The sequence below is a fragment of the Lepus europaeus genome, chromosome X (assembly GCF_033115175.1).
Source record: "Lepus europaeus isolate LE1 chromosome X, mLepTim1.pri, whole genome shotgun sequence".
In the NCBI taxonomy this organism is placed as follows: domain Eukaryota; kingdom Metazoa; phylum Chordata; class Mammalia; order Lagomorpha; family Leporidae; genus Lepus; species Lepus europaeus.
Genome location: NC_084850.1, coordinates 76,557,486 through 76,629,574, shown reverse-complemented (window position 1 = coordinate 76,629,574; position 72,089 = coordinate 76,557,486).

Sequence of the window (72,089 nt, the reverse complement as noted above, 5' to 3'; positions counted from 1 at the left end):
CCTCCATTCGGGGAGGCAGGCCCGACTTCCCACAAAAGCAGCATCACTCAGGGGAAACTGAAACTTAAACAGAGCAGCTCGTTAACGTTCACCATATAAGGAAGTCCCCTGGGTCCGAACCAATCAGGAACAACCGCGTTCGATCAGGAAATACCAGAGGTGACCCTAGCCAATCCACTGTTACCCTGCACCCCTCAATGACTTAACCCTGTTTTAAAAGAGGCTCCTGAGCATGGCTCAGGGCCTTCCTCTGCCCTCCGCTGCGTGGTTGAGTAGACAGGGTCCCTGCTGCAGCTTGTACTTCCGAAATAAACCCTGCTTTTGCATTTTGCTGTGTTCGAGTTTCTGGCGGCATTTAGGGAACCAACGATCTGGGCACAACAGTATACACTAAGTTGATCTTCTGTATATAAAAATAATTTAAAATGAATCTTAATAAAGAATGGGAAGGGAGAGGGAGTAGGAGATGGGATGGTTTGGGGGTGCGTGGGTGGTTATGGGGGGAAAAATCGCTATAATCCAAAAGTTGTACTTTTGAAATTTATATTTGTTAAATAAAAGTTTTCTAAAAAATGCAAGAGATGAAGAATGATATTATTAATGATAATAGGGCCAATTCAAGAAGATGTAGCAGTTATAAATACACATGCACATACATCAGAACTCAAAATACAAAAATCAAATCTTGGCAGAATCAGAAAGAGTGCAACCAGTGGATCAAAGATCATTTCTCTCTCTCTCTCTCTCTCTCTCTCTCTCTCTCTCTCTCTCTCTCTCTTTCTCTCTCCCTTTCTGTCTCTCTCTCCTCTCGCTATAACTCTGCTTTCACATAAATAAATCTTTTGTATAAAAAAGAAGAAAATTAGTAAAACAATTCCATTTACAACACCATCATAAATAATAAAGTACTTCGGAATAAACTTAACCAAGGAGACAAAAGATTTTCCTACTTAAAATGTAAACAAATGTAAAGAAGACATAAATAAATGGAAAGATATCTTAATTCCATGGACTGGAAACAATATTGTTAAGATCATTATACTATCTAAAGCTGATGTACAGATTCAATGTAATTCCTATCAAAATGGTGAAGAGAGAGGGAAAGTAAGCTTGCCCATGTCTCTTCTTATAAAGTCACTAATTCTTTCAAGGGAACTTCACCTTCATAGTCTAACTCCCAAAAGTCCCAACTCACTAATACCATCACATTATCAGGATTTCAAAATATGAATTTTACAGGAACACATGAAGTCCCTTTCCCTACCCCCAAATTGTTGCTTTTCATATATGTCAAATGTATTCATTCCATCCCCCTAACTCCAAACATCATAACTCATTTAAAGCACCAAGGAGTAAAGCCTAAAATCCAATTTAGAGTCATCTAAATATCATCTATAGAAGATACAGGTTATATTTAAAATACATTACTTTGAGACAAAATTCCCCAGCTGTAAATCTGTGGAGCAAAACAAATTATGTGTTAATTAAATACAGTAGTCTCTCTTTGTTGTGGTTTTACTTTCTGCAGTTTCAGTTATCTACCATCAACTACAGTATGAAATTATTAAATGGAACATTCCAGATATCAACAATTCTTTTTTAAAAAATTTTATTTAACAATATAAATTTCCAAAGTACAGCTTATAGATTACAGTGTCTTTTGCCCCCCCATAACTTCCCTCTCACCCGCAACCCTCCCATCTCCCGCTCCCTCTCCCATTCCATTCACATCAAGATTCATTTTCAATTATTTTTATATACAGAATATCAATTTAGCATATATTAAGATTTCAACAGTTTGCACCACATCGAAACACAAAGTGTAAAGTACTGTTTCAGTACTAGTTATAGCATTACTTCACATTGTACAACACATTAAGGACAGAGATCCTACATGGGAAGTAAGTGCACAGTGACTCCTGTTGTTGACTTAACAAATCGACACTCTTGTTTATGGCATCAGTAATCACCCTAGGCTCTTGCCATGAGTTGCCAAGGCTATGGAATCCTTTTGAGTTCGCCAATTCCAATCTTATTTAGACAAGATCATGGTCAAAGTGGAAGTTCTCTCCTCCCTTCAGAGAAAGGTACCTCCTTCTTTGATGGCCCTTTCTTTCCACTTGGATCTCACTCGCAGAGATCTTTCATTTAGGTTTGGGTTTTTTTTGTTTTTGTTTGTTTGTTTGTTTGTTTTTTGCCAGAGTGTCTTGGCTTTCCATGCCTAAAATACTCTCATGGGCTCTTCAGCCAGATCCAAATGCCTTAAGGTCTGATTCTGAGGGCAGAGTGCTGTTTAGGACATCTGCCATTCTATGAGTCTGCTGTGTATCTCACTTCCAGTGATATCAACAATTCTTAAGTTTTAATTTGCATGTCATTTTGAGTAGCATGACAAAATCTAGTATATAGTGCCATCCCACAGTGTCCTGGCAATGATGGGAATCATCCCTTTTGTCCACTATATCCATAATACATCCTTGTATCCATGTATAATGTAATCCATGTAATCCTTGTATAATACCTGCTCATTAGTCACTTTGTAGCTGTCTTGATTATCAGATCAGGTTTACTGCGAAAATATTTCAATGCTTGTGTTCAAGCAACCCTTATTTTACTTAACAATGGCCCCAAAGCACAAGAATTATTACACTGACAATTCAGATATAGCAAACAACATTCATAAAATGTTTCCTTTAAATGAAAAGGTGAAAGTTCTTGACTTAATATAGAAAGAAAATCAATTGTGGGGCCGGCACTGTGGTGCAGTCGGTTAATCCTCTAGTCCCAGCTGCTCCTCTTCCAATACAGCTCCCTGCTACGGCCTGGGAAAGCAGAAGATGACCCAAATCCTTGGGCCCCTGCACCCATGTGGGAGACCCAGAAGAAGCTTCTGGCTCCTGGCTTCAGATCGGCTCAGCTCCCACCATTGCGGTCATTTGCAGAGTGAATGTGAACAAACAGATGAAAGGCCTTTCTCTCTGTCTTTCCCTCTCACTATCTGTATCTCTATCTCTCATATAAATAAACAAAATTTAAAAAAAAAAGTATGCTGAGGTTGCTAATATACATGATAAGAATGAATCCTCTATCCATGAAATTATCAAGAAGGAAAAACAAATTTTTGCTAGTTATTCTTTGTCATATCAAATTGCAAATGTTGTGAAAGAGAGAGACCATATTCACAAAGTTTTATTATATCAAATGAGGATACTTCAAAAAGTTAATAGAAAGTGTGCATAATCTTTAATTCCTTTTTTTTTTTTGCCAGGCAGAGTTAGACAGTGACAGACAGAGAGACAGAGAGAGAGTAATAGACGAGAGAGAGAGAGAGAGAAATAGACAGTGAGAGAGAGAGAGATAAAGGTCTTCCTTTCATTGGTTCACCCCCAAATGGCCGCTACGGCTGGCGTGCTGTGCCGATCCGAAGCCAGGAATCAGGTGCTTCCTCCTGATCTCCCATGCGGTGCAGGGACCCAAGCACTTGGGCCATCCTCCACTGCCCTCCTGGGCCACAGCAGAGAGCTGGACTGGAAGAGGAGCAACCGGGACTAGTATTTGGCATCCCAACTGGGACTAGAACTTGGTGTGCCAGCGCCGCAGGCGGAGGACCAGCCAAGTGAGCCACGGCGCCGGTCATCTTTAATTCCTTTTATCCATGGACATTTTGGTGTACCCTAGTATGGTTTCATTGTATTATTAGATATTGTTGCTAACCTTCTACTGTGTCTACTTTACAAATGAAACTTTACCATAGCTATGTATGTGTAAAAACAAACACAGTACATATAGGGTTCAGTATTATCCATGGTTTATAGACTCTTAAGAGACAATCTAGGGGAAAATCTTCATGACTGTTGGATTTAAAAGTACCCTCTTATATATGATAATAAAAGAGAAGGTAAAACTCAAAAAATACAGATAATGCACATTTCATTAAAACTAAGAAATTTAGTGTATCAAAGGGTATAATCAACTGCATGAAAACCTAACTTACAATTGAGAAAAAAATTTCAAACCACATATATGATAAGGGGTTAATATCTATGATATACAAACAACTCCTACAGCTCAACAGCAAAAAAGATAAAAATTCTGAGTGATATATAAGCAAATAACTTGAATAGATGTCTCTTTGCTAAAAGAGATTTAGGGATGATCACTAAATACATGAAAAGTTGCTCTACATCAGTAATCCCTAGGGAAACAGAAATTAACAATCACAATTAGATATAATTCATATTCATTAGAATTATTATTTTAAAAACCATAAGAAGTGTTGATGAGGATGTGGATATATTGGAATTCTTGAATGTCACCATTGGAAATGGAAAAGGTGCAACCATGGTGTAAAATGGTAGAGCATTTCCTCAAAAAGTTAGGCAGAATGACAATATAAATCAGCAATGATATTTCTAGGTCTAAAATAATTTAACTTATATATTCATATTCATAGTAGCTTTAAGCAACACATGGACATCTTTATGAGTCTATGGAAATATGAGTAAGTAAACAAAAATGGTAAAATATGCATGAATCTCAGCAACATTATCCTATGTGAAATAAGTCAGTCACAGAAGGACAACCACTATGTGTTTCCCTTACATGAGGTAGCTGGAGGAGTCAAATTCATAGAGACAGAAAGCAGAAGGGTGGTTACCACATGTGGGAGGAGAAAAGAAATACTATTTTATGTATATATAATTTCAACTTTTGTAAAGAAAAAATGTTTATGAATAAGGTTGTGGTGATGGTTGTGTAAGAGTGTGAATATACTTAATGCGAAAGAATTGTATACATAAATTGGTAAAAACAGTAAATTTATTATTTTTCACTATTAAAAAAATTATCACTTCCAAGTGGAAGACATGGAAAATTTGATTGGAAGAGGAAAACCAATACCCATTTTCTCTGGGTGGGATATTGTAGAAGTTACATACATCTTTGGGACCAGTTCACTTTTTTTTAAAAGATGTATTTATTTGAAAGGCAGGGTTACAGAAAGAGAAGGAGAGGCAGCGAGTTCTCCCATCTGCCGATTCATTCCCGAATGGCCGCAATGGCCAGGACTGGGCCAGGCCAAAGCCAGGAGCCAAGAACGTCATCTACGTCTCCCATGTGGGTGCAGGAGCCCAAGCATTTGGACCATCTTCTGCTGCTTTCCCAGGTGCATTAACAATGATGCTGGATTGGAATCGGAGCAGCTGGGACTCAAACAGGCATTTATTTGGGATGCCAGTGCTACAGGTGGCAGCTTAATCTACGTCAGCCCCAAAGACCAGGTCATTTTTATAGAACATTAGATATCCCTATATGAATAAAGAACAGTGTTAGTGGCAGATGTCCATTCTACAGAAGCCAAGATTTCAGGCTTTCAATTCATTCATCATTTTTTGATTCAATCACTACTTAGTCAATTATGCCAACACGTGGGATGGATGATAGTTTGCAATAAACCAGGAGTCTGGTATTCCTAAAAAGTAGTATTATCTAGTCTCATTGTCAAAATATCAGGGCAAGGGAAAATTGAAGGACAAGAAGTCAAAAAGTTTCTGTAATCATGTCTTTAGAAGGTTTGCTCTGGCCAATTGCAAGTACCCTCCTCAGAGTCCAGAGCCAGGTGAGGCACACTTAGACAAGAGCTATGCAAGGTAAACAAGGGGAGTTCTCACTGAAAGTAACCTTGAATGTACTTGAGCTTGAATGGCCTGGGTAATTATAGAATTATTTAAACAATAAGAGAAACTTGCTTCAGAAATGAGAATGGCTAATGATTTAATACTTTGAAATCTGATATATGCTTCAGAATTATTGACCTTGTGTTTCTAAAAGTCCCATTTTAAAAATACTGGTTTGGGGTCAGCCTTATGGTCCAACAAGTTAAGCCATGACAAGCCATCACTGGTGACTCTGGTATCCCATATCAAAATGCTGATTCAAGTTCCTGCTTGAGTTTTGATTGAGTTCCCTGCTAATGCACCTGGGAAAGCAGCAGACTATGATCTAACTACTTGGGACCCTTCCACCCATGTGGGAAACTTGATGGAGTTCCTGGCTCCTGGCAGCCATTTGGAAAGTGAACAAGTAGATCAAGATTCATATTCTCTCTCTCTCTCTCTCTCTCTCAAAATAAATATATAAATCTTAAAAAAAAACACTTGTTCTTAGATGGAAAAATGATTTCTTAGATGGAATATGATATACTGGAGAGAATTCTGCAAGATAAAAATACTATTAGTAGAAATGGTGGTGAAATCTAATGCCTGCATCTTAATACTGTTATAACGATGTTAATTTATTCATTTTCATGTTTTTCATAATTATATACAATGCTACTAATACGTGAAACTTAGTGAAAGATACTTGGGAATTCTTTGTATTATATTGGAAACTTTTCTAAAGAACAAAAGTTATTCCAAAACACAAAATTTAACTTGAAAATTCTGACATTGATTATCTGTTTACATAAATAAATGGAAATAAAATCAGACTTCTATATCATCATGAAAGTCAATTCCTGGTGGCTTCTTTAAATTTTTATTTGTTTATAATTCTTATTTATTTGAAATATAGAGACAGAAACACACACACAGAGGGAGAGAGAGAGAGAGCGGGAGAGAGAGAGCGAGAGAGAGAGAGAAAGCTTCCATCTGCTGAGAGAGAGAGAGAGAGAGAGAGAGAGAGCGAGCAGAAGAGAAGAGTGGGAAGCAGAAGAGAGAGAGAAAGAAGAGAGGGAAAGTTTTTAGGAGAGAATATAAGAGAATATATTTAAAATCTCAGGGAGGGAACAATTTCTTAATCAAAATGCAATACAATAAAAATGAAGAGATCTTCATTTTAATACAATAAGATCTAGATATTCCATTTATTCAAAAACACTAAAAGCATATGAAAAGACAAACTCAGTGTGGAAGAATATATATCCCATGTGTGTAACTACAAAAGTTTACTGCATGGAATATATAAAACACTCCGACTAAGAATCAGTAGGAAAAATGGGCATACGTGTTGAACAGTTACCTCATGAAAGAGCAAATTCAAAGAATCAAAACACACAGGAAGAAGTGTTCAATCTCATGAGTAATCAAGAAAATCAAATTACAAAAAAAAAAAATGGTAAGACACTGTAATCTACCCACCAGATTGGCCAAAATTGAAAGATTTTGGCAGATCTTAAAACAAAAATAAATAAAGAGGTGGTAAATCTGTAAAGGATAAAAGAAAGTGATTAATATAATAGGCATGATAAGTAGTAGTATGTCCACTGAGGAAAGAAGGAGTTAGGATTAGGCAGGGACAATGGGACAATTAAAAGCTTCTGCACAGCTTACAATGTTCTATTTCATGATGCAGATGGAAATTATACTAATTGTTACTTCATGATTATTCATCTTTTACATTATACATTTGTGTTTTGTATACTTGCTAAATGTGTGACATATTTCACAACGTAATATTTTTAATGAATGATTAATAATAATCATGAGAAATACCATACAATTCAAAGCCTTTCGCTTTTAGTCCTTTTTTAAGGCCTGAATAAGCCTTGAACATTTATGGAGTGAAATTCTAAAGAATACCAACGAGGTGTTTTTCATCTTTATAAAATAATCTTAAAGGAGTTGTAAAACAGATACTTCAACGGCTGGGATAATTTAAATAGCATTTTCATTTGTCTGGTTTATATAAATATTTAATGAAATGTGTTTACATTCTGTTAGCAGATTCAGCTTTTACCAAGAAGGATTGTTTCTAATTACGTGAAACAAAAAGTTTTAAATTGTGTTTTCCTTCTACTAACTGAGGGGAACTGCTGAAACAAATAAATCCAAACATTTAGGCAAAAAGAAATTTTCAAGTATACTTTTTAGTCCCAGTTTTTTCCACAATAACTTCATTTTGCACATATTCTACTTTTATTCAAGTAGTGCTTTGAAATATACTTCTGTACTTGCTTAATTCTTATAGCATTTGAATTGTGTTGTCATGGAAACTCAAAGCTTATTGATATATTTCAATAGTACTGATTAGTGAGAAAAATATTTTGACACCCTGTTATTTGCATTTTGAAAATTTAGTACAAGGCAGAAATATCAACAGAGGCATTTATGTAAAGTCAAAAGCACAGCATAGGAGAAATCATTATGTAGCTTTTAAGAAAACTTATTTCATACTAGCCTGAGATTTAAAACAAACTTTTGCACGAAAAAAAAATCAAAGAAAAATAATCTCACATAATCTGTTTAAGCCCTTTATTGTTCATAGTTAACTTATTATATCTGCATTATCTTATTATTATAACTTTTGTTTACATGTTGTATTCACTGTTCATACTCCAGCAAAAATGAACTTAGAAATGATTCCTTTCAAAGTGTCTCATACTGATATTTTATTTTCAAATCTTTTTTTCATTTTAAAATCTTTTCTCATTTTCTTCTTATTACTTTATTGATGTACTTTAATCTTTAAAATGTATTTTTTCTTTATTATCAAAAGGCAAGGGCTATAAGCGCCAGAAGCTATGTATGTTTATTATAATAAGCCTTGGGAAGATTCACTTATTCTATGTTGTTGCTGCATACCTAATAAATTAAATACTGGGCTTCCAAATTTGGGCCAATGTTGAAAGTTGAGTTTGTGAATTTTGGCTCAGTAGAACCTTAAAAGAAACAACATTCGGAAGTCATTTCCAATAAGATATTCTGTGTGTGAGTTCACAGCCTGAGATCATTATAAAAATGCATTATAGGCCTGTGTTAATGCATAACTCATATTGAAAAGAAATGAAGACATTGTAGGCAAAGTTTATGAAATCATAGATCTAAAAATTAACAGATTATGTGTAAAACATGACAGTTAGTACTTGGGTGGCATTTACTTGCTTGGTTGTTTCTCAAACTTCAATGTGTTCACAGATAACCAGGGGATTTGGGTCAAATGTAGATTTTCTGAGTTGGATAGTCTGTGGTAAGGCTAGAAATACTGCACTTCTAAAAAGTTACTAGGAAATGCTCACGCTGCAGATCTACAGAGCACATTTTGTGCAGCAGGGTAAAGATGACAGGTCCTTTAGTGAGTTGTATAGGCCAGCTATCTGTCAGTGGCTAAATGATCTTTGATATTTCAAGTTTCTGAGATATCTGTCCCCCATGGACCTTTAGAAGTCTCATAGTTGGTTAGAACAACATCTCCTGAACTCAACCCCCTCTCCTATATCCTTTGCTTGATCTAAATAGGAAGCTATTTCTGGCCCTTCAATTCTGTTAGGTGTTCCTCCTGAAAACGCCCTTTGCACCCTGTGTTTGGCCCTCCTGTAGCCTTTACTGCACTCGGTTGTTGTAACCTACTGAGCTTTATGCCTCCTTTTGCAGTTGTTGTATTCTATTAAGCTTTATGCCTCCTTATGCAACTGAGGTAACTAACAACAAGCCTAATACGGATAACAAGGTTAGTGAAATGTAACAAAAATATTGTTATCAACTTTAATAAAGTGAACATTTTATGTTTGTGGAAGGAATAATAAAATAGAAGAGAAACAAACAAGATAAAGCAAAGTACTCAGTCTTATCTACGGACATCCTTCCATTAAATTTTGGTTTCTGGAAGTAATCATTGTTAATAATTCATTGACACTCCTTTAATTTTTTTCTATGAATATATATGCACTCATTATAGGTATGTGTCAATGTGTGTATCCCAACAGCATATTGGTTCCAGCGTAGTCAGACTGTGTATGTGGTAGTGGAGGGTTCTAAGCACAGATATTCCATCCTCAAAAGTAATGAAGTATCTTTTCCACAATATTCTATTAGTTGAAGCAGTCATAGATGAGCTCAATTCAAGAAGATGGGAAGAATACCAAGCTGTCACAATGTGCTGCGCATTGAAAATTTTGATTGATACTCTAAAAATGCATTTTAGAGGAATGTACCAAAGTTCACTTTCATCTAGAATATGAATGTCTATTTCCTCATATCACTGTTATTATTTAAGTGCTATCAAACTTTTGTAATCTCACAGATCAGGCATCCTGTGATAATGAGGGAGGGTAAACACCTTTCGAAAGTTCATTTACCATTTATATTTCTTTTACTTTTCTTAACAACTTTTGGCATTTTTCATGTTTTTAAATAGTTTTTCCATGGCAGATGTTTGGTGTAGCAGTTAAGTCCTTGTCTGGGACACCTGCATCCCATATTGAAGTGCTTGGTTAGAGTCCCAGTTACTGATTCAGCTTCCTGATTCAGCTCACCCTGGGAGGCAGCAGATGATGGCTTAAGTGCTTGGGTTCTTGCCACCCACACAGGAGACCCAGATGGAGTTTCTGGATCCTGACTTTGGCTTGACATAGTCCTGACTGTTCTGGACATATAGGGAGTAAACCAACAAATGGAAGGCCTGTCTCTCTCTCTCTCTCTCTCTCTCTCTCTCTCTCTCTCTCTCTCTCTCTTTCTCTCTCTCTCTCTCTCTCTCTCTCTCTGTATTTTTGCTTTTCAAATAAAATGAAGATAAATTTTAAAAATTTAAAAATAAATGATTACTAAATAAATTTATTGATTTATATCAGTTTTAAGTATATTCAGGAAAATAGTCCTAATCTAAAATACATTTTAATAACTTTTTACCTAGTTTGCAATTTATCACCTACCTTTGATTCTGTTGAATTTTCATTTTTGTCAGCCATTAACTTTTAGATGTTATGTGAGTAAATTTGTATTAAGTGCATACATGTGGAGTCTTATGATAATTTAAAATTCTAATTTTATTATCTAATTTCTTTTGATGTAAACGTCTTTGGGGTTAAACATGTCATTAGATTTCATACATCATGTTTGAGGCAGTACTTGCTTCATTGCTTTCAATCTTTTGCTACCTGCTCTTCATTTCCTCCTTTATACTTGTATTCTTTAAAAACATAATATGGTAAGATTATAGTGTTTCCAGTTTCTGGCCCACTACTATCAAGTCTTTAGAGGGAATATTCAAAACTCTTTTCTATTATTTATCAACTTACAGAATGAAGTGCTATCAATAGACTTTCTCTTTTGAAAATTAGTTCACTTAAGTTTCCCACTATCTTTTCATTCCCTTCCACTACTTTCCTAAATTTTGTTAATAAGAGATTTTCTTCTTCTCTAATTAAATCAATTTTACCATTATATAATTTAATTCAGGGTTAGGCATCTATATTCTTTCCTATAAATGTCATTCTCACAATTCAAATAATTTAATAGTAATTACTAATCTTATTATATGACAGTTTTCCCATTTCTGAAAGATTATTTCAATGTCTGGGAAATTTAGCTTTAAATTCAGAGACTGATTGTTAGTTTGCCCAAATTTGATTAAATTCCCAGGAACTGGCTTTTGCCAACCACATTCACAAGACCAAAATGTTGCCAAAAAGTCTTCTAAAGAATGCAAGTAACAAGCATGTAAGATGTTCTTGCTCCCGATGTTCATACACTCCCCTTGTAGACAAGTGTGTATGAGAGGACACATGTGAGCTGAGAGACTGCTTGAAGAGCCTCAACCCAAACTACTGCAAGTATTTCAGTGATCTTGAAGACCGAAAAGCCACTGTGCCTGCAAATGTCAAACTCGCACCTTTATCTAAGAAAGCTGTCTTTCTTCTGGGCCGTGCTTGGAGGCTCTATTTTTCCTCACTATTTTCTGTGACTGACAAGATCCTTCTAATTGACACATTCTTTTTTCATAGAATCTTCCTTTTGTCAGATTACATTTAAGTCCTGATTTAGAGATTATCCTGTTCTTTTAAAGTAACTGCTGATATATGTCATGTATTCCATTATGAATTTATAAAGATTCTCCATGAGGACAAGTGCAATTCCTTATTTTTAGATTCTTGGGGGAAACCTCACTGTCTCCCTCATGTAATTCTAGAGTTGCCAGAGATGGACACAAAAATCAGTTGCACATTGGTAGAGGTAAACAGGTGCTGGTCAACATAAGTAAATTTGTATCCTCATAAAACAAATTAGTTTTGCCAAAACATTTTTCTTAAAAGGACACAGCTCATTACAAAACCATATTGTTTCATTATAATTAGTGGAAAATTATGATACCAGTGGGACAAGAGACCAAATAATTTTATTTTACATGTATTGTCTGTCCCAGAAATCAAAGAAATCATTCTATTATGCTTGTAAAATACATATTTAGTTTACCTTCCTGATCCTTTGATTCATTTTCATTTGCAACCTCTAATAGAGCATGTCTATTTTCAAAACAAAATAAAAGCAAACCATTCAACTAAAAAATTTAATATATTTTACTTAGTTGAATACATAAGGTTCCAATCAGGGCCCAGTCAAGGAAATAGGTAATAGATCAGCAATATCAAATACAATGGGATTCTATTCAGATGAGTTCATAAATATATTGAAAAGGTTAGAGGAACACAGGAGACAAAATGACTTCTGAAGGAACAAAAAGAGGGGCCGGCACCATGGCTCACTTGGTTAATCCTCCACCTCTGGTGCCGGCATCCCATATGGGCGCCAGGTTCTAGTCCCGGTTGCTCCTCTTCCAGTCCAGCTCTCTGCTGTGACCCAGGAGGGCAGTGGAGGATGGCCCAAGTGCTTGGGCCCCTGCACCCACCTGGGAGACCAGGAAGAAGCACCTGGCTCCTGTCTTCCAATTGGCTTGGCGCAGCGCCAGCTGTAGCTGCTATCTGTGGTGTGAACCAACGGAAGAAGACCTCTCTCTCTCTGTTTCTCTCTGTCACTGTCTAACTCTATCTGTCAAATAAAAAAGGAACAAAAAGAAAGAACTAATGATACTCAGAGATCAGAAAACTAGTAAAGCCCATGGATTGGACTCTTATGAACCTGAACCTGCTGCATTGATTCTGCCAAGAGAGTCTGCTGCAGTCTGGAGTGGCATAGCCAAAATTTGCTGTTGCTACCCAGGCTGTTGGAGTCTGCAGTTGTCCCTTTGTATTGCTGCTCTAGAAACTACCAGAAGTGCCTTGGCTGTGGTGAAACAAAAGTAGGAACCTTGAGGTTGGTGCCATGGCATAGCAAGTTAAGCCTCTGCCTGAAATGCCGGCATCTTATATGGGTGCCAGTTGGAGATCTGGCTGCTTCACTTCTGATCCAACTCCCTACTAAAGTGCCTGGGAAAGCAGTGGATGAAGGCCCAAGTGCTTGGGCCCCTGCACCCACGTTGGAAACCCAGAAGCAATTGCAGGCTCCTGGCTTTGACATGGCCCAATGTAGTGGAATGAGAAGGCCATGCCAAGATGGCCACTGGCAAGCGAGCGTCAGTTAGTCAAGAATGGCTTTGAAACCCACCTGGCTCTGGAAACTGCCTGGCGACAGGCTGTAATTGGATGGATTTGAAACTGCCTGGCGACAGGCTGTGATTGGATGGCTCTGGAAACTGCCTGGCAACAGGCTGTGATTGGTTGGGGTATAGACCGCCCCTTGACCAGATTGGCTGGTCTTGGCTATATAAACTGTTGTACCAACTGTAATAAACGAGTCTGCCACCCGACTCCCGGGGTCTGTGTGTTGACTCCGCGCCTCTTGCCCCCACCACGCTGCTCTTCTCAGAAACGAACCCACTGCAACATTGTAGAGAATTCAACAGCAACAGCCCAGCTCCTGGGGTTGCACCCATTTTGGGAGTGAACCTGCAGATAGAATGGACAATTTTCTCTCTCTCTCCCTCACCTTACCTTTCAAATAAATTTAAAAAAATTCACCAAAAGAGTAGGAAACTTGTCTTTCTAGCTTTTCCTGTTTTCCCATCCACACCTCCCACTGGCAATACCTAATAGGCAGCCAGGTGCAAGGGAGCCTGAGAAATACCATTTACCAATTGATGTCAGAGCACCATCACAGAGCAGTGCATAATTGCCAAGGGGGTGGAACTGAGAACCCACAGATAAATATCGAACACATAGAATTTTCAGATAGATGGTCAAAAATGATGAACAATAGCTTCAAATCAGGCATCAGTGTTAAACAGCAATCTCATTGTTTGTAGCTTGCTCATAAGAATTGTCTCATCATGCCCCACACTAATTAGAGGGATTGATTTGCAGCTGTATGCTAAAAATATACATTTAAATGTTGTCACATTCATATCAAAGGGTATTATGAAATACATTTGAGAACTAATAAATAAATAGAAATTTATATAAAATTAATGTCTTTGAACAGTGAAAGGTAAAAGTAAGTAGCTAAAACTTGGCTTAATTTGTACATTATTTTAGAGGGAGCTTTACTTTAAAAATGCCTTGTCTGGATTTCCTGGGTATCTGATAAAACTAAGACTAATTATTTCCATGGGAGGAATCTGGCACTTACAGAGAAAGCGTAGCTAAGTAACAAACTGAAAATCTAGATTGATGGTGGCTTTTACTCTTTTGTTAATTTGTATGGATGGATTGCATATGCGATGACTTCTCAAGTCTAAAATACTACTCTGTATATTTAACACTCATAGGTTGTTTGCATATCACTCCCACTTAACAGAGTGTCCATTCATAATACGTCCATGGTTGGAGTAATTTTGTTGACTTTCCTTCAGAATGTCTGTATAAACACTCCCACAACAACCCTGCACATACTGCAAAGTAGGAACTTGAGCAACCAAAAGAAAAAAAAAGATTATTTCTTTTTGCTTCAACAATGCATAGTCTATAGGGAAAATTATGATAAATGAAACATAAATTATCATGAAAAAATCATGGCTTGGATAATGTGGCCTCCAAGAGTTTATCAATATCTCGTTCTAATTATTCATTTGTATACAGAAGTGGTAAGATACTCCTCTAGGTTAAAAAAAAAAAGGTGGGGGAGAATCTCCTCACACGAGCATACAGGTCTCTCTTTTTACTAAATTAAATAGGTATTGAAGAAAAAAGTCATCTAGGAGCAGTCATTCTACAACTTTTCCAAAACAAGTTAAATAATTTTGTATTTTGGACAGCCAATGACCTTCATGCTTCTTGTCCCTTACACAACTCCACTACAAAAGGGCACTTCAAAATGAAATTAAAGGATAACTTTACTTTGGTCATAAAAATTCATGAATATAAAAATTCATGAATATATTTATATAAATATAAAAATTCATGAATATGAGGGGATCAAAAGCATTACAGAAAATGCGTACATAGTTTTATATATATATATATACATATATGTATAGTGTGTGTATGTGTGTGTGTGTGTGGTGATTGATATGGTGTTTGTCGTGACACAATGGTTAAAGCCACCACTTAGGACACTCTGCATCCCTTACCATAGTGCCCAGGATTGAGTCCTGCCTCTACTTTTAATCCAGCTTCCTATTAATGCCTACCCTAGGAGGCAGCAAGTGGAAACTCAAGTACTTGGATTACTACTGCCTTCTAGATGGGAGACCTGGATGGATTTCTAGGCTTCTGGATTTTGTGTGGCCCAGTCATAGACTTTGTGGGCACTTGAACGAAACTGAAGACTCTCTCTCTCTCTCTCTCTCTCTCACTCACTCTCACTTTCTCTCTCTCTCTCTCTCTGGCTTTCAAATGAATGACAAAGAAGTAAAAAAAATAAGATTTATTTATTTACTTGAAAGTCAGAGTTACATAGAGAGAGGCGAGGCAGAGAGAGAGAGAGTCTTCCATCCAATGGTCAACTCCCCAGATGGCTTCAAAGGCCAGACCTGCGCTGATCTGAAGCCAGGAGCCAGGAGCTTCTTCCGGGTCTCCCACATGTGTGCAGGGGCCTTGGGCCATCTTCTACTGCTTTCCCAGGGCATAGCAGAGAGCTGGATTGGAAGTGGAGCGGCCAGGACTTGAATCAGCACCCATATGGGATGCCGGCACTGCAGGCAGTAGTTTTACCTGCTACGCCACAGCACCGGCCCAAATAAAATTTTTTGAAAGTATACATGGATTTCAATTTTTTGCAACAAAATAATCTCTTAATTCTAATTCTTCATGAACATTTTGAAGTCCCATCATATAGTTACCATTAGTTGATTGAGAAAATGCCAATCCTTTTTATGATTCTTTTTTTCTAATTTTTATGGATGAACATGTAATATTATAAAGAGGTCTACATACCTAAGGGCATTATTTGTATTTTAACACTTGATATCAAGAAGGGACTTTGGCTGATATGAAATCACTTTGGTTTGTATTTCAGAAACTCATTTCTGTAGTCCCAGATTTCACTATAGGAAGTTGCCAAGCTAGAAGTAATTTTTATGTGTGAGTTACTCTTTCTCTGTTAAAGTCTACGTTATACTTAAATTTTATGATTACAGAACTTTCACAACTTTCATCTACTTTTCCTGTTTCATTTCCTATGTTCTTGAATTAAAATATCACTTTTGACAATTGTTTTAATGATTTGTTTGAAAGGCAGAGTTATATGGAGAGGGAGAGACATAGAGAGATCTTCCATCTGCTGGCTCATTCCCCAAATGGTCACAAGAGTCGGGGCTGGGCCAGGTCAAAGGCAGGAGCTTGGAACTCCATCCAGGGCTTTCAACTCCTGTTGTCTTCCCAGATGCATTAGCAGGAAGCTGGACCAGAAGCTGAGTAGGTGGGAATCAAACCAGTGCTCATATGGAATGCTGGAATGGTAGGCAGATGCTTAACATGCTATACCACAATATTGACCCCTGACGTTTTTATTATAAGATAATAAAACTGTAATTAGAAGTTGGTGCCATATTTGAAAGTCATAATAAAAATCCCTTACTGCATACTGTTTTTTTTTTAAATTCTGTATACATAAAGATATTTAGCAAAGTAAACAAAAAAATCTGGAGGAGTTAAATCCCTATCTCTGTTCAACTCCAGGAAAAAGATAAAAAAGAAATAAAAAAGGAAGGAGAGTGAAAGAGAGAAGGAAGGAAGGGAGGAAGGAAGGTGGGAAGGAAAAAAGAAGTGAAAGAGAGAAAGAAAGAAGGAAAACCATCCAAAGTAGTAAATATTCAAGTTTCAGGAAGATAAGAGTAACACTAGGCTAAATAATTCTGATACCATAGCTAAACAAATATCTCTATTATAACTTATGAAGACTATAAATATGTCTGTGTTCAATACAAATAAAAATTTGTTGAAAAAAATACAAGCAAAATAACAAAAACAAAATGTAATAGACTTTTAAAAACCAAATTGTGAGAGAATCAAGCCAATGAATATAATATTTATATACATATTATTTTTGAAAACTCCAGTACTCTCATTGAATAACTAGATACCCTGAGGTCATGAACTTTAAACACAATCTCTCACTTCTTCAGCTTAAATTATAATCCTGGTAATGAAAATTTATGCTTAAAAAGATGATCTGAAGGCCTTATAAGATCCTCATTTATTTTAAGGAAGGTTAAGTTATATTCATTTCAATGTACTCAGGAAAAAGAGTAACCTTTCATGCATTTTACTTTTAAAGTAATGTTTGTTGATTTTACATATTACATAAGTTATATATATATATATACACATATATATACAGAGAGAGACAGAGAGAGAGAGAGAGAGAGAGAGAGAGAAAATTAGGGAAACAGAGAAATGAAGACTTTAAAAAAATAATTCTACTACAGAGGAAAATGTGTTGCTTAAATTTGTCTTTTCTTCCACCCCTTCCCACATAAGTGAACTTTTGTTGTTCCTGTTGTTCATTGTTCAGGCTTTTACATAATTTTGAACATAAAATACAAAAATATTACTGCCTTACATTTCTCATTATTTATTTTTTACAAACATAATTTTTAAGGGTTGTATGATACTGAATTGATTGGTTTTATTAATGATTAGCTCACCTATGTTGTGAGATTTAGGCTATTTCCATAATTTTGATTGTTATAAATGTTATAGAACAAGATTTTTTTTATATTTTGTTAAGACAAATCCAAAGAAAAACTGTGGTAACTCCTTACACATCTTTAAATGTATTTAAAGAGTTTTCTGTGAAATTCTGAGTGAATTAAAAATTTATTTTGATGACAGCTTTTAAATTATTAAATATTGTTTTTAAGTTATATCACATCCATAAGATTGAGATATGACTTTCAGAGTTCATGTACTTTGGGATAAATCAAAGGAAATAGGAAATCTAATTGTATGTATGTTAAAGAAAATTGAGACATTTCATTCATCCACCCGTGCACTCATTTCATTCTCTCAACAGTAATACATTCTTAAATATAGAACTATTATTTTGTATCTTCTGTGCTGAACATTAGGGTAAGTAAAGATATTTCCCTTAGTTAGTCATGTAGTAGAGTAATAGCCTTGACAACAAATATAATTTGGTATGTCAAAACACCTTTAGAAAAACATAAGCCAATTAATATTGGCCTACAGAAGGGGAAGTGATCATTTCTAACTCGGGGATTCAAAACATTTAAACTTGCCCTTGAACGCATAGCAGAAATAGCAGTGCACTTAGACTTAAGATACCTGTTTCTGGGGCCAGTACTGTAGCATAGTGGGTAAAGCCACCGTCTGCAGTGCTGGCATCCCATATGGGTGCCAGTTCGAGTCCCAGCAGCTCCACTTCCAATCCAGCTCTCTTTTATGGCCTGGGAAAGCAGTAGAAGATGTTCCAAATCCTTGGGCTCCTACACCCCCGTGGGAGACCTGGAAGAAACTCCTGGCTCCTGGTTTCAGATCGGCACATCTCTGGCTGTTGTGGCCACCTGGGGAGTGAACCAGCGGATGGAAGACCTCTCTCTCTCACTCTCTCTCTCTCTCTCTCTCTCATTCTCTCTTTCTCTCTGTGTGTAATTCTGACTTTCAAATAAATAAGTAAATCTTTAAAAAAAAAACTTGTTTCTAATACTTGACTATTTCTAATACTTAGGGTGAATCTATTACATATTCTAAGCTTCAGTTTAATTATGCATATATGAGAATAATATTATATCTTACTTCACAGGTTTTCTGTAACTATCAAGTAAGAATATTGTCTTATCCTCAGTTTTCCAGGAAACAGAACCTGAGGCAAAAACATAGATGTCACACTACATTATTAGGGAATTCAGTAGGAAGGAAACAGGAGTGAATGAATAGAGAATAAGGGTAGGAGGGAGCACTAATATAAGGGTGTGTTGTAGAGATGAACAGCACCTTGAGATCATTTTCCCAAGGCCATCTTCTGAGGGACTGAATGAACTAGTATATGTGAGGACGATCTGTCTAAGCTAAAAGACAGAAGAATGTATATTTTAGTCTCCCGGTGATCAAAGATTTACCCTATGGAGTGTTTTCTGCCTACATCTATTGATTGTAAGCGGAAACTTAGTAAGCAATACTCAGATAGCCTATGTTCAATATTAATGAAGAAAGCCCAAGTAAAGAAGGCAACACATAACTAGTGGAAATAACAAGAATACATGGATACAAAATAGAAATAATTGTGGACTATGAAAAGCAGCAGAAAAGTAGATGAACAATGTGTCACAAATATAGTATTCTGACTCACAGTCATTAAGCTCAAGGAAGCACCGTAATGTGGTTTGGAAACTCCGCTCTAGTTCCCCAGCCTGCTCACACTCCCATTGCTCTGTAATTCAGATAACCACCTGACAGTTTCTTCTCTCTGCTCTAATCATCAACATCTTCTTTCCTTTTTTCATTCTGAGATCATGAAAATGCTTTCCTATTCACTGCATAAGTAGAAGCAATCTAAAAACACCTTTCACACATTCATACTCCCTCAGCCACCACCCTACTTGTGTCAGTGTCTAAATAATCTGCCTTGTTCCTACAGCAAATGTGTGCTGAAGATTCCAGCTCCCTACTCCTATTCAAGGACTTTGTGTGTGTGTATCTATCAGCATAAAACTAAACAAGATGCTGAAAAGATAACTTTCCTTGACTCTCTATCCTCTTCTAGCTACTCATTTGAGTTTCTGATCTTGTTTGCGGGATCTCTACAGCACAGAATTTACTTTTGGTTGCTTCTGAAAATTCTTGTAACTTATAAAGGCTCTTCTGGGACAGGATCTTTTGCCCCCCAGGGTGGTGCCAGGGCCCTGATGTCCGTGGACAGAACAGAGGCCGAGAGCTTGTTTTTGTAGCACTTGCTGAGCTATATTTATATTTAAGACAATTGACATGAGTAACTAAGAAATGTCATTATGCAGCTCTGTCACTGAATGTGTCTACATGAGAACAGTGAGCAGGGAAGAATTCCAAAATGCTTTAGCATCATGGCACGGTGTCATGATGTCTTTGATTTCTTATTTCCTTGTGCTCCTACCCACAAACATAGTTCTACAAACACTTCCCATTCAAGTTAACAATATATAAAGATTATGATAAAGATACCATTAAATACTTAAAATTAAGTTGGATTTTAGACTAGTACAAACATTATTTTAGATATTTATAGAAGCCAGAGGTCGGGGCCAAAATGAGCTTGGAGAAGGCTACCTACGGTTCCCGAGTACGCATAAACACACAGAAATCAATGGATGTTCTTATTTTCGAAAGCTTTGGAAATGCACAAAGAGGACTGAAGAGGGCCGTTCTCTGCAGAAAATTCATAGATTTACAGAGAATACAGAGATTCTCTACAGAGAATCGTCAGATCAGAAATACTTAGTTGGCTGGCGCTGTGGCTCAATAGGCTAATCCTCCGCCTGCAGTGCTGGCACACCGGGTTCTAGTCCCGGTCAGGGCGCCAGATTCTGTCCCAGTAGCTCCTCTTCCAGGCCAGCTCTCTGCTGTGGCCCAGGAGTGCAGTGGAGGATGGCCCAAGTGCTTGGGCCCTGCACCCGCATGGGAGACCAGGAAAAGCACCTGGCTCCTGCCTTCGGATCAGCACGGTGCGCCGCCTGCAGCACGCTGGCCGCAGTGGCCATTGGAGGGTGAACCAATGGAAAAAAAAAAAAAAAGGAAGACCTTTCTCTCTGTCTCTCACTGTCCACTCTGCTTGTCAAAAAAAAAAAAAGAAAAAAATAAATACTTAGTCAAGAACTGTTCTTGTAATTAGAGGCTATAAAATTTAGGCTCACAATTTATTTCTATATTCAATAACTAAAATATATTGTGGTATAACAATGAGATAGAAGTACAAGCAGAAATTAAAATTAGCTTGGAAGAACATTTAATAATAAAATATGCAAAATTTAATATTCAGTTAGATATATATACAATAAATATGCATTACACACATGCATACCTTTACACAGGCTATGCTTAAGATATCAAAGTGCAAGAGTTGCTATTTCTTGTAGCATTATGATATATTTCTCCCTTTTATCTTTTTGTTGTTGATAGTTTTTAAATCTTTTCACAGTGAGCATGATTTTGAAAAATTATAATTGGAATATATTTATTGCAGCTATTCTCAAGAGCATACCACATTCCCAAGAGATAATTTCCCCCCTGAGTATGATGATTAAAAACTGGGTAACAAAAAGACATTTCTGCTTACTCAGAATATTACTCTCCAGCTCTCCTTTTTGCTGCTGAGAGCTACAAAAATTCTGCTGCCCTACATGCATGTGATTTCACATTAGGATTTCGAATGTATGCCCATTTCTAACTTATAAAATATGAGGTTTTCAAGATTTATCCTTCTCTCAGATTGCAAGGTATGATTTCCTTTTCGTCCCTACTTTTAAAATGAGCCACTGAAAGTATTTTTTTTTTTTGCAAATGCACTGTATCTTTTATTTCTCTCAGTTGAGGCTATCCTCCATTAATAGTAATTACGGTTATATTTTGGTTAAGTGGTTCCTATTATTTTCAGTACTCTACTGGAAAACAATTTAAGCCACTCAACACCTATGTAAAGTTAAACACTTTGTCCCCAATTTACAGATCAGTAATTGAGACCTGAAAAGGTTAAGTGAGTTGTCAAAGGTTGTGACATTGTTCTGCAAAATTGAAGCAATATGGAGGATGTGTTTGAATTGCTCAAATTAACATTGATTTTCATTTTATTTATGTTTTTATGTTTTCTTCCCTTTCTTTCATTTTTCAAATGCATGTGTGGATTAATGCCAACTGTAAAGGTCACTTTAAATACATGTATTTGTTGAGTGCATTTTCTCACGGAGAAAAAAAGCCCAAGTTTCTTCTATGTGATTCTTTGCTCTATAAAGAAAGAATAACAACTATTTTGTTTATTTCACTAGAAATGCTGTAAGCTAAAGAAAATCGATTGTTATTATTAATTATAATAACATTGATCCATTCCAAGTGTGTCTGAAGAATACTTCTGAGTCATTTGCATTTATAGATGCTAGGGAAGTATCTGAATGGATACTCATCATCTGTGTAGATGGTACTTGGTAGAGGAGTGAAGATGAGGAAAATTAAAGGGTAAGTTACAATTACAATACTGAGTGATGTATACAGAATATATATAGGAAGTCAACTAGCCAAGATTAGGGGGAGACACTCTGTAAAGAGTTGAATTACCAAATTAAGGAATTTTTACTATAGATAATAGGAAAACAATGAGGTATGTTAAATGTGACTAGACTTGAACTGATAAAATTTTCATTTTAAAAAAGTTATCACTGTAATGAAGAGAATAGATTAGAGAATAAAGATAAGAGAATGGGAAAACCAGTAGGATGCCATTGTTAAATTATTCAAGTGAAAACTAATGATGGTTCTAGAGAAGGATATTGATAGGACTAAGAGAAGCAGATGAACTTAAGCATTTCAGAAGATATTGATTGGGGATGTGATGGAAAGGGAGATACCAATGTTACCAAAAGCTCAGTCCCTGTCCTTGGTGTTAACAAAATTTGAGGGTAAAGGAAAGAGCAAGTTTAATCTGTCAATAAGTGAGGAAGTAGCAGACCTTGGAGTCTCAAGAACTATAGTCCTCTTGAATGAAGGTGCTTTGAGGTTTTGAAGGAGGCTACAAGGAAGGGGGAGCTGGTCTGGCAAAATCACAAATGAACCAAAAGCCTTGTGTAGGATCAGGTACTGAGTCCTTTTTTTAACAGGTAGAGTGGATAGTGAGAGAGAGAGAGAGAGACAGAGAGAAAGGTCTTCCATTGCCGTTGGTTCACCCTCCAATGGCTGCCACGGCTGGCGCGCTGCGACCGGCACACTGCGCTGATCCGATGGCAGGAGCCAGGTGCTTCTCCTGGTCTCCCATGGGGTGCAGGGCCCAAGCACTTGGGCCATCCTCCACTGCACTCCCTGGCCACAGCAGAGAGCTGGCCTGGAAGAGGGGCAACCGGGATAGAATCCGGCACCCCGACCGGGACTAGAACCCCGTGTGCTGGCACCGCAAGGTGGAGGATTAGCCTAGTGAGCCGCGGCGCAGGCCAGGTACTGATTCTTGTACATTCTTTCTCTGCTTCATCATGGTTGTCCTTGACTGTGAGATTAGAACTAATCTGACCATATTACCTTGCTCTGGTTGCCTGCAAAAGAAGTTGAGATAGGAAAAAGGCAATGTGTACCTTAGGACATGGGTGAGTAGGAAGCCAGTGGTCCAGCCCAGAAGCATCAATAAGATGTTCTGCATGAGCTACCAGCACAAGGTCATAATACCTGGTTGGTATCATGGCCAAGCAGACTTCAGTCAGCCTGAGGGCTACATGCTGGTAGTAGTTACTTTCTGTCCTAGACATAGAATTTGCCTGCCCATACCTAGAATTGCCCTAAATGAAACCCCTTGAACAATACTGGCCACTAAGGTGTTATATATTAAAGCAGTAAATAACCTCATGAGTCTGGTGATCAGAAGAATCTTGTAGGCTGTACTTCTACTGTCTCAGTTCAGTGAGTGAAGCTAAAGGAAGGAGGCTAGGCGACTGAGGACTAATGATTTCTAGCATCTGCATTCAAGGCACTATTTAGGAGCTTAGTTTTATCAACAGGGATAAATAGACTTTTGGTTCAGAAAACTATGCAGTTGTTGAGTTGTTGCAGTAAATAATTAGCTTGGGGAAACTATGATATTTTATATAATATTAAAAACATATTCTTGTATTTGTTACTTTCCTTATAAAATTTATGTTTTCTCAGGTGGAGCTCAATCTCTATAGCACTGATTGGTTATAGGGAGAGGCCAGGTAGTATTTTCCTGCTTGATATTATTTTTCTTTTTTTAAAAAAGATTTTATTTATTTACTTGAAAGTCTGAGTTACACAGAGAGAGGAGAGGCAGAGAGAGAGAGAGAGAGAGAGAGAGAGAGAGAGGTCTTCGATCCGATGTTTCACTCCCCAGTTGGCTGCAATGCCCGGAGCTGTGCCAATCTGAAGCCAGGAGCCAGGAGCCAGGAGCTTCCTCTAGGTCTCCCACATGGGTGCAGAGGCCCAAGCACTTGGGCCATCTTCCACTGCTTTCCCATGCCACAGCAGAGAACTGGATTGGAAGAGGAGCAGCCGGGACTAGAACCGGCACCCATAAGGGATGCTGGCACTTCAGGCCAGGGCTTTAACCCGCTGCACCACAGCGCCAGCCCTGATACTATTTTTCAAGACTCGCTTAATTATAATGACCTCATCTGGACTTCTGTGGAAAAAGATATCCATGCTGAGATCCAAAGATAAAAGTGAAATGAGAGAGAAAGAAGATCCTCTAGGCAGTAGAACTATATGCCAAATTTTAGTGAAGAAGGATGTGGGGGGCACTGGTATATTCAATTCAAAGGATTTAAAATGGCTGTTTTATAAATTAAATGGAGGAAAACAGGGAGACATTTGTAGGAGGTCATGGTCTTAGTTTTTTGTTGCTGAACAGGAAACTAAAACAAACTTAACATCTTATAACATCACCTTTTATGTAAATCAGAAATCCTGGTGGCATCCCTGGGTTCACCGCTCAGGGTGCCATAAAACCAAAATCAAGCTGTCTACGAAGCTGGGCTGTTATATTAAAAGGCTATGTAGACAGTCTGCTTCTAGGAAGATTCATGTTTTTGACAGAATTCAATTCTATACATTGTAGGACAAGAGTCCCTGTCATTGTCTGAAGGTGTTCTTAGCTTCTGGATGCCACCCATGCTCCTTGTCTTATGACAAAATAAGCAATGAAGCATCATTGCATCCTTGTGCTTCAAATTTCTTTAGCTTACCCTTCTTTTTTTTGAAATATTTTATTTATTTGAAAGACAGAGTTACAGAGAGAGGTAGAGACAGAGAGAGAGGTCTTCCATCCCCTGGGCCACTCCCCAGATGGCCACAACGGCCAGAGCTGCGCCAATCCAAAGCCAGGAGCCAGGAGCTAGGAGCCAGGAGTTTCTTCCGGGTCTCCCACGCAGGTGCACGAGCCCAAGGACTTGGGCCATCTTCTACTGCTATTCCAGGCCATAACAGAGAGCTGGATCGGAAGAGGAGCAGCCGGGACTAGAACTGGCGCCCATATGGGATGCTGGTGCTTCAGGCCAGGGCGTTAACCCGTTTCGCCATAGAGCCGGGCCCTAGCTTACTCTTCTGCAGTATCTCCCTTACTTCCTTTTCTTTCTCTACTTTTAAGGATTTATGTGATTAAATTTTTTCCACTAGAATAATACCAGATAATATCCCTAAAGATCACCTGATGTATGACTTTAATTTTATTCAGGAAATTCCTTTTGCCAGGAAAAGTTACATTCACAAGTATGGTAGTTCATCACATCCATGGTCCCTAGCATCAGGGAGTGGAATATACTTAGGGACTATGATTCTGTCTATCACGGTGGAGAGATATCATTCTTTCAATTTATGATGGGTTTTGCCACTCATTCGCTGTGGTTTGGAATTTTTCCTAAGCAATGAACTAACTTGCACTGATTGAGCATGATTGCTTCAATCTCTGTTATGTGACTTTCTTTACTATCTCATTGAATTTTCTTAACAATTTTGAAACAAGATTTTACTATTAGCATCTTCATCTGGACTGGAGATATAAATTAACTTGGGAAGTGAGGTGATCATATTTGCATTTTAGAAACATCACTCTGGCAGCTGTGTGGGATATGAAAATGTCTCTGTATACCAAGTTAAAATACAGGACATTCTCATAAAATAAATCAATATATTGAAACTCTAGTTGTCACACCTAACCTTTTACAAATCTGCTGTTGATGTCTTTCCTATCAACTCTACCATAGGAGCATCTCACAAATGTTTGGCATATCATTCTAACTGCTTTCCAAAGAAAACAAAAGAGAAAGAGTGGGGCAAAAGACTCTTTCTTCCTGGTAAAATATGGTCAGTGACAAATTGAGAAAATATGCTAACATGCCAAAAACACAAAATTGTAAATCTTTGTTTTCATCTTGTTTAATTTTTAGCTGTATAATGCTACATTTTATACTATTAATTATGGTTGAGATTTCTTTCTGTGATTTTATCAATATCATACAATATTATAATGCATTTTCATGTAATTGCTAATGATATGTGTTATCTTGAGTTTCCTTTCTTTTAACAAAAATATTAACCTATTCTAATGCAATGTGTTTGTTTTGTTATTTTTCAAAGATTCAGTTTTTAATTTTGTATCTAAACTTGAAATATTTTAGGAGATTATCTTTGAAGTATCCGCTGTTCTGGTCTTGTGGGTCCCAATTTTAACTGCATTCATTATTATTTATCACTTTACATTCAAATAATAACACCATCAGAAGCTTAGCTAGCACTGTTTTTGGGTTTTTTTTTTTTGCTAATAAAGATAAGAAAATATTGTAATTACTGAATGTTGCACTCATTTTACATTATCAATTTCACTAAGAGGCAACTTGGCTTTAATGAGCAGTGCATCCTTGGAAATAGTTCAAGTTACCAATCCACAAAGTGTCTTACTCTGCCATCATAAGACACAGCGATAGTAAAGTGGATCAATATGTATTCTTTCTACTCATCTTATATCAAATCATCCTACCCAATGAAGTCAACAATTGGCATGTTTTCCTAAAAGTATAATGCCAAAGGTTAAAAGGTCTGTATAATTGGCTTTATTTAGTCTACATTATGCCACAGGACACTGTCATAGCAAATTTACTGAACTTCTCCTTATCTTACATGTCTATAAAAAGAAAGTGAACAGCTTTACTCTAAGAGTTAAAAGCAATTAAGACATCCTTCAGTAGGCGAATACTTAAATAAACTGTGATATAGCCATGTAATGTAATATTATCCGGCAATTAGGATATTTTTCAGTAATAATAAATGAACTATCAAGCCATAAAAAGACATATAAGAACCTCAATTGCATACTGCTAACTGAAAGAAGCCAATCTGAAAAGGTTATGTAATATATGATTCCAATAATAAGACACACTAAAAATATTAGGTAAGAAGGGAGATATTAGTCTATATGTGTGAAAGGGACTGAAGTGAAAAGACAAAAATGTCCTGTGGGAAGGAAAGTAGCAGCCTTAGAAGCATGCCTTGGAAGCAGCCCAACATTTGTACATTGAAGTCTTGTCCACGTCCCAGTAACTTTGTAGGCAGTCTCGGCCGAACCCCTGGAGACATCCCAAGACAATCTTCCTGGCCAGTGCTAAGTGGGCTATCCAGTTTGATAACACCACATAATACAATTTTTTGGGGAACTTCATGAATTTCACACCCAAAAAGTCTTTTGTCTAAAAGACAAGGCAGGGGGAAGGGGAAATGGCTGGAAGAAGTAGATCCCGTACCCATAGACAATCCAGTCTGAATGCAGACTGGGCACTCTCTCAGACTGAAGATTGGCCATCTGGCCTTTCAGGTGTACTACCTCCTTCAACTATTCTACCTTGCGTATTACAACTCTGTCTCATGTCTGAAATTATTTTCTTAAGAGAGGCTAAGAACAACTGTTCCAGCTAACAAAAAGGCAGAACTGTCAAGATGGTGAAAATTTGAATGGTTCTCAAGGGTTTTCTTGGAGAGAAGGATGAATAGGTGGGGTAAGGGGAATGATAGGGCAGTGAAAGTATTCTGTATGATACTGTAATGGTGGATACATTGCATATATGTATCTGTCAAAACCCACAGAACTCTAAAAATCAAATTGATTCATCAATTCAGATAAATGCACCACCCTAATGCAAGTTGTAAACAATAGAGGAAGCTATGGCAGTAGGAGAATATATGTGACCTCTTTGTACTTTTGGCCCAATTTTTCTTTAGTCCTAAAATTCTAAAAATTAGGAACTGGCACAGTGGGTTAAGCCACTGCTTGCAATGCTGGCATCCGATATGAGTGCCAGTTCAGGTTCCAGCTACTCTACTTCTGATCTAGCTCCCTGCTAATGTGCTTAGCAAGGCAGCAGAAGATGGCCCAAGCACTTGGGCTCCAGCCACCCACATGGGATATCCAGATGTAGTTTCTGGCTCCTGGATGCTGCTTGGCCCAACCCTGGCCATTGTGGTCATTTGAGGAGTAAACCAGTAAAGTGAAAATCCCCCTCTACCCTGTTTCTCTGCCTTTTGAATAAATGCAACAAATCTTAAAAATCAATAAATAAAACTGAAAATTAAAGACTACTTTTCAAAAGTGAGAAATGCAGATATTTTATTTGAATTTATATCACAATACATGAACAACATTATAATGTCAACTAAACTAAATAGGATCAAATGACAGAAGGAGAAAAGAAAAGCGGAATAAATGTTTCAGAAGGGTTAAATAAAAAGTAATTCACATTTTTATAGTGAAAAGAAATTTGAGTGTCACTGCTGTCTTTTCCTGTTCCCTCTAACATTTTGGGACAGATGCCCTAGTTTCCAGGGAGATGAGCTATACTTCAATAATCTTATACTTGCCATGTTCCTCTATTTTCTTGTATTTCTTCATTACTACAATACAATGTTCACAAAATAGTGATATCACCTAATTACTCGGTAAATATTTTTGAGTACTTAGTTATGTTGCAGACCTTATTGTTTGTGCTTGAGACACGTCAGTATACAAAACACACTGCAATCACTGCCTTTTTGAAAAATTAACTACTCTTATAGTTTTAAATACTGAGAGAGAGAAAGAGAGAGGGAGAGAGAAAGAGAGAGAGAGAGAGAGAGAAAGAGAGAAAGAGAGAAAGAGAGAGACGAGAAGGAAAATATCAATCATCTGATAGTTCATTCCAAAGGATGAGCTCTGCATAGCAGGTCTACTTGGTACATTAGGAAGTAATATCTTTTTAACACAACAGATAACTTCCTTTGCAATCTTTCTACATTGCATTTGTTGTCTCATAGTGTCCTGCTACATTTTTAAATTCTGTATAGATCTACTTTAGCGTGTGCTTAAGGAGTATGTAATGGAATTCCCAGGGCATAGCTATCTTTCCTTTAAACCCTGAAAACATATGTATCAAACTATTTGCACTTCAGATGAGATGGAGGGATTTTTCTCCCTAAATAGACATCTTACATTTTGTTTGTCCAGAGTCATAGCTGTTAATTTTTTCCCTAGATGAAGAAAATAAGAGCTAGAGAAGAAACACAACCATGCAAGCTTACCTGTTTAGCAAGTTGATAAAACCAGGACTAGAATCCAGATCGCAGCTTAATTTTAATATTTTGCACCAGGTATTATAGAATGCCTGCAGGCCAAAGGAAAATCATTCATCATTTTCTTATTTTGAATTTTTCCAACCTAATATTTTCAATGACAAAAATATAGGCTATGTATAAAATTTACACTGCTAGATGATGACCAAAATAACAAAATTAAGAAATGAAAAGAATAAATTGAAGACTCCAATATTTGTAGCTTCGTGTATGTATGTCATTAGGTCTGTTTGTTTCATTTGGATAACTTATTGTCTGACCTATTTAAGGAATAGCAAAGAAAGTGTTTCTATTTGCCTCAAAATTTATGCAGACAAATACATAGCTCTTTCAGAAGAATTTTTTGTTATAACTCAAAGTCATGCATAATTAAATAGCGCACAATTCACATGACCAATCAACTCCTCACATACACATTTCATAAAACATAAAATTAAATCAATGATTGTAATATCATAAATGTTTTTTTGGCTTTCATGACTAGCTGTCAAAATGAGCTATATTTTTAAAAAGAATATAAATTTCATAGTAGCTGATATTGCTTGTAAGCACAGTAAAACTGTTGTCAAGGATGTCAAAGAAGAACTTCAAGTCAAATATTTCTAAATTTCAAATTAGGTAAATTTATGTGCCCTTTTGAGAATTAGTAGAATAAAAGTAGATAATAGAATCAATTGATGTTTGTGAAATAAAAGAAAGGATTTTTATAAGCAAACAAGTAGAAATTCCTTTTGGTAAATGGGTAAAAACAAAATAAGTTGTAGAAAAGAGGGAGGTATAGGAAAAGAAAAGGAGGGTGTACAAAGCCTGTTAGGCATGTTTGCCTCTAGCATGCTTCAGGCACATTTATGACACTTAAGGCCACATGAGCCTAGGAAATAGAATTGCTTTGTTCTTTGGTCTTATAAACTAACTTAACATGTTGCAAAAGTTCTGAGGCTTTTGATCTCCACACCCTCCCCAACCATGCTATTCTGAGAAAGTAAATGGGGACTGTGAGTGAATGGCATCTGAATTTATATATAAATAAAATCAGCCACACATTCTAATGCATCTGCTTCTGACTGTCTAAAATTTAAGCTCATCATAACCAAATTGTTTTTATTAAATATATCCATTGAATTCCTACAGTTAGTTCAAAGCAATTAGACTTTTTAGATATAAATGTAGTGTAAGTATACAAATGAAATAATGATGAGTTAGCTACAAATATTCTGGCTATATTGTTCTCAGCACAGAAACACATTTCAGTGTCAGAACAACAGAAAATGTTCTTAGTGATCATATTAAGGAACTCCATCAAGTGAATATTCATTGAGAAATTACTGATTCATGTTGATCATAAATAGAATTTAAAGATGCTATAAATTTTTACCTTAGAAACCTCAACATTTGTTTCAATGAAATACTAATAAACATTCATTATGTATAAAAATACATATGTGTATGATTTATATTCATTTTAGCATACAAATTAGTATAGTCATCATCATAATTAATTAGTCTGCATTAAATTCTTCTTGTATGAAATACAGTGTTCTAGATTCGTTGGTCATGTCGAATAGTTTAGAACAACGTTGCTTGATCTCGAGGAGTGGCAAGATGGCGGAATAGGAAGGGAGCACATTGATAGTTCAGCAAGACACACAGGTTAATAAAAGTGGAGATACTGCAGGGTCAAGGAAGAGTAGGGGAAGAAACAGCAGTGGAAACTCTTCCGGAACTAGTGATTCACAGTGGACCTGCGTGGAGAGCGTGGAAGCCCAAGTTCGGGACACCAGCGGCAGACTCAACGCACCAGCGCTGGAACGCGAGGTGAGCTGAACCTCAATAGCCTGAGACACCAGTGGGCAAGCAGAAAGAGGAGACTAGAGGGAACGGGGCTTGAAACTACGTGGGGAAAAGCTCACCAGGCTAACTAGAAGAGAGAGAGGAAAAAAAAAAAGTGATCGATACGGACACGAGTTTCTCTCTCTCCGCTCACCCCTCAAAGGCGAGCAAGACAAAGAGTAGGCGCCATTTTGGACATACGTCATAAGCAGGGCGACCTCAGGTCTGCAGCGGCCCTGAGCCTAGCAGAAAAACCTGACTCTGGGGGGAGGGGTGAAATAACAGGAGATTAGCATCTAACTTGGCAACCCAGTGGGAGACTGCAGGAGAATTGGAGCCCACACCGAGGGCAGCAGAGATTCCCTGTGTGGTCCTTGGGAAAGAGCTTCCAATCTCTGGCTCCTGTGGGTATATCATTTGCCTGCTAACTACCTCCAATTACATTCAGCTGTGCGGAATTACTTCCCATTTGAATCAAAAAAAAAAAGAAAGAAAGAAAGAAAGAGAGATTTACCACGCCTAACCTGGGAGTGTCATCTTTGACACACATCTCAACACTGAGGAACAAAACACAGCTCTCAGTCCACACTCATCTCAAGCCTCTAAGGCTCCACTGAAAGCAGACAGTCCACTTAATATAGAGCCATAGTGTAACAAGAAAAAACACCACAGTGAAGAAACCAAATATCTCCAACATGCCAAACAACAAACGCAAAACCCAAGCTAACAAGAACAAGGAAGACACTATGAAGCCCCCAAATGAAAAAGACACCCCAATTCAAGATTATGAAGATGATGAGATTGAAGAAATGCAAGAAGCAGATCTCAAAAAATTGATAAGAACATTAAGAAGTTCTCAAAAACAAATTCTTGAACTACAGAAATCCTTAATGGACAAGATAGAAAATCTCTCTCGTGAAAATGAAATATTAAGGAGGAATCAAAATGAAATGAAACAACTAGTGGAACATGAAACTGTGATAGTGACAAAAAACCACAATGAAATGAACAACTCAATAGATCAAATGACAAACATATTAGAGAGCCTTAAAAACAGAATGGGCGAAGCAGAAGAGAGAATATCGGAATTAGAAGACAGAGAACAGGAAAGGAAATAGGCAAACAAAAGAAAAGAAGAAGAAATTAGAAATCTAAAAAATATTGTCAGGAATCTACAGGATACTATTAAAAAACCTAATATTCGGGTTCTAGGAGTTCCTGAAGGCATGGAGAGGAAGAAAGGATTAGAAGGCATTTTCAGTGAGATACTAGCAGAAAATTTCCCAGGTTTGGAGAAGGACAGAGGCATCTTAGTACAGGAAGCTTATAGAACCCCTAATAAACATGACCAAAAGAGATCCTCACCACGACATGTTGTAATCAAACTCACCACAGTGAAACATAAAGAAAAGATCCTAAAAGGTGCAAGAGAGAAACGTCAGATTACTCTCAGAGGATCTCCAATTAGACTCACAGCAGACTTCTCATCAGAAACCCTACAAGCTAGAAGGGAATGGCGAGATATAGCCCAGGTACTAAGAGAGAAAAACTACCAGCCCAGAATATTATATCCTGCAAAGCTCTCATTTGTGAATGAAGGTGAAATTAAGACTTTTCATAGCAAACAGAAACTGAAAGAATTTGTTGCCACTCATCCTGCCCTGCAAAAGATGCTTAAAGATGTGTTACACACAGAAACACAGAAACATGGTCACCAATATGAAAGAAGGTAAAGGAAGGAAACCTCACAGCAAAAGATCACAGGAAGCTCAATTTCTCTTTGACATAGAATTAAACTCTGATGCTCTGTTAAAGCAATGTGTTAAAGTAATCTAAAAACAAAAAGCAATTCAAATCAATTGGCAATCTACAAAAAGAGTTAAAGATTTTAAAAGCTATTATTAAAAGTGCTATATTGGTCTATTATGCTATGTTATATGTGCGTACATATTGTATGTCCACATAGGAAATTTTATTAAGAGTTTTATTTTAAATGGCTTATAGATAAGATTGTCCATAAATTTAAGCTGCTAAAATCAATCGAAGATACATTTTAATTTGTGTGACCTGAATCTGTGTATCATATGTTTTAAACATGTTGGTAGAAAGAAACTAAAAGCATTTTATATGGTTGTGCTTAAGTTTACTGGCTAAACAAACTACACCATGTTAGATATTTAAGAGGTGTTTTCAAATACATGATACTTAAAATTTATAGAAGGCATTGGACCTTCTGGTAAATGTTTTCTTAAGTTGTTATCTAATGGTTGAAACGGTTTGCTAAGTATTCATGTGATATTGCTATTGTCAGCAAGCGATCTAGGACTTGCTCCCTCATTTCTCTATTCTAAGCCCAAATTGTTCTTTCATTTCTCTATTCTCTTCAAGGTAGGAAACTAATTCTATTATGAAGGAATCTGTAGGATGCACAATTTAATATTTAGACCTTATAAAAGAGATTGCTAACATTTTTCTGTAATAGCATAGCCAAAATAAGAACTTAAATAATAATCTCATAGCTAGATTCACTTCGCCATCAGCGAAGTATACAGTAAGTAAAAAAAAACCTCCCTTTCAGACCAAAGGGAAAGAAAGTTTTAAAGTGAGAATATAATTTTCCTCATGGGCATTGTCTACCTTAGAAAAACTACTACAGAACATGCCTGTGACTATAGACTTGTAGTTCAGGGCACCGAGGATTAGAGATGGGACATGGGCACTCCCTTGACTTGCATCCTCTGGTCTGCTTTAACACAAACCAGGAGGAAAAGAAAGCTAGGCATCAGAAGCAATGGGTGGCAGGCCTATTAATGGCTGATCTGTATGGTGATCTGCCCTCAAGGAGACCCAACAGGCCAGTCCACTGCAGTGGCTTTCAATGTGGTAAGCCTGGGCTTCAGCAGAAGTCAGCTTGTGAAGAGCCCTGGCAGCTCTGCCAAGAGTTGGATCACTGGAAATGGACCTGCCCTGGAGTCGAAGGATGCCCAGGTCAGAGCCACAGATCTTATTGGCTCTAAGCTGAAAAGACCTTCACTCAGCCCAACTTCCAAAGTGACCACTGCAGCTGAGGGGATGGTCAAGTAGGGTCAGCAACATTGCAGGCAGAACTGTAAATTTCTTGTTAGAGATGTCCCCTGCCTTTACCTGGCCAGCTCTCCTCCCAGGCCAGCCAAGTAATGAAAGTCAACAGAGTGCCTTCCCCTAGGAGGTTCACACCTCCCTTAGGATATACCCCATGTGAAGAGATAGATAGGTCTGGGCCTCTGAATTTACAAGGCCTAAAGCCCAACAGATTATTATCAAGCCCCTTCTATCAGGTTCTATTTGCCTCTCAATCAGAAAACTTCATTGTAGCTTAGACAGCACCTTTTAGCACATCTAATAATGACTCTGTCCTTTGTTCTAGACCCTGTCTAGCGCACTTGGGCCTCATTCCTTTGTAATCATAACCTCTACTCTACCACCAATGGCTCTACTTCCAACCTGTGTGTACTGATGGTCCTCTTCCCCACTTAATGCTGTATAATTGTTCAAACCTGGTAAATGGCACTCTTAGGATCATTGGTTACTATCCTCACTCTGTCTTTTATGACCCTGTCTAAATATGATCAGAGTCGGCAAACTTGGAAGGCTTCCATAGCCTTGGCAACTCATGACGACAGCCTAGGGTGGTTACTGGCGCCATAAACTAGAGTGTCAATTTGTTGGGTCAACAACAAGAGCCACTGTGCACTTGCTCCTCATGTGGGATCTCTGTCCTTAATGTGCTGTACATTGTGATTTAATGCTATAACTAGTACTCAAACAGTATGTTTCACTTTGTGTTTCTATGTGGGTGCAAACTGTTGAAATCTTTATACTAAATTGATCTTCTGTATATAAAGAGAATTGAAAATGAATCTTGATGTGAATGGAAGGGGAGAGGGAGCGGGAGAGGGGAGGGTTGTGGGTGGGAGGGAAGTTATGGGAGGGGGAAGCCATTGTAATCCATAAGCTGTACACTGGAAATTTATATTCATTAAATATAAGTTAAAAAAAAAGAACAACGTTGCTTGATCTCAAAAGATTTATATTGTAGTTGTGACATTGTGGAGATTTGGGAAAGAACTATAAACTATAATGTAATATGAAATAAAACATCAAAAATAGATTTTATTAATACCTTGGACTCCATTTTACAACTTAAGATGTTCATATAGTAGTAATGCCCCATCACCTTTGGTCTAATTAAAACTTCTCTCCCACATAGTTGTATGTAATATAACGAACTCGTTCATCATCTCACTGACTCCAAAGCTTTGAACCACAATCTAATCTAATAGTAATGTAAATAAACCCCACCTTCATGAATAGTTTCTTCAAGCTAGCCAATCCACAACCCTGTGGGAAAGCCTAAGGGATACTTTGAAAACAGCATAATTTTTTGGGTCCTCTCTGTCTCTCTCTTGCTTCCTACCTGCTGGTGCAATATTCTGTTCTTTTTTTTCTGTTTTCCCAGAAGGCTTTTAATAAGGAATACAAGTATCATGCATTTCAAAAATACAAGCTTTGGAACACAGTGATTTTTTTCCCACTGTACCTGCCCTCTCACCCACAGTCCTACCCTTCTTCCTCCTAATACTAGTAAAGAGTTCAACAAATAATATGAAAAAAACTGTCCTTCAACAGTGGAGACAAGGGCTATTCAAAGACATTGCATCTCAGAGTGTCAATTTCACTTACATAGATTACCTTTTAGGTGCTCTATTAGTTACCATAGATCATGAAGATACAGTATTTGTCCTTTCAGGACTGGCTTATTTCACTAAGTATGATGTTCCCAAGTTTCATTCATTTTGCAGCAAACAATGGAATTTCATGGTTTTTATTGTTATGTAGCACTCCATGGTGAACATATCCCATAACTTCTTTAGCCAGTCTTCAGTTGTGGGGTGGATCAATATCTTAGCTTTTGTGAATAAAGCTGCAATAAACCTGGGGGTACAGATAACTCTTTCATATACTGATTTCATTTCCCTTGGGTAAATTCCGAGGAGTGGGATGGCTGGGTCATATGATAGGACTAGATTCAGATTTATGAAGTATCTCCAAACATCTTCCATAGTGGTTTTACCAGTTTGCATTCCCACCAACAGTGGATTAGGGTACCTTTTCCCCCACAGTCATGCCAGCATTTATTGTTTAGTTGATTTCTGTATGTAAGCCATTCTATCTGGGGGGAGATGAAATCTCATTGTGGTTTTGATTTGCATTTCCCTGATGGCTAGTGATCCTGAGCATTTTTTCATGTGTCTGCTGGCCAATTGGATTTCCTCTTTTGAAAAATGCCTATTTAAGTCTTTGGCCCATCTCTTAAGTGGGTTGTTTGTTTTGTTGTTGAATTTCTTGAGTGCTTTACATATTCTGGTTATTAACCTTTATCAGCATAGTTTCCAAATAATTTCTCCCATTCTGTCAGTTGTCTCTTCACTTTGCTGAGTGTTTCTTTTGCAGTGCAGAAGCTTCTCAATTTGATGTGACCCCATTTGTCAATTTTTGTTTTGATTGCCTGTGCTTCTGGGGTCTTTTCAAAGAATTCTTTGCCCAGGCTAATGACTTGCAGGGTTTCCCCAATGCTTCCTAACAATTTGATGGTATTGGTTCATGGTTTTAGGTCCTTAATACATTTTGAGTGGATTTTTGTGTAAGGTGTAAGATAGGAGTCTTACTTCATACTTCTACACATGAAGATCTTCCAGGTTTCCCAATTTGTTAGTATATGGCTCTTTGTAGTAATTTCTGATGATTCTTTTTATTTTTGTGGTGTCTGTTGTTACGTTTCCTTTATCATTTTTAATTTTATTAATTTGGGTTTTCTCCCTCTTTTTTTTCCATTAGTTGGGCCAATAGTGTATCAATTTTTTTTTTATTTTTTCTAAAATAACAGCTGTTTGATTTGGTGATCCTTTGTGTGTTGTTTATTGGTTTCAATTTTGTTTCTTTTGTCTCTAATTTTAATTATTTCTTTTCCCCTACTAGTTTTGGGTTTAATTGTTGTTTTTTTTAAGTTTGAGATGCATTGACATCTCACTTAATTGGTGCCTTTTCAATTTCTTTCTTTAAAGATTTATTTATTTTTGTGAAAGGCACAGTTACAGAGAGGCAAAGGCAGCGAAAGAGAGATCTTCCATCTTCTGCTTCACTCTCCAGATGGCCACAGATCCTGCAGCAATGACCCTCACTAGGGAATCAGGGATCCCTGAGCTTGTGGAGCTTCCCACTGTGAAGATCTGCTCTCTCTTTCAATGTCTCATCAACTTTGTGTCAAAACTGCCAACCTCTCTGTGACCTGTGAGTAATAAACTCTTTTTGTTTCCTGCATTTTTACTTCACTTTTCTCATTGTGTATCACCTGAGACACATATCACTACACTCTTCTCAGTATTATTTAATGCCATTAACAAATCATAATGTAATGAGTGTCTTAAATTTTAAGACTTGAGTAGCACCACAAAGAACTAATCCCATAAAATTTTGCCCAATATACTATTTCACATTCATTAGAATGGCCAAAATCCAAAGTAATCATGACAGCAATGTTGATAAAGATGCAGAGCAACAGGTGACACTCATTCATTGTTGGTGGGAATCCAAAATGGTACAAACACTAGGGAAGAGACTTTGACCATTTAGTACAAAGGTTAACATACTCTTAGCACACAATCCACTAATAGTTTCCCTTGGTATTTACCCAAAAATTGAAAACTTACATTCAATCAAAATTTTTTTCAGGGAAGTGTTTACATAATTGCCAAAATTTGAAGCAATCAATATGCCCTTCAATAAGTGAAGGTATGGTCATTCCTCTGAGTAATGGATTATTGATACTGTAAAGAAAAGAGTAGGTAAAGCTACCATTTGGCAGACCTATATCCCATATCAGAGTGTTCATTTGGGTCTGATCCCTCTTCTTCCAATGTAGCTCCCTGTAAATACACACAGGAAGCAGCAGATGATGGCTCAAATGGTTCTGTTCCTAACACTGATGTAAGGGAATCAGCTGGAGTTTCAAGTTTCGGACTTCAGCCTGACCCAGTCTCAGCAGGTGGAGCCATTTAGGAAGTAAACCAATAGATAGAAGAGTTCTCTCTTTCTATCTCTCTCTCTAAAACACAATAAATAAAATTTTTTGAAAAAGAAGTAAGCTATTAACTTATGAAAATACATCAAATAAACCTAAATGCATATTTCTATGTGGAACAATTCAGTTAGAGAAGGCAACATGCTGCATGATTAAAATTATGTGATGTTATAGAAAAGACAAAATTTTAGAGGCAGCAAAAAGAAAAGTGATTTCCAGGAGCTATACAAGTGGTAAGAAAGGATAGGAAGAGCACAAAAGATTTTTCAAATAGTGAAATTCTTTTTGTATGGATACTACAAGGGTGGATACATCTCATTATGCTGTGGGGATGAGGACCCGTAGATTATGTTGCTGGGACTGGGGCCCTAATTGAGCTCAGAAAGATACCTGGGTTCTTCCCACATGTAAGAACAGAACCAGGAGACATGGATATAAATGAACAAAAAAGCAGGATTTATAGAAAAGTAAAGGGATAGTACATACTCAAGACATAAGTATGGTCAACTTCATGAGGGAGAATTGCTTCCACCTAGGCTGGGGTCATCCCTTTTATAGCATAAATGATGGGGTTCTGGTCAGGACCTGATTGAAGATCAAAATCCAAAGAATGCAGGTTTTGGGGTGGGGCTGCAGCAGATGTAGTGATCTCCAAGAACTTGTCATGGTGTCTGGTGTTGATAGAAAGTAAGAATTAGCCACATGATCAGGAATGGGTGAAGCAGAACCCTTACAAACTGTCTCAAAGGTAGGTAGATATACGATTTTAGCAGGTTCCAGTATCCCAACCTGCCAGCTTCCCACCCTTAGCATAAGGCGTTTTCACCCTTCATTTATGTTGTTAAACTCACTGAATAGAGGGAGTGATGCAACTGATCCAATGAATTTCTCCAACAACTCACATTTTGATGTTTAACGTTTCTCAAAGGGTCTCATTTCAGGTGATTTTCAAAGCAGGGCAAGGAGAAACTAACACCTGCATGCAGCACCCAGACAGGTGTTCCATAATAAAGAACACAGAACTGCTGACCAATAAAGGAAGACCATGAGCACCGCTGATAACCAGAATCTGGACATGCACTGAACATGTATGTTTCATCTTCTTATTTGAACTACAAAATTCACTGACTATTCCCTCAGGGAACCCAGGAATTAAGCCAGAGCTAACTAGCACCTTGCTCCGCGCTTTGCAAATAAATACCTAATTTCTTCCACCACCTTGATGTCAGCCATTGGCTTTCTGCATGTCGGGTGAGAAGATTCATATTTGGGGGTTTTATAGCAATTCCTTCAATTATAATGGGGGGATTTTTCTGCAAAATGTGTATGTCAAATCTTCAGCCATGTTGAATTGGCCCAGACGGTAAAGAGATTACAGTGGTGCACATAGCTTTAGTGTTTTCAATAATTAGCTACTTGTCCCTCACTGACTCCATGTATAACTCTCATCAGCTATAAATTTTAAAACACATAAAATGTGCTACAGAAAGAGTGAACCCTAATGTAAACTATGGACTTTGGATATCATTGGCTTAAATAAACCTTTTTGGCATAATGCTTATTTTGAATGAATTATTTTAAAGAAAAGCAGGAGAAGGAGAAGTTTTGAAAACTTCATAATTTACATTTTATAAGGTAAATTTACACTTATTATAAAATAGTATTTGACTAGGTTTCTCCCTCTCACAGGGAGAGAAGGATGACTAAATCATGAGAGATTCCCATCACAGGAAAAGATACTGGCTTTAATCTGCACAACAAACCTTACCCTTATTTACCTTGTTTTTCTTGATTATTTTCCAATGGCTTGACTTCTGTATACCTTCTCTCTTTGTTTTAGCTGAAGATACTATGTAAGTCAGAGATCTAGGCTCTGTCTTTACCATTGACACATTTTTCAAGGTATTTCCTACACCTATATGAGATAGACATGTTGATAAATGTCTGGTTTTCTCACATTAAACTGTTTTTGTTACAACAAACCCAGACGAGAACTTAAAAAAAAGGTAGTACAGCTAATAATGATATTATTTATCCATGTATATTCATAAATTATAATAAATGTACCACTCTGATAAGAGATGTTAATAATACAAGAGACTATTTATAAGAGAGTCTATATGAGAACTCTATATGCTTTCTCAATTTTGCTGTGAACCTAATATTGTTCAAAAATATGTTTTTTTTTAATTTTTAAAGGCTATTGTAAAGTTGTACTATCTAGAATGCTAAAATAGGTATATTAGCATATTATTATAGATAAACAAGCCAGATTGATTATCAGCCTATAAAACAGAATGAGGACCAAGGAAGAATTAAAGAATATAGTACATTTTGCTGGAAGAGAATGCAGATAGTTCCTGAAACCTTAAATAGCAAATTCTGAGCAGTCAAGAGGCAAGGAGTGTGAGTCATGGAAAGAGGAGGTGGAAGTGCAGATAATCAAAAGGGCATCTATCTCTTCCCTAACCAAATTGATATGCACAGCCACAACAACTGGCAGCAAATTGTCTGCTTCTTAGAACTGTGTAATTTGGCCATTTTAATAATTTGTGTATTCATTATCCTACCGAGTATAATTCAAACTAGTTTTCTTATAAGACAGTGTGTAAGATATGTATGTAAATAAAATTCCATGATTTTAAAATCTAGTATGGGAAAGAGACATGAATAATTGAAGAATAAAGTGGAATACTGCTGTTATTTCTCTACCTCCAAACATCAATTATCAATTGTAGGCTGGGTATTGTGCCACTGCCTCAATCTGCGTTCATGCTTAAAATAAACACAAATCAATTCTGAATTTTCCAAATGGAAGGGAATTCGTTAAAAATATATTGGATAACTCACAGAATCAATGGAAAGCCTACACAAGCAGTCTTAAGAAATTGACAAAAAGCAGAATAGGGATTAATAGCAAAGATGTCAACTCGAGTCACGCTAGAAGGAACAGTTTCTAAGAGGGATACTTCTGTCATGATTGCTGACAGAGAACCCTTCCTGATGCTGCCACCAACAGACCCTTTGATATTTATTCATCACTCAGCTTCAAAAATAGTTTTGCTTCACTCGCTCTCTTGATTCAAACTCAGAAAGGGAACATTCCTTTGGCAAAACCTAGGACAAATACCTACGCACTTTCTGGGAGTGAGAAAAGGATAGATTGTAAAAAGCCATTAACAAATTTAGACATTGGAATTATAGGGATTTGATGCCTATTTGCAAAGAGATAGCAGACTATTATGGAAGAGAACTGTGTTAATATGCAACTGTAATACAATGTGATACGTGTTTAAGACCACAGAGCTAGAAGCAATGAATTCATTGTAGGTGGGGAGAGGTGAACTGGGAAACGTAGAGGGAAGATCAAACTTTTGAACTGTCTTAAAGAGAGTTCACCAAGTTGAAATGCGAAGAATAAAATTTCAAAACAGTAAGAATGGTTGGGCAAAGTTTTAAAATCACAAAAGAGTGCTGCATGTTCTGGGAGCAGAGAGCTCCTTGGTGAAGTGGCATAGAGATGTGCTTTTATTGTATGTCAAAAAGCAAGAGAAAGGGAGAAAAGTGAACTAGCACAATATGTAAGTAGAAAGGTTTTTTGATGATTTCAATTTGGAGGATCCTTGAATACCATTTTAAGGAATTAGGAATTTATTATGCAGACAATAAAAGTCTCTTGGGATTTCTAAGTACAGCAGTGTGTGTGTGTGTGTGTGTGTATTTAAAATGTCAGTTTGTCATTTTTTCACCCTTGCTTTTTGTTGTTTAGTCATGGCCCATTTAAGCACTTGAGTTCTTCCCAAGTCCAACTGGAACATTTGTATTTCCATTACTTTTTCTGTGGCAAAAGATAATACTCTTGACATCCTGCCTTTAAATCATTTTTATGAGGTTTTAAAAATAGCTATTGGACTATTTAGGTACTGCTGTAATGTGGTTATAAAATCATGATGACAAAAATTTATTGATTCCTCAGTTTCCCCAACTGTAGCATTGGGACTTTAGTGTTGAATAACTGAGTTGCTTGCATAGCTTTAGGGAATACTACTTAGTTGCTTGGATGTTAAATTATTGAATATAGATACTATCACTAACATCTTTATAGTCTCAGTCATTTAATTTCACAACTTTGTTGCTAGTGTCACAGGTGTGTTACAAAACCTAATGCAAGCATTTCTCCATTAATATCTGTGATATCTGAATACTGAAGAGGTTTAATCATTTCTAATAGGTCCTGTTTATATTTTTCTTGTCTTCTTGACTTCTTATATGCAAAAGAGCTTGATGAATCTCTGCTGTTCACAGCTTTCCACTGTCAGTGTAACAATGATTATTTTTCAACCTCAACACAAACAAGTACCTGTAACAGTTGTTACACATCTGAGAGCCCACTTGGCAACAATTTACATCTATTACCTCATGTAATGCTCATAACTACTTTATCAGGTGGGTTCTACTATTCTCCCTACTTGACAAACAAAAATTAAATATTGAGAGATGCAACAACTTGTCTAAGGCCACACAGCTAGTAAATGACAAAGCAAGGATTTGAACTCAGGCAGACAACAGCGTGCAGTACATTCTCTTAAATGATTTACTCTTTTAGTATGCTTTATTTTATTTTATACTATGAAATATTATATTTAAAACCAGTAAACACAGCAAACAGCTAAACAAATTTATTAACTATTTTAAACCACTTATTTGCATTTTAATTCAATTTGATAAACCTTAATTAAATTCTTGATACAATGCCCTCTGATAGACTCAGTGGATTTGCATGTGAATAAGTAAAGATTTCTTTGTAAAACTATCTGCCTGAGACTATAATTGGTGGAGCTCACGAGGTCTCAGAATGTTCTATTTGAGGACAAAGAGACAGAAAGTTCCAAGAGAGGTGTGTAGTATTTTAAGCAGGCAGTAGGTGGCAGTATCTAAACTAAATCAAATGCAATGTAAATGCAATTATGTTAAGTAGTTGAATATTTTTTCTTCTTATATATTGAAGTATAATGATAATTTTGTAGTTAACTACATACTGCCCTATTTTTATCAGCAAATATATCTATAAAATATATGTGGAAATGAAACTTTACATTTATCAGAGAAAATGTATGTGTTTATGTGTGTGTGTATGCACACAATGATTACTATCTAGTAATAAATGACTATGTAAAATAGTAAAATGATTCTAATATCTATAATACAGTCACTGACTTTGTACTTAACATGAACTGATAACCAAATGAGATATATCTTTCTCCTGAGGTATCAAGAAATGTAATAAGTAGAAATGTTTAATTTCTCCTAGTATTGATCAAAGTTAATACTGTCTTGGTCAATTAAAGTATTAAGAAGAAATAATTGATCTAAGTGATTTCTCTTGAAAATACTTTTTGTACACTTTCCAAATCTTCAATGTAGGTAATAAGTTATACTGTATCTCAACAAGCATTTAATAGTTGGACAAAATAGATGACCCTCCAATGAACAGAAAACACAAATATATTGAAAAGCATAATTTAAAATATAAAACTTCTTATAGGGATAACTGAACTTCATATTTTACATTTCCATTCTTCTAACCAGCATCTTGAAAGAAGCAAAATTTTACCTTTATACCCTTAGGGCTTATCTGAGTGGCTTCAAAATTAAAGTGATGTCAGACCAAGCAAGAGGTAACAATCATACAAATTTGTTTAATACATGCTTGTATATAGAACAACCACAAAACTAGTTGGAGGAGTTGCTATATAACCCCCAAACTCATTTCACTAACCCTGTGCAGAAGGCACTCAATCCATTGGTCAGCAATACTGTGTTCATTTTTATGGAAAATTGGGCTTTATTCATTCTGAGTAATAAACACAAGGCACAAGTGAGAGTAGGATTTAGTTAAAAGAGAGAGTGAATATACATTCATGCATCTGTATGGGCCACCCCACACAGAGATACCCATCATGAGTGGGCCAGAGAGTTACCTTTGAGATCAGAGAGTGGCAGGAGCCATAGAAGGACCCATGACATGGACCAGAAGCCAGGAGCAAAAGAAGGGCTACTGTGACATCATTAGTCTCCTTTATGAGGTAAGTGGTAGTGCCCTAGTTGATTATACAAACAAGATGTAGTTTAGTATATTTGAGGCTTTCTTGGAGTTTCTCAGCAATTCTACATGAAGCTTAACTTCTACATGGTCATCAAGGAGTCTCTTCCTTCTTCATTCCCAATGAGACACAGGTGCATCATGGGAAAGTGGGCATACCGGGTTGACAGGTAAGGGGATGGAATTTCAATGCAGGGCTATACAACTTCCAGCTTTATTTATTTCTACCCAATTCCTTGCCTAGTTCCCACATATCAAAAGGAGCTTAGGCTGGGGTATTTCAGTGGGTGAAGTAGTGAGTAAGAAGATAAGTGTGAGTTTAAAAAAGTTTGTACAGATTTCTCTCAGTTTCAACTTCCCATCATTGATAAGAATGACTCTTTCTTATGAAGAGGAGACATCTTTCACATGGGCAGCTCATTGTCTGTGTTTTAAAAAAATAAAAATGATTATTTGACAGGAAGAGCAACAAATGGGGGAGAAGAGATAGAGGGAGAGAGAGGAGAGAGGAGAGAGGAGAGAGAGAGAGATCTTCCCTCTACTGGCCACAACAGCTAGTTCTCAGCCAGGCTAAAGCCAGGAGCCAGGAGCTCCATCCAGGTCTCTCACATGGGTGCAGGAGCCCAAGAACTTTGGCCATCATCTGCTGTCTTCCCAAACACATTAGCTAAGTTGCATCAGAAACAGAATTCCCGGGACTCAAATTCAGAGATATCCAATGCCTGCATAGCAAACAGTGACTTAAATTAATATGCCAGAACCCTGATACCTTTTATGAAACAGAAGGAACACCAGAGTGATCATATATATGTTATTTTTAAGTGCTTTTAACTCAAAATGGTCACTATGATAGAGTGACATATTTTGGCGTGTTTTTAGCTCTTTCAATCTGATATAAATTTGTTTACTATATTTACTTTTCATTTATGACAGCAATGAATAGTTATTATAAAAAGAATTCAAGTAACATGGTCACATACAGTATGATAAAGGAAAAAAAATTCTCTAGATCCTTTTCAAATCTCACCCTACAGAAACACTCATGGTAAAATTTTCATATATCTGCTTCAAAATCTTTTCTCTATCCATATACAGGAAGCATTGTTTGATGGCATCATATGTTGTATACTTGCTTTTAATCTAGTTGTATTTGGAAGCACTAATCATTTTTATACAAAACTATTTTTGTACAGATCAACAGAATTCCATTACATGGATGAACCAATGTTTCATTATTAAAAACCCATTGATTGACATTAATTTGCTTCCCATGCCTCATTGCTATAAGCAATGATATAGTAATGTTCTGTGTATCAGTGTGCTTGCTAATAATTTGTATCCCTTAAGCATCTCAAAGTATAAATACCGATATCAAGGGGAGTTACACTTTACTTTTTGGTAAACAACCTCAAATTCCCTTCAAATTTTGCAAGAGTGTGTGGAGAGACCATTTCTTTCTACACCCTTGTAACTATTAGATATTATCAATACTTTTAACTTTTTATAACCTGGTAGATAAAAATCTATTTTATTTACATTTCCATATTTTAATTATGATCATTCATTTATTCAACATATAGTGACTGCCTATACATACTATATCCTAAGAAACCTTGCAGACACTGCACTATCCTTGTTTTCATAGAGCTTTATATTCAAGTGGAGTGCCTGCAACTAGTTTTTTCATTAATGCATTATTTATAATGAAAATTGGCAAATAAGTAACTTATGGAGGAGAGATGATAAATCTATACAATGAAATATTATGGGCTCATGCCAGCGCCGTGCGGCACCAGCACACCGGGTTCTAGTCCCAGTCGGGGCGCCAGATTCTGTCCCGGTTGCCCCTCTTCCAGGACAGCTCTCTGCTATGGCCCGGGAGTGCAGTGGAGGATGGCCCAAGTGCTTGGGCCCTGCACCCCATGGGAGACCAGGAGAAGCACCTGGCTCCTGCCTTTGGATCAGCACAGTGCGATGGCCGCAGCGCGCCGGCCGCGGCGGCCGTTGGAGAGTGAACCAACGGCAAAGGAAGACCTTTCTCTCTGTCTCTCTCTCTCTTACTATCCACTCTGCCTGTCAAAAAAAAAAAGAAATATTATGGGCTCATAAAAAGATAGCACTATACATTTAACAACATAAAATATGTTAATGATACCTTTTGTTAAAAAACATTGGATTTTGTAATGTAAAATCATAGCTAATATAAATACAAAGTGAACCTATGTCAACGATTTTATAGAATATCAACTAAATTGAGAATCTATAAGATGTTACAATTAGTCCAACAGAAAATAATCCACAAATTAAATAAACCCCACAAAATTGAGATTTTTAAAGAGAAATCAAAATGAAGTATTAGAAATGAAGAATGCAATCGATCAAATAAAAAATGTGGTGGAATGCCTTAACAACAGACTTAGTGAAGCAGAACAGCATATATCCAAGTTAGAAGACAAATATCTGGTAATTTTACAGTCAGACCAAAAAAGAAATCAGAAGAAGAAATTCAAGAAATTAGAAACAGTGTTGGAAATTTGGGATAGTATCAAACAACTCAACATACAAGTCTTAAGATCTTCTTGAGGCATGGAAAGAGAGAATGGATTAATAAGCCTAGTTAGTGAAATAATTACAGAAAATTTCCCCAATTTGGAGAAAGAAAGGGTTGTCCAAGTACATGAAGTACATAAAACTCCTAACAGACAAGACCAGAAAAGATCTACACCATGACACATTGTAGTCAAACTTTCTACAGTAAAACATAAAGTAAAGATTATGAAATGTACATGAGAGAAACACTAGATTATTTTCAGAGGATCTCCAATTAGACACACAGCTGACTTCTCATCAGAAACTCTACAGGCTAGGAGAGAATGCTGAGATAAATTCCAAGTCTTAAGAGAAAAAAAAAACTGTCAACCCAGAATACTGTACCGTGCAAAGCTCTCATTCATGATTGAAGATGAAATAAAGACCTTCCATAACAAACAGAAGTTGAAAGACTTTGTCACCACTTGTCCAGCCTTACAAAAGATGTGTAAGGATGTGCTACACACAGAAACACAGAAAGATAGTCATTATGAAATAACATGAAGGCAGAAAATCTCCCAGTAGAAGTGCAAAGGAAATCCAAAGTAAACAATAGGAATATTTATCAAAAGTGTCAGGGCCAAGTTATTATTTATCATTAATAAGCTTAAATGTAAATGGCCTCAATTCTCCAGTTAAAAGATAAAGACTGGCTGAATGGATTAAAAAACAAAACCCATCTATTTGCTTCCTCAAAGAAATACATCTCACCAACAAAGACACAGACTGAAAGTGAAAGGATAGAAATAGATATTCCATGATAACAGAAACCAAGAACAGTAGCCATCCTAGTATCATACAAAAACTGTTAAAAGAGACCAAGAAAGACACTACATAATGATTAAAGGATCATTTCAACAGGAAGATGTGACTATAATAAATGTATATGACCCCAATTACAGGGTGTCTGGCTATTTAAAAGAAATCTTAATAGATCTAAAAGAAGACATACTCTAATACGATAGTAATGGGTGACTTCAACATCTGACTTTCAGCAATGGACAGATCAACCAGACAGAAAATCAGCAAAGAAACAACAGAGTTAATTGACACTATGGACTTAATAGATATCTACAAAACTTTTCATCTTGCATTTGCAGAACACACATTTTTCTCACCAGTGCTTGGAACTTTCTCTAGGATAGATCACATGCTATGCCATAAAGCAAGTCTCAACAAATTCAAAAACATCAAAATCATACCATGCATCTTCTCTGATCACAATGGAATAAAGCTCGAAATCAACAACTCACGAATCTCTAAAACATATGCAAACACATGGAGGTTGAACACATGCACCTGAATGAACTATGTGTCATAGAAGAAATAATTTCTGGAAATGAATAAAGACAATACATCAAATCAAAACTCATGGGAGAGGTACCAAGATGGTGGAATTGGGAGGGAGTTCACTGCTCTAGTCTGGGGGAAGATACTTAAAAAAAGTAGAGTGAGTGCAGGCTCAGGGAAGAGTTAGGGAGAAAAGAGCAGAGGAAATTGCATGCAAATTAGAGGGACACTGTGGATCTATGTGGAGGGCATGGAGATGCACACCTCAGGACCCCTGCAGCTGAGAGCCTCAGCACCAACTTTGGAAAGTGAGGTGAGACCAGACTGCAGCAGCTCAAGCCACAGGTGATAAAGCTGAGGGAAGAGTCTGGCATGATCCTGGATTGGAGCCCTACAGGGGAAAAACTATGCCTGCTTACCAGAGGAAAAAAGAGGGGACACATTTCTCTCTCCCCAACCACCTGGTACTGGTGTCCTGTAACTAGCTGAGAGATGGCAGGCATCATTTTGGACACACATAACAGATGCACCAGCTCATGAAGATTCTGGGAAGCAGTCAAGATGATTCAAATAAGTCGGTTCCTTCCACCCATATCGGAGGCCTGGATTGAGTTCCTGGATTCCAGCCTTGGCCAAGAGTGCTGGGCAAGTGAGCCAGCAGATGGAAGCTCTCTGTGTCTCTATCTCTCTGCCTAAGAGTGGTGGTGGGCGTGGGGGTGGTGAATAAACTTGACTCAGACAATAAAACACAAAAACATGCAGCAATATAGTAGAGTTTTAAAATGAAATGTTGCAATATACAGCTCCATTTTTTAGGATATTTGAATGACATTCTCTGCTTTTTTGTATTTTAGATTGGAAGTGGCAGGATTAAAGGGAATCAATGACAAAAACATGTTTAAAATAAAGCCCACTGGTTGACAGAATAATTATAACTTTCTTTTTTTTATTAAACTTTTATTTAATGAATATAAATTTCCAAAGTACAGCTTATGGGTTACAATGGCTTCCCCCTCCCAAAACTTCCCACCCACCCACAATCCTCCCCTTTCCTGCTCCCTCTCCCCTTCCAATCACATCATGATTCATTTTCAATTCTCTTTATATACAGAAGATCAGTTTAGTATATATTAGGTAACGATTTCAACAGTTTGCACCCATATAGCAACACAAAGTGAAAAAAATACTGTTGGAGTACTAGTTATAGCATTAAATAAGAGTGTACAGCACATTAAACACAGAGATCCTACATAATATGTTTTTTAAAAAATTAATTAATTTTGTATCCCATTTCCAATTTAACACCAGGTTTTTTTTTCATTTCCAATTATCTTGATATACAGAAGATCAATTCAGTATATAATTAGTAAAGATCTCATCAGTTTGTACCCACGCAGAAACACAAAGTGTAAAAATACTGTTTCAGTACTAGTTATAGCATCACTGCACATTAGACAACACATTAAGGACAGATCCCACATGGGATGTAAGTACACAGTGACTTCTGTTGCTGACTTAACAATTTGACACTCCTGTTCATGGCGTCAGTAATCTCCCTAGGCTCTAGTCATGAGTTGCCAGGGCTATGGAAGCCTTTAGAGTTCGCTGACTTTGATCTTATTCCGATAGGGTCCTAGTCAAAGTGGAAGTTCTCTCCTCCCTTCAGAGAAAGGTACCTCCTTCTTTGATGGCCCCGTTCTTTCCACTGGGATCTCACTCCCAGAGATCTTTCATTTAGGTCTTCTTCTTCTTTTATTCTTTTCCATGGTATCTTGGCTTTCCATGCCTACAATACTCTCATGGGCTCTTCAGCCAGATCCGAATGCCTTAAGGGCTGATTCTGAGGCCAGAGTGTTGTTTAGGACGTCTGCCATTCTATGAGTCTGCTGTGTATCCCACTTCCCATGTTGGATCTTTCTCTCCCTTTTTGATTCTATCAGTTAGTATTAGCAGACACTAGTCTTGTTTGTGTGATCCCTTTGACTCTTAGACCTATCAGAGTGATCAATTGTGAACTGAAGATGATCACTTGGGCTAGTGAGATGGCATTGGAACATGCCACCTTGATGGGATTGTATTGGAATCCCCTGGCACATTTCTAACTCCATCATTTGGGGCAAGTCTGATTGAGCATGTCCCAAATTGTACATCTCCTCCCTCTCTTTTTCAACTCTTAAATTTAACAGGGATCACTTTTCAGTTAAAATTTAAACACCTAAGAATAATTGTGTGTTAATTACAGAGTTCAACCACTAGTACTAGAACAACAACAACAACAACAACAAATACTAAAAAGGATAAAGTATTACATTGTACATCTAGAGTCAGGACAAGAGCTGATCAGGTCATTGTTTCTTATAGTGTCCATTTCACTTCAACAGGTTTCCCCTTTGGTGCTCAGTTGTCACTGATCAGGGAAAACAAATGATATTTGTCTCTTTGGGACTGGCTTAATTCACTCAGCATGATGTTTTCCAGATTCCTCCATCTTGTTGCAAATGACTGGGTTTCATTGTTCCTTACTGCTGTATAGTATTCTATGGAGTACATGTCTCATAATTTCTTTCTCCAGTCTACTATTGATGGGCATTTGGGTTGGTTCCAGGTCTTAGCTATTGTGAATTGAGCTGCAATAAACATTAATGTGCACATGGCTTTATTATTAGCCAAATTAATTTCCTTTGGGTAAATTCCAAGGAGTGGGATGGCTGGGTTGAATGGTAGGGTTATGCTCAGGTTTCTGAGGAATTCCAGATTGACTTCCATAGTGGCTTTACCAGTTTGCATTCCCACCAACAGTGGGTGGGTGTCCATTTTTCCCCACATCCTCTCCAGCATCTATTGTTGGTAGATTTCTGAATGTGAGCCATTCTAACCGGGGTGAGGTGAAACCTCACTGTGGTTTTGATTTGCATTTCTCTGATTGCTAGTGATCTTGAACATTTTTTCATGTGTCTGTTGGCCATTTGGATTTCCTCTTTCGAAAAATGTCTCTTGAGGTCCTTGGCCCATCTCTTAAGTGGGTTGTTTTGTTGTTGTGGATTTTCTTGATTTCTTTGTAGATTCTGGTTATCAACCCTTTATCTGTAGTATAGTTTGCAAATATTTTTTTCCGATTCTGTTGGTTGCCTCTTCACTTTCCTGACTGTTTCTTTTGCAGTACAGAAACTTCTCAATTTGATGCAATCCCAAATGTTAATTTTGGTTTTGACTGCCTGTGCTCCTGGGGTATTTTCCAAAAAGTCTTTGCCTGTACCTATATCTTTGACATTGAGTATATTATATTTATATGTATATGTATATATAATTTTAAACTATATCTATAAAAGGTTATAAACCATTTATCTACATTGGAATATCTTCTCTCACTTGCTAAAACATCAGAATGTTCTAAATACTCCCATGAAGTTTCAGGGGCCCAAGCACTTCGGCCATCCTTTACTGCCTTCCCAGACCACAGCAGAGAGCTGGCTCGGAAGAGCAGCAGCCAGGACTAGAACTGATGCCCATATGTTATGCCAGCGCTTCAGGCCAGGGTTTTAAGCTGCTGTGCCACTGCGCCGGCCCCAATTTTTTTTAAAGATTTTATTTTATTTATTTGAAAGAGTTACAGAGAGACGTAGAGACAGAGAGAGAGGTTCTTTCTTCTTTCTTCTCCCACTTCCTCTTCCCCTTTTCCTTCTCCTTCTTTTTACATATCACCATAGTGACGAAATGCTCTCAACAAAAATGTACCAATTTATACTTTCTCCAGTAGTTCATGAATGTGCCCACTCCTAGCTCACTTTTATAAACACGAATCTAAAATTTTTGTAATCCTTTCTAATTTAACAGTAGAACAAATGATTACCCTGGGCTATTGGCTCTTTGGAGTAATAATTTTTGTTAGGGCTACCATACTTTAAAGTTTATGATTTCTTCTTTTACTTTTGTAGTTATAAAGGATTTCTTTCCACCCAAAGAGGCAGAATTTCATGTATGCATTTTTGAATGCTTTTGACTTTATTTGCATTTATAACTTTAATCAATCTGCATTTATATTACTCTGTGATGATAGAAATTCAATTTTTCTTTTAAATAGGTAACAAATTCTTCCCACATTACTTCAATTACTGACATATTCTTTCTCTATGTTTTTTCTCATGCAGATAAGTCCTTAATCACCGTGTCTAGGTTCAAATCAAATAATCTGTGCCTGATTTACTTGCAATGTAATAGTTCTAATAGTTTTTGAACTTTTTATACCTATATTGTCATTAGGATACATTAATTCCTTTTAAGGTGGCTTTACATTATTTTTAAAAAATCTATTCTTATGAATTGTAAGCTACAGGAAATAATTTAAGTGTAATGTGAATTGATAGATGAGCTATAACTCATATTAGTACTAATGTAGTAACATCTAATACCTAAATAGCATTTAGAACATAAAAAACACTGCTATTATAAGCCCTTATATAAAATTAATTGTGCAAATCTCATAAACTTTTTAAGGCAATACTATCGTTACTGTCTCCGTTTTATTTTATGTTTAATTTTTTTAAAGATTTTATTTATTTATTTGAGAGGTAGAGTTACAGACAGTGAGAGAGAGACAGAGGGAAAGGTCTTCCTTCCAATGGTTCATTCCCCAAATGGCCACAATAGCCAGAGCTGCGCCAATCCGAAGCCAGGAGCCTGGTGCTTCTTCCTGGTCTCCCACGTGGGTGCAGAGGCCCAAGCCTTTGGGCCATCCTCTAGTGCTTTCCCAGGCCACAGCAGAGAGTTGGATCGGAAGAGGAACAGCCAGGGCTAGAACCGGCACCCATATAGGATGCTGGCACCGCAGGCAGAGGATTAACCTACTGTGCCACCGCGCCGGCCCCATTCAATTTTTATTTTTAATCGATGCACAAGAATTGTACATATTATTTGAGTGCTGTGTGATGTCTTGATAAATTGTGCAGTATTCAACACAGGTAAACTATTTCCTCAAATATGCCATCTTTTTGGGTGAAAACATTCAAAATCTTCTCCTCTACTTTAAAAAAAATAAAATATACATATTGTACATTATAGTTATCTGTAGTCATCATATTGTGCAATAGAATATCAGAAATTCTTTCTGCTATTTGACTATAACCCATTTTCCCCCATCTCTTCCTTCCCTCTATTCTCCTCATCCTCTGGTAATCACCATTCTACTCTGAAATTTATGAGATCAAAGTTTTTAGGTCCTACATGTGAGTGGTATCATGTGTTACTTGTCTTTCTCTGCCTGACTTGCCGCATCCCACAGAAAGACTTTGATATTTCTGCAAATGACAAGATCCCATTCTTTCTTATGGCTGGGTAGTACTCCATTTTGCACATACAACAAAATTTGTCAGTTGATGAACACATAGATTGCTTCCATTTCTGGAGGCTGTGACATGGAAGTGCAGATGTCTCTTCCAAATTGATTGCCTTCCCTTTCTATAAACACATCCAGTAATGGAATTGGCTTGATCATATTATAGTTGTATTTTTTACTTTTTGGGATATGTGTATACTTTTGCCACAATGGCTATACTAAAGTACATTACTATTAAGAGTGTACAAGGATTCCCCTTTCTTCTCATCATCCTTTCTTATTTTTTGTCTTTTGATAATAGCCAATCTTACAGTAGTGAAGTGATATCTCGCTTTGGTTTTTATTTGCATGTTCCTGATGATTAATGATGTTTAGGTCTTTTTCATGCACCTGTTGGTGAATTTGTATGTCTTGCTCTATTCCCATTTTATGTATGAGGAAACTGAGTCATTGAGAAGATAAGTAAATTACCTGATACTGCACGATTTTTAGGTGGTGAAACCACATGCCATTTATTAAATCATACTATGCGCAAGGCACTGACCTAAAAATATTTAAGTTATCACCTCTAATCACAAAACCTTACAAACAAGCATTAGTATCTGCATTTTACAGCTGAAGAAATCTAGACTAAGAGAAGTTGCATATACTTCTTACTGTCACATAGATAACAGTGAGACAGATGCACATTAACACCAGCCAGCCTTGTCTCAACGATCACGCTTTTTACTATGCTTCTTCCAAACATGAATTAACAATCTATATTTAGTGTGAATTTCTTGTCATATTATCAGACATATTACCAGGTTTTCTGATGTATATTAAATGCAGTTGTCAACAGAACTTATTAGCTACTGTCATTCCATGATAAATGACCACAACAAGAAAAGAAAGCAAAACAGAGCAAGTACAATAAAACAATAGCAATGAGAACAGCAATCATCAAGCTTTTCTTTATATCACTGCATTTTTCAGGTTTTATCACTCTCCTACTTCATGACTTTATACAAGATGCTCAACTTCTCTTATCTCAAATATTTAATCTGTTTTATGTATAATAAATAGTAGGACATATCTTAAGTCCTTGGGATAACAAATGAAATAAAAGATTTAAATTATCTAGCAAAATGTCTGAACGTCAATAAGTACTCACTAAACGGAACTTAATTTACTCACACTAAATTTTCTCTATTGTAATTTTTTTCTCAAAAGATCATATACAGATTCCCTCCATTTTAAAATAGCCTGAAAACCCAATTCTATGTACTCAAATGGTAGCATAATTTTAGCTCAAAGAAGCAAGCTGGATTAGCAAACTGGAAACAAGATTCTTGTTCTCAGAAAATAATGTTAAAAAATGATATTTTTGTCTTTTGCAATGACTAAATCATGGTATTTCTGAGACTTAAAAGATGATGATAAATGAAACAATGATTTTTGGAAAAATATTTCAAATTTCCTCTTTTCAAAATGCTATCTCTGGCCTAGCCATTTTTTTTTTTACATTTTAATTACAATTCTACCTTTCTTAAGTCATTTGATAGCTTAATCTCTGTAATGAGCTAAAATTAGTGAGATATTTGTTTGTTTATTGCTTTTCCGTGTCTAGAGACTTCTAACTAGTAGCTTTTATCATGCCTAGCTTTTGTTAACAGGCAAACCAAAGTATAGAATGCCCATCACCATAAATAGAGAAATGTGGTGTAGAACAAGGTGTTTATTCTAGAAATAAAAACCAAAAATCAAGTATACAGGAAAGGAAAAATCTTCATGTAATGAAATCCTGTTTACACATCATTCAGCTTCAGTAACTATCTATTAATTGCTGATTTTGTTTACTATCAACACCACCCACTTCTTTGCCCTTTTCCCACTGAAAAATTTTAAAGCAAGCTCCAGACATCATTCATACAAGTACAATGTATATGTACATATACATATTCTATGCATATATATATATATTGCATACATAATATGAGGATATTTTAAAAAGTTCATGGAACACGGGTTTAAAAGGTAAGTTTATTTTGAAGTAAAAATTAAATATGTGCATGATTTTTTTCATAATGTGCACATTCCATAAACTTTGTGAAGAACCCTTGTATTTGAAAAAGTTTTCAGCCAAATAAATGTTTTTCAGTTCATCTTCCATGAAATTTTTGAAGCATCCCATGTACATTTTTTTAAATTTTCCGAACTTTTTGAAATACCTTTGTGTTTATATACACGCATATGCACCAACAAATATGTCACATAAATCATGAGATAGAGGCTGGCGCTGTGGTATAGCTAGTTGGGCTGCCACCTGCATTGCTGGCATCCCATATGGGAACCAGTTCAAACCCAGGATGCTGTATTTCTTATCCAGCTCTCTGCTGATGTGCCTAGGAAGGCAGAGGAGGATGGCCTGGGTCCTTAGGCCCCCTGCACCCACATGGGAGACCCAGAAGAAGCTCCTGGCTCCTGGCTTCAGAATGACCCAGCTCGGGCAGTTGTAGCCATTGGGGAATGAACCAGCAGATGGAAGATCTCTCTCTCTCTCTCTGTCTCTCCTTCTCTCTGTCTCTGTAACTCTGCCTTTCAAATAAATAAAATAAATCTTAAAAAAAAAGCATGAGAGAGGCCGGCACCATGGCTCACTTGGTTAATCCTCTGCCTACGGCACCAGCATCCCATATGGGCTCCGGTTGTAGTCCCGGTTGCTCCTCTTCCAATCCAGCTCTCTGCTGTGGCCCGGGAAGGCAGTAGAGGATGGCCCAAGTGCTTAGGTTCCTGCACCAGCATGGGAGACCAGGAAGAAGCACCTGGTTTCCGGCTTTGGATTGGCATAGTTCTGGCCATAGTGGTCATTTGGGGAATGAACCAACGGAAGGAAGACCTTTCTCTCTGTCTCTCTCACTAACTCTGTCAAATAAATTTTTAAAAAAGAAAGAAAGAAAGAAAAGAGGCCAACCTCATGCACCACTGACACCCCCACCCCTGAGAAAGGCATCGGTCCTCTCAAAAAAAAAAAAAAAAGCATGAGATAGTAAATATTCAAATTTTCTCTTAATTTGGTTTTAAAGTTTGTTTGAATTAGTATGCAAGTAAGGTCCACATATTAGACTGATACACACACACACACACACACTTTCATTCCTTTTCTGCCTATAAATTTCTTAACTAGGTCTTCGCATTTTGCTCCCTTTGCAATTTGTTTGTTGAAGTATCTACTTTTTGTTTTATGACATGTCTTACAGTCTTGAGTCTTTGTCTTTGTGCTTGCAACTCTTTGGTACCTTTGAATATGCACCTCTGTCCTCTTGATTTCCTGTAAATTGGTTGTTACATTCAGACTGTGTTGTCTAATAAAGTAGCCATCAGCCACATGTGGCTATTTAAACTTATATTAATTAAAATTAAATGAAACTAAAAATTCAGCTCTCCGTCTGCATTACCTACATTTCAAGTGTTAAAGAGATACATGTGGCTAGTGATGATCATTATCAGATAGTATGAATTTTAGAAATTTCCATAGTGCTGAGAGCACTACTAGATAAAACTGGACGAGATGTTTGATCAGATTCAGATTTAACTGTTTAGGTAAGAATTTGTGACAACAGATGCAGTTGAAATTTTTATCACAATGCACATATTATATGATTGTTTTTCTTTATATGATAATAGCATCCTAAGTCACTGATATTTATTGCCTACATATGTTAATTCATTATGCCTTCCAAAATGTTAATATTCAAATTTAGAATTCCTTTGTTATTAATTATCTGGAATACTTCTAGACAGAGAATAATAAGAAATATCTTCTTATTAAGTAAGTATGCAATTATTTGGAAGTACACAATATAAAGTAAAAACAAGATGAGTGTTTAACAATCTTTCTTTACTAGTCTCCAGAATGGGTCAATTTCTTAACATCCTCCAAAAGTAACACATTATGTGGGTTTTTTATGTCATCATTGATAGAAAACTATAAAATGCTATTAGGTTGTATCAAAAGAACTTAAGAGTCAACTTGAAGAGACTGCCAAAGGGCAAAGATGTGAAAATCTGAGGGTTATCGGGATAATTATTGAAATAGACTGAACAATTTCAAACAGATTTACTTCTATTAGTTCATAAAAGAATAAATATTTTTTCCACAAATATACTACTTTAGAAAGGTATAAAATAGCGTGATCAGATTTCATATACTAAGAGGAATAACAAAAACAATGATATCTAATACCTACTGAGAGTCTTCTGTCTACCAGGTACTATATTATTGTCACTTACTAGCTTTTAGACCTAGGGTAAGCAGCTTTTCTTTCCAATGCCTCAATTTTATTATTTGTGAATGTCCAGAATTATAGTGCTTACCTCACAGTATTGCTATATATAAATGTATCATATATATATATATATATATATATATATATATATATATATATATAATGAGTTAACATTTGGAATAGTACTTAAAATAATGCATGGTGAGTATGAAGTTTTATACAACTGATTTAAAAAAAAAACACATAAAATGCAGTAGCACAAATGTTAACAACCCCATGGAGCAAGTATAATTATTAGCCTAATCTCAGAAATGAGAAAGCTAAAGCATGGAGCAGTTAGTTTCTTCCCATGGTCATAGAACTAGTTTGTGCCTTTGGTTTACCACTCACAATGTATGATTCTACTCAAAATTTATAGTTTACATTAATTGTGATGGTTAAGTCAACTTGATTGGTTAAATGATACCCAGATAACTGGCAAAACGTTATTTCTGGGGATGCATATAAGGATGCTTCTGAAAGAACTCAACATTTAAATCAGTAAAGTAAGTAAAGAAAACTGTCTTAACCAATGTGCATGGGTATCATCCCATCTGTCAAGAGCCTGAATAGAAAAAAAAAGGATAGAGGAAGGGCAAATTCACTCTTTTTCTTGAGCTGGTACATCCATGTTTTCCTGCCCTATTACTTGGGCCTTCAGAATCAAACCAGATTTTAGATCATTGACTCCCCTAGTTCTCGGGCCTTTGGGCTTGGACTGGAACTACAGGTGGCTGATCATGGAATGTCTCAGTCTCCCTAATGTCACAGTTAATGCCTCATAAGAATTCTATTTATACTTACCTATCCTATATCCTATTAGTTCTGCTTCTCTAGAGAACCATAACTAATACATTAATTTATCTATCAATCAGTTTTCAAGTGGGAAACATGTTCAATTCTCTTAGATTAGTGGTGCTGACATGGGTTTATATGAGAGAGAGAGAGAGAGAGAGACAGAGCGAGAGAGAGAAACTGAAATACCACAGGAACAGATCTCATAGCCATACGGTCATTCTGAGTCCAATCCTTTTGAATATTTGGTGTATAACTTGCCTCAAGGAGAGTCACTTTATCTTGACTATTCAAATTCCCTAATGCCAAAGATCTGAGGTATCCAATATAGTCAGATTTGCACCTTGCACCATTTGAAAGGGATTTTTACTTCCTTTGTGTACTGTTATAATCTTTGGGTCAGAAATTAATTTCTTGTTGACTTAGTCATAATCAAGATTGTGTGACTGATTTTATTTTTATTCATTAAATGAGCCACAAATTCGTTTTCAAAAAAAAAAAAGTTGTGGTCAATTTCCCCAGAAGGGGAAGAGTCATAGATCCTGCTTTTACAAGAGTAAAGAGAACCCTTGCAATTATCACTCGGGAATCATCATTTACTTAACATATATGAAATGCTTAGATTTACAGGGTATAACAGGGCAGTGGAAGGGTTAAAAGAAAGGGAGAAATCAAAGACATAATAGACTTTACATTTCAGCCTTGGAAACAAAGTGATTCACATGAAATGATTCCGTAACAATTGTCATATGATATGAGTACCAATATTTTGAAAATAATATTTCAGGAGCTGAATACATTTCAATATGAGATATACAATAATGGAGAGATCAGTCATCAATTTATAACCTCTTGTAGCATTCCATGGCCTACAAAACTGGAGTACTCTTTGATGAAAAGAATTGCAGTAAACACATTCATTAAAGTGTTTCCTCTTTTTTTCTCTTAGAAAGAATACTGTACATGTATAATGTAACATATATTAGAAGACACCCTTTGAAGACCAAAATATATTTTATAAAACCACATCCCCTACAGCTATGGACAACTTTGAAACTGGAGTTTGGCATCATATTTTATTCCATTTTAGTTTCCATGATAATTAAAAACTGGTCACATATAATTACAGGATTTTTAAAATTAGTATAAGCAACAAATGCAATCTAGAAAAATTAAGTATCGATAACTCAACACTGACAATTTCTCCAAAATTGTTGATGAAATATAAAATATTATAATTAAATTTAATTTTTTGTAATGAAGGTATAATGAGAAAAATGGAATTCTTTTTATGGGTAGAAAAATTCTGCTAAATTGGGGTTCAAAGTTTATTTTCCCTATTGTCAAATAAACTACAAATGTGCATCTGTTAAACACTCATGACTTGAGGCCTCTATAAAACTAGTAACTGAGCTGGATTTGGCCTGAGTTCTGTAATCCAGTGGCCTCTGGTATAAATTATTTTATGTGCCAAATGAATTAATATATCTATTTGGACATCAACCTTCATTTGAATTTTTAAAATAATTTCTTTTTTACTCTATGATAACTTTACACTCCTCTATACTAGTATATCTTATAGGAGATACATGGTAAATCTTTCCACACACACGTTTTTATATAATGCACTATTTTCTTTCTCAAAGTTATATCTCTTAAGTTTCAATCCCTGAAGGAGTTGTTCTTGGTCAGAAAAGACTTTTTTGAAGTGTTTTGCATTCCTTTCAGAATTCGTCGTATAGCATTCTGACAGGTTCAAATCCCTTTCGAACTACAAGCAGAAAGGTTTTTTTTTTTTTCTTCTAAAAGCTGGCTATCTTTATTTTAAAGTCTGGCTTTCAGCACAAGAGAAGCAAGGAGACAGACAGAGACAGAGTAAATGGATGAGTAACACATTATTTGAAGTCAATGGCAGCAATCAAGGGTAAGCCACACAAAAAGACGACAGGAAGCAGTTGAAAAGTCCTCATCACTTTTCTTCCCCCTTTTCTCCTTCTACAAGTTACCCTTCTTCACCTGTATTGCAAAAATAAAGCTGTATGAACTCAAGAGGTGTTAGAAAAGGATTTGTGCTTTCATTGTATTAAATGTTGGCCTGAGAAAGCCTTTGGAAATGACATGATTGATACTATGTAACTTAGAAAGAATATCAAATATTGTTTTAGAACTCTAATATACATATCGATGTACAATCAAAGTGGCTTTCTAGAAAAGATAATTAAAGTTGTCGGAGATTTTCGATCCCTCCTTTTCTACTGTCATCAGAGCTAACACTTAGTCTGGATCTATTTGGTGCCTATTTTGTCCTTTCCTACTGTGGAGGATATTAATTTACCACGTCATTAGATTTTCATACTCCTATTATCAACTATTTGGGACTCAAAGTGATCTTGGAGAACAGATATAATTGTTTAGGTGCCATTCTAACTCATCTTCCTTGCTACTTGCTCACAAGTACTCTGGTGTAAAAACACTTCCTATGTAATTTAGAATTATAGAATCCTTTGGACAAAATAAAAATTCAGTTTTTTATAGTTTAATTAGTATAGTAATCATACTCCCAATTCTATGCCTCAATTATTACATGATGAGCTTCAGGAAAAACTATATATATTTTTGTTGCATGAGCAATTTAAAAATGTAAAGATACCCTCACTTGTGAGATACCATGCTCTAATTAAGCTTTTCAGTTATTTTTCCAGTCATACAAAATTTCAATTATTTTGCCTTTTGATTGTCAATTTTTTAAAAAGATTTATTTATTTACTTGAAAGAGTTACACAGAGAGAGAAGGAGAGGTAGAGAGAGAGAGAGAGGTCTTCCACCCACTGGTTCACTCCCCAATTGGCTGCAAAGGCCAGAGCTGCGCCGATCCGGAGCCAGGAGCCAGGAGCCAGGAGCTTCTTACAGATTGCCCACACGGGTGCAGGGTCCCAAGGACCTCCACTGCTTTCCCAGGTCATAGCAGAGAGCTGGATCACAAGTGGAGCAGCCAGGACTCGAACCGGCACCTTTATGGGATGTCGCCACTGAAGGCAGTGGCTTTACCCATTACGCCACAGCGCAGGCCCCATCAATGTTTTTAAAAGTAATATTTGTGGGGGAGAGCAAGGTGGCCCACTGCCGTGCTGAGCCACACCAAGCTGCACCGAGCCGCACAGAGCCGCGCTGAGGACACGGGAGCCGCGAGAGTGGGGAAAACAGCAAGCCCAGCCACAGAAGTCCAGCCGCAGAATTTGAGCCCCAGCGCTGGAAGGAAAGGAAGAGACTCAGAAAAAAAAAAAACTGCAGAGGAAACGCTTCCGAATCTAGTGGATGTGACACGGAGGACCTATGGGGAGAGCAAGGGGCCCCACTGCCGTGCCGAGCCACGCCGTGGGACCGGAGCCACGAGAGTGGAGCCTCAGGAGTGGGGAACCCAGCCAGCTCAGCCAAAGAAGCCCACCCACAGAATTTGAGCTGCGGCGCTGGAAGGAGAGGTAACCCCAGACATTGGCCGGGAAGGTTAGAGCGTGGTCTGAAGTCACACGGGGGTAAAGTGTACCAGGCTGACTGGAGGAGAGAAAAAAAAAGCAAATAAATAGGGGGAACCGGCAGGGTCACTAGCCTCTCTGGCCACTCACCTTACAAAGAGCAGGCACCATTTTACATATGTAAAACAAACTCCTGTAACCTAGGCAACCCGGTGAGCTGTGTGGAATTTCTTCCCAACTGAGTCTAAAAAAAGAGAGAGAGAGAGAGAGAGCAAGAGAACAAGCCAGAGAAAAATCTGGGTGAGTCACTTTGGGCGCACTCTTAACCCTGAAGAAGAAAACAGAGCTATTTGGCCACACCCAGCAAAGCCTCTAAGGATCCATCAAAAGCAGGCAGTCCACATACTATAGAGTCATAGTATAATGAGATAAAACACCAGAGCGAAGGAAACAAAGAACACCTCCAAGATGCCAAATAAACGTAGAAACCAAGGTAACAAGAGCAAGGAAGACATTATGATGCCCCCAAATGAAAAAGACACCCCAATTCAAGATTATGAAGATGATGAGATTGAAGAAATGCAAGAAGCAGATATCAAAAAATTGGTAAGATCATTAAGAAGCTCTCAAAAACAAATTCTTGAACTACAGAAATCCTTAATGGACAGGATAGAAAATCTCTCTCGTGAAAATGAAATATTAAGGAGGAATCAAAATAAAATGAAACAACTAGTAGAACATGAAACTGTGATAGTGACAAAAAACCACAATGAAATGAAGAACTCAATAGATCAAATGACAAACATATTAGAGTGCCTTAAAAACAGAATGAGTAAAGCAGAAGAGAGAATATCGGACTTAGAAGACAGAGAACAGGGAAGGAAACAGGCAAACAAAAGAAAAGAAGAGGAAATTAGAAATCTAAAAAATATTGTCGGGAATCTGCAGGATACTATTAAAAAACCCAACATTCGGGTTCTAGGAGTTCCTGAAGGCATGGAGAAGGAGAAAGGATTAGAAGGCCTTTTTAGTAAGATACTAGCAGAAACCTTCCCAGTTTTGGAGAAGGACAGAGACAGCTTAGTACAGGAAGCTCATAGAACCCCTAATAAACATGACCAAAAGAGATCCTCACCATGACACATTGTAATTAAACTCACCACAGTGAAACATAAAGAAAAGATCTTAAAATGTGCAAGAGAGAAACGTCAAACCACTCTCAGAGGATCCCCAATTAGACTCACAGCAGACTTCTCATCAGAAATCTTACAAGCGAGGAGAGAATGGCGAGATATAGCCCAGGTACTAAGAGAGAAAAACTGCCAGCCCAGAATATTATATCCTGCAAAGCTCTCATTTGTGAATGAAGGTGAAATAAAGACCTTCCACAGCAAACAGAAATTGAAAGAATTTGTCGCCACTCGCCCAGCCCTGCAAAAGATGCTTAAAGATGTGCTACACGCAGAAACACAGAAACACGGTCACCAATATGAAAGAAGGTAAAGGAAGGAAACCTCAGAGCAAAAGATCACAGGAAACCCAAAAATGGTAGGGCAAAGTTACTAATCAATAGTCACATTAAACGTTAAAGGCCTGAACAATCCAGTTAAAAGACACCTATTGGATGATTGGGTTAAGGAACAAAACCCATCTATTTGCTGCTTACAAGAAACACATCTTTCTAACAAAGATGCACACAGACTGAAAGTAAAAGGCTGGAAAAAGATATACCATGCCAACAGAAATGGAAAAAGAGCAGGTGTAGCTATCTTAATATCAGATAACATAAATTTTACCACAAAATCTATTAGGATAGACAAAGAGGGGCACTATATAATGCTTTAGGGATCCATTCAACAGGAAGATATAACGATTATCAATGTATATGCACCTAATTACAGGGCACCGGTTTATTTAAAAGACTTGATAAGGGACTTAAAGGGAGACTTAGACCCTAATACAATAGTACTGGGGGACTTCAATACTCCACTCTCAGAGATAGACAGATCAACAGAACAGAAGATCAACAAGGAGACAGTAGATTTAAATGACACTATAGCTCAAATGGACCTAACAGATAGCTACAGAACTTTTCTTCCTACATCTAAGGACTTTACATTCTTCTCAGCAGTACATGGAACCTTCTCTAGGATTGACCACATACTAGGCCATAAAGCAAGTCTCAGCAAATTCAAAAGAATTAGAATCATACCATGCAGCTTCTCAGACCATAAAGGAATGAAGTTGGAAATTAGCAACTCGGGAATCCCTAGAGCACCTGCAAACACATGGAGATTGAACGACATGCTCCTGAATGAACAATGGGTCATAGAAGAAATTAAAAGAGAAATCAAAAACTTTCTTGAAGTAAATGAGGATAAAAGCACAACATACCAAAACCTATGGGATACAGCAAAAGCAGTGTTAAGAGGAAAGTTTATATCAATAGGTGCCTACATCAAGAAATTGGAAAGGCACCAAATAGATGAGCTTTCAGATCATCTCAAGGATCTAGAAAATCAGCAGCAAACCAGACCCAAAGCTAGTAGGAGAAGAGAAATAATTAAAATTAGAGAAGAAATCAACAGGATTGAATCCAAAAAACATTACAAAAAATCAGCCAAACGAGGAGATTGTTTTAAACAAAATTGACACCCCATTGGCCCAACTAACTAAAAAAAAGAAGAGAAAAGACCCAAATCAATATAATCAGAGATGAAAAAGGAAACGTAACAACAGACACCACAGAAATAAAAAGAATCATCAGAAATTACTACAAGGGCTTGTATGCCTTCAAACAGGGAAATCTATCAGAAATGGATAGATTCCTGGACACATACAACCTCGCTAAATTGAATCAGGAAGACATAGAAAACCTAAACAGACCCATAACTGACACAGAAATTGAAACAGTAATAAAGGCACTCCAAACAAAGAAAAACCCAGGACCAGATGGATTCACTGCTGAATTCTACCAGACATTTAAAGAAGAATTAACTCCAATTCTCCAAAAACTATTCAGAGCAATCTAAAAAGAGGGAATCCTCCCAAATTCTTTCTATGAAGCCAGCATCACCTTAATTCCTAAGCCGGAAAAAGATGCAGCATTGAAAGAGAATTACAGACCAATATCCCTGATGAACATAGATGCAAAAATCCTCAATAAAATCCTGGCCAATAGAATGCAACATCACATTAGAAAGATCATCCACCGAGACCAAGTGGGATTTATCCCTGGTATGCAGGGATAGTTCAATGTTCACAAAACAATCAACGTGATACACCACATTAACAGACTGCAGAAGAAAAACCATGTGATTCTCTCAATAGACGCAGAGAAAGCATTTGTTAAAATACAAGACCCTTTCATGATGAAAACCCTAAGCAAACTGGGTATGGAAGGAACATTCCTCAATACAATCAAAGCAATATATGAAAAACCCACGGCCAGTATCCTATTGAATGGGGAAAAGTTGGAAGCATTTCCGCTGAGATCTGGTACCAGGCATGGATGCCCACTCTCACCACTGCTACTCAACATAGTTCTGGAAGTCTTAGCCAGAGCTATTAGGCAAGAAAAAGAAATTAAAGGGATACAAATTGGGAAGGAAGAACTCAAACTATCCCTCTTTGCAGATGATATGATTCTTTATTTAGGGGACCCAAAGAACTCTACTAAGAGACTACTGGAACTCATCGAAGAGTTTGGCAAAGTAGCAGGATATAAAATCAATGCACAAAAATCAACAGCCTTTGTATACACAGGCAATGCCATGGCTGAGGAAGAACTTCTAAGATCAATCCCATTCACAATAGCTACAAAAACAATCAAATACCTTGGAATAACTTAACCAAGGATGTTAAAGATATCTACGATGAAAACTACAAAACCTTAAAGAAAGAAATAGAAGAGGATACCAAAAAATGGAGAAATCTTCCATGCTCATGGATTGGAAGAATCAACATCATCAAAATGTCTATTCTCCCAAAAGCAATTTATACATTCAATGCAATACCAACCAAGATACCAAAGACATTCTTCTCAGATCTGGAAAAAAATGATGCTGAAATTCATAGGGAGACACAGTAGACTTCGAATAGCCAAAGCAATCTTGTACAACAAAAACAAAGCTGGAGGCATCACAATACCAGATTTCAGGACATACTACAGGGCAGTTGTTATCAAAACAGCATGGTACTGGTACAGAAACAGATGGATAGACCAATGGAACAGAATAGAAACACCAGAAATCAATCCAAACATCTACAGCCAACTCATATTTGATCAAGGATCCAAAACCAATCCCTGGAGTAAGGACAGTCTATTCAATAAATGGTGCTGGGAAAATTGGATTTCCACATGCAGAAGCTTGAAGCAAGACCCCTACCTTTCACCTTACACAAAAATTCACTCAACATGGATTAAAGACTTAAATCTACAACCCGAAACCATCAAATTATTAGAGAGCATTGGAGAAACCCTGCAAGATATAGGTACTGGCAAAGACTTCTTGGAAAAGACCCCAGGAGCACAGGCAGTCAAAGCCAAAATTAACTATTGGGATTGCATCAAATTGAGAAGTTTCTGTACTTCAAAAGAAACAATCAGGAAAGTGAATAGGAAACCCACAGAATGGGAAAAATATTTGCAAACTACACAACAGATAAATGGTTGATAACCAGAATCTACAAAGAAATCAAGAAACTCCACAACATCAAAACAAACAACCCACTTAAGAGATGGGCCAAAGACCTCAACAGACATCTTTCAAAAGAGGAAATCCAAATGGCCAACAGACACATGAAAAAATGTTCAAGATCAATAGCAATCAGAGCAATGCAAATCAAAACCACAATGAGGTTTCACCTCACCCCGGTTAGAATGGCTCACATTCAGAAATCTACCAACAATAGATGCTGGAGAGGATGTGGGGGAAAAGGGACACTAACCCACTGTTGGTGGGAATGCAACCTGGTTAAGCCACTATGGAAGTCAGTCTGGAGATTCCTCAGAAACCTGAATATAACCCTACCATGCAACCCAGCCATCCCACTCCTTGGAATTTACCCAAAGGAAATTAATTGTCAAACAAAAAGCCATCTGCACATTAATGTTTATTGCAGCTCAATTCACAATAGCTAAGACCTGGAACCAACCCAAATGCCCATCAACAGTAGACTGGATAAAGAAATTATGGGACATGTACTCTACAGAATACTATACAGCAATAAGAAACAATGAAACCCAGTCATTTGCAACAAGATGGAGGAATCTGGAAAACATCATGCTGAGTGAATTAAGCCAATCCCAAAGAGACAAATATCATTTGTTTTTCCTGATTGGTGACAACTAACTTAGCACCAAAGGGGAAACCTGTGGAAGTGAAATGGACACTATGAGAAACAGAGACTTGATCAGATCTTGTGCTGACTGTTGATGTACAATGTAAAACTTTATCAATCTTAGTATTTTTTTTCTAGTACTTGTGGTTGAACTCTGTAATTAACACACAATTATTCTTAGGTGTTTAAATCTTAACTGAAAAGTGATCCCGGTTAAATATAAGAGTGAGAAAAAGAGAGAGAGGAGATGTAGAATTGGTGACATGCTCAATCAGACTTGCCCCAAATGATGGAGTTAGAATCGTGCCAGGGGATTCCAATACAATCCCATCAAGGTGGCATGTACCAATGCCATCTCACTAGTCCAGGTGATCAATTTCAGTTCACAATTGATCACACTGATAGATTTAAGAGTCAAAGGGATCACACAAATAAGACTAGTGTCTGCTAATACTAACTGATAAAACAAAAAAAGGGAGAGAAGGATCCAACATGGGAAGGGGGAGACACAGCAGACTCATAGAATGGCAGATGTCCTAAATAGCACTCTCGCCTCAGAATCAGCCCTTAATCCATTTGGATCTGGCTGAAGAGCCTATAAGAGTATTTTAGGCATGGAAAGCTAAGACACTCTGGAAAAAAGAAGAAGGAGAAGGAGAGGGAGAAGGAGAAGAAGAAGAACTAAATGAAGGATCTTAGGGAGTGTGATCCCAGTGGAAAGAACGGGGCCATCAAGGTAGGAGGTACCTTTCTCTGAAGGGAGGAGAGAACTTCCACTTTGACTATGACCCTGTCGGAATAAGATCGAAGTCGGCAAACCCTAAAGGCTTCCATAGCCTCGGCAACCCATGACTAAAGCCTAGGGAGATTACTGACGCCATAAACAAGAGTGTTAAATTGTTAAATCAACATCAAGAGTGACTGTGTACTTACGTCCCATGTGGGATCTGTCCTTAATGGGTTGTGCAATGTGAAGTAATGATATAGCTAGTACTGAAATAGTATTTTTACACTTTGTATCTACGTGTGGGTGCAAACTGATGAAATCTTTACTTAGTATATACTGAATCGATCTTCTATATATAAAGATAATTGAAAATGAAAAAAAACTGGTGTTAAATTGGAAATTACATAGAAAATTAATCAATTTTTTAAAAAAAATCATGTAGGATCTCTGTTATTAATGTGCTGTACACTGTTATTTAATGCTATAACTAGTACTCCAACAGTTTTTTTCACTTTTTGTTGCTATGTGAGGGCAAACTGTTGAAATCTTTATATATACTAAACTGATTTTCTGTATATAAAGAGAATTGAAAATGAATCTTGATGTGAATGGAAGGGGAGAGCGAGTGGGAAAGGGAAGGTTGTGGGTGGGAGGGAATTTATGGGGGTGGAAACCATTGTAATCCATAAGCTGTACCTTGAAAATTTACATTCATTAAATAAAAGATTTAAAAAAAGAAAAGTAAAAAAAAAGAATCAATTTAGATTCAAAAGGTTAAAAAAAAGTAATATTTATTTGAAAGGCAGAGAGTTACATAAAGGCAGAGAGAGAGGGAGAGAGAGAAAGAGAGAGACAGAGAGAGAGTCTTCTTCCATCACTCCCCAAATGGCCACAACATTTGGCACTGGGCCAGGCTGAAGCCAGGAGCCTGGTACTCTATCTGGATCTCCCATGCGGATAATAGGGGCCCAACTACTCGGACTATCTTTCACTGCTTTACCAGGTACATTAGTAGAGAGCTGGATCAGAAGTGGATCAGCTGGGACTCAAACAGGTGCTCACATGAGATGCAGGTTTCATAGGTCGTGGCTTTACCCACTGCGCTGCAATGCCAGTCACTCCCTTTTTTGTTTTGGTTAAAGATTTATTTATTTGAAATTCAAGAGTTATAGGGAGAGTGTCAATGTTTTTAAACTTGTCAAATTTGCTTGAGACAAAGAAATACTCATTAAATTATTATATGAAAATAAGAATGTTTCTTATTTTTGAAGAGTCGGCTTGACTTGTGGAATAAACAGGGCAAATAGAAAGGGAGATCCATATGGTTTCAAGCTAATGGTAATAATCAAACACCAAATGCCAGTTTGAAGTAAGCACACAGAGCCATAAGAAAGTGTATTAATATTAGAGTACTCAAATCAGTTCTAAAAAGATCAGATCAGCAGTATTATCATGGCGTGCACAAATGCCAACTCACCTTCTAATCTCTTGCAATTAGAAGTTAAGCAAACATGTGAAATGAACATTTCTAAGAGAATTCAGCTTTGAAAACAAGGGCATGGAGACAAGGATAGGAAAGCATCCGAGACTGCTACCAGAGTATCTTCCTATCTGGATAAAAGAATGAATTGGAAATGACCTGGAGAAATGACACCCAGCCTCTCCATTTCACAAGCCCATAATGGTACTACTCTTTATTAGGTTTGACTAAGCCAAATTTTTCAGTGAAACTGGGAAGACTATCCCAAACTAAAGTTTTGAGGGGAGTTTTTCCTAAATGGTAACATGCTCAATGTGATTTCAAGTATGGAAGTCCCTAGAGTAGGCTCAGCCTTTTTCTAAACAGTTTTGAGTGCCACGTACAGATTAACAAACAGCAGTGAAGCAAAAAAATATATGAAAAATAAAAATAAAACACAGATTTTTTTCACATTCTTCTAACAAGCTCAATTAGAGCAGGATATCATTTTTGTCTGGGCCCTCAATGTGTTCGTAACATGCAGTGAGGGATACTTAGGTTTAAATTCATCGGTCTTTCTCAGGAGAAGAAGCAATTTAAATGAATTTTCAAAAAGCCTTTATGGATTGCCTGAGGTAGTGTCTTTGGCAATATGTATGAATATCATTCATACTCGTAAGGAGAAATTTCATTTCACCAAGTCACTAAAGTACTATTAGCACCAAATTCAATGTCTTGTTTTTAGACTTTATGTTACTGAGTCCTTCTGTAGCATCTGACAACAACCACTATTTACATCCTTCTGAAACTCTCGTCTCTTTCAACCACCTTAATGCCTCTGGATCTTGTATTTCCCTGCGTTTCTTTTCCATTCCATTCATTGGTGCCTTATCTTCTGTTCATTATATAAATATTGGTGTTCTACTTAATTCAGGTTGCCCTCTCATTTCTTCTCATGCCATATACCCCACATTAGGGAGTCCAAGTACTAAAGGATTTTTTTCTTGATACACAAGGGGTCTTCCAATAGTCAGTGGAAAATATGCATTATCTTTTAATTAAATTTTCTATGAACTTTTTTAAGTGCCTTAGTATATAAGGACAAGAATAAGAATATACTATTCCCTGTTTTTATTTTGTGATGCCTTACCCTATCTTGAAAACTTTTATGATACACTTGGCAAAAAAAATGGATAAATATAGTTTTGCTGTTTGTGTAGATTTTCCCAATCAATCCAGTGTTCACCAGAAATGTAACAGATAGTGAATTGTTTATCTTGCATTCTTGATAAAATTTAGCACATTTGAGACTGAGAAATTATATATTCTCACTACGGAGAGCTATAAACTCTTTTATAATGAAACTTCTATAGTAAAAGAGATAAATATTCTGGAGTCATAACTGAACAGAGAAAATGTTTGATCATCTGAGTAAGCAAGTATATAGTAGAATAGAATAAAATGCTGTGATCCCTAGACAAAAATGTTAGAACTGTAGAATTATGGAGAAAATGCTTAAGTTTGTAATTTCCTCTTTTTAATGAAGAAAACACATAAAACTCAATACTGGAAAGATGTGTTTCTCTTAGTTTTTAAAAAACTTCCTTCCTTGAGAAAACAAAAACAATAGAAAATGGGCTATCATTTGAGTTGAGCTGGCATTAGGAGTATAAAAGACAAGCAGAAATAATATCCTTCAAGTAATGAATAGATCAACAGAAAACTGTAAACAAAGCAAAAAAGGCAGGCAGGCAAAAATCCTCCACAAATGATCGAGGCTCATCACAATGAAGAACTACCAAAGTACACTTCCTATTTGTTTAGATGATGTATTCTATTCGGACTCAAATTCTTGGCTTTCCTGACTCTACAAAGCACTTAATTTGGCCGATATATGATTTATGAGAAGACATTAATAATCATATATTATAATGAAACAATGGTTGTAGATAGGGAAAGATAAAAGGGACTTTAAATTAATACACTTCAGGGGCCAGCATCGTGGCATAGCAGGTAAAGCCGCTGCCAACAATGCCAGCACCCAATACGGGCCCCAGTTCATGATCTCCCTGCTCCTCTTCTGATCCAGATTCCTACTAGTGGCCTGGGAAAGGCAGGAGAAGATAGCCCAAGTTCTTGGGCCCCTACCACCCATGTGGGAGATGTGGAAGATGAGGAAGAAGCCCCTGGCTTTTGGGAGACCTGAAAGAAGCTGTTGGCTCTGGGCTTTTGTTGCCATCTGCGATGTGAATCAATGAATGGAAACTTTCTCTCTCTCTCTCTC